General features: G+C 51.4%; 4 protein-coding genes across 8 annotated transcripts; 1 reads left to right on the top strand and 3 right to left on the bottom strand.

The window, feature by feature from the left end:
• Nucleotides 1–8,956: 8,956 nt before the first annotated feature.
• On the bottom strand, nt 8,957–12,790 carry DNAJC22 (DnaJ heat shock protein family (Hsp40) member C22). The gene is made up of 3 exons (XM_003939132.3): nt 12,689–12,790; nt 10,828–11,774; nt 8,957–9,534 (listed from the first exon to the last, which is right to left on the bottom strand). The coding sequence occupies exons 2-3, from the start codon at nt 11,665–11,667 to the stop codon at nt 9,349–9,351; spliced, it is 1,026 nt and encodes a 341-aa protein (XP_003939181.1). The 5' UTR covers nt 11,668–11,774; nt 12,689–12,790; the 3' UTR covers nt 8,957–9,348.
• A 10,840-nt stretch (nt 12,791–23,630) lies between these two features.
• Nucleotides 23,631–28,305, top strand: C1QL4 (complement C1q like 4). Its single transcript, XM_003939131.4, has 2 exons — nt 23,631–24,874; nt 27,479–28,305. The coding sequence occupies exons 1-2, from the start codon at nt 24,338–24,340 to the stop codon at nt 27,656–27,658; spliced, it is 717 nt and encodes a 238-aa protein (XP_003939180.1). The 5' UTR covers nt 23,631–24,337; the 3' UTR covers nt 27,659–28,305.
• A 653-nt stretch (nt 28,306–28,958) lies between these two features.
• On the bottom strand, nt 28,959–38,842 carry TROAP (trophinin associated protein). Of its 5 annotated transcripts, XM_074402612.1 has the most exons (15): nt 38,728–38,831; nt 38,375–38,523; nt 38,090–38,282; nt 35,787–35,944; nt 35,561–35,698; nt 35,287–35,369; nt 34,419–34,471; nt 33,779–33,900; nt 31,723–31,851; nt 31,537–31,620; nt 31,327–31,386; nt 30,798–30,929; nt 29,751–30,645; nt 29,281–29,474; nt 28,959–29,114 (listed from the first exon to the last, which is right to left on the bottom strand). In XM_074402612.1, exons 2-15 carry the CDS (start codon nt 38,516–38,518, stop codon nt 29,067–29,069), a joined length of 2,433 nt encoding a protein of 810 aa, XP_074258713.1. In that variant the 5' UTR covers nt 38,519–38,523; nt 38,728–38,831; the 3' UTR covers nt 28,959–29,066. The 5 variants fall into 5 exon arrangements, with proteins under 5 accessions (XP_074258713.1, XP_074258710.1, XP_074258709.1 ...); XM_074402609.1 differs by having other exon boundaries at nt 29,281–30,645; nt 38,775–38,842; XM_074402608.1 differs by having other exon boundaries at nt 29,281–30,645.
• A 7,312-nt stretch (nt 38,843–46,154) lies between these two features.
• PRPH (peripherin) lies at nt 46,155–49,652 on the bottom strand. Its single transcript, XM_003939121.4, has 9 exons — nt 49,095–49,652; nt 48,615–48,675; nt 48,326–48,421; nt 47,797–47,964; nt 47,581–47,706; nt 47,277–47,497; nt 47,128–47,177; nt 46,807–46,886; nt 46,155–46,557 (listed from the first exon to the last, which is right to left on the bottom strand). Exons 1-9 carry the CDS (start codon nt 49,637–49,639, stop codon nt 46,492–46,494), a joined length of 1,413 nt encoding a protein of 470 aa, XP_003939170.1. The 5' UTR covers nt 49,640–49,652; the 3' UTR covers nt 46,155–46,491.
• Between the last annotated feature and the right edge of the window lie 18,731 nt (nt 49,653–68,383).

Raw genomic sequence — 68,383 nt, 5'->3', positions numbered from 1 at the left:
TGGTGAAACCCCGTCTGTACTAAAAATATAAAAAATTAGCTGGGCATGGTGGCTTGTGCCTGTAATCCCAGCTACTCAGGAGGCTGAGGCAGGAGAATTGCCTGAACTCAGGAGGCAGAGGTTGCGGTGAGCCGAGATCACACCATTGCACTCCAACCTGGGTAACAAAGAGCAAAACTCCATCAAAAAAAAAAAAAAAAAAAAAAGAAAGAAAGAAAGAAAAGGTGAATGAGAGGTGGGAAAGCAGATGAATGAGAAAGAAAGGAAAGAACAAATTATTGAAATGAAATATCATTTAGCTGGAACCCTACAAAAATTTTCTACTTTTATTCCTCAAAACTCATCTTAGCAAAAACAAAACAAAAAGCATTTGAACAGCTTTCAATCCCTCATGGTGGCTAAGAGAAAGATTGCAGGGAACATGAAGCAAAAGAAAAAAAAATTTTAATCAGCTTCTCAGGGTATGAACTTCAAAAGCCAAAGCAGTGGCATGAGATGTGTGTTCAAAGTTCTAACATGAAATAGACAGCTCTAGATTCCCCTAGGAGATTAAATGACAACTGAAAAGCATGCTTCAACTGGAGCTTGCCTTGAATAACACCCCAAATCCAACTTCACAGTTTCTTGCTCCTTCTCAGCAAAAGGAGAGGACTGAACTCTGTTAACGAACCTGCTTTGGAGGTGCCACTACCACATTTTTTTTTTAAGTGAAGGGGGCAAGCGAGGGACGTATTTTACCCTGTGACAGCCTTGTAGCGCCATCTGCAGTTCCTGAAGCTAAGACTACAACAAACAACACCTCTACAAGCTTATTAGGACCACCTCATTGTTCAAGAGGAAAGAAAACTCAGGGCACTGGCTCACAGCTGTAATCCCAGCACTTTGGGAGGCCGACACGGAGGATCACGAGGTCAGGAGATTGAGACCATCCTCGCTAACACGGTGAAACCCCGTCTCTACTAAAAATACAAAAACTTAGCTGGGTGTGGTGGCACATGCCTGTAGTCCCAGCTACTCAGGAGGCTGAGGCAGGAGAATCCCTTGAACCTGGGAGGCAGAGGTTGCAGTGAGCCGACATCATACCACTGCACTCCATCCTGGGCAACAGAGCAAGAATCCGTCAACAAAAAAGAAAGAAAAGAAAACTAAGACATACAGTACTAGATTAAAGTCAGTGAGTCCTCGAAAGCCTCCTGGGTCCTAGAGTAGATGCAAACATAGCTCTAAGACACAGTGCCTAGGAAAAGATCTAAGGGCCTCAGTTGATTATAAGTTCAATGAGTCACACTTACACAGCAACCAAAAAAAGCTGATGAATTTTTAGGCTGCTGGATTTAAAGGATGATATATTGTTCAGACCTTGAGAACGTAATAGCCCCACAGTACCCCGTTCTGTCTGAACACATCTCAGAATTGCATTTAGTCTGGGCACCACAATTTAAGAGTAATATTGACAAGAGCTATAAAAAATGTTCATACCCTTTGACCCAGTAATCCCACCCATGGGAATTTATTCTAAAAAAATAATTCAAGACAAGAGATGAATTAGAGGCATGAAGATATTGATGCTACATTCTTTACAACATTATATAAATGTTTCTCCAAAAGGGAATATAATACAGCATTAAGATATAATGATGTGTTATAAAAACATAAGATAATGCATGCTTCAACATATCTGAATCTTTTTTTTTTTCTTTTTTCTGTCATTCAGACTGGAGTGCAGTGGCATGATCCAAGCTCACTGCAACCTCCACCTCCCAGGTTCAAGCAATTCTCCTGCCTCAGCCTCCCAAGTAGCTGGGACTACAGATGCATGCCATCACACCTGGCTAATTTTTGTATTTTTAGTAGAGACAGCATTTCGCCATGTTGGTCAGGCTGGTCTCGAACTCCTGACCTCAGGTGATCCACCTGCCTTGGCCTCCCAAAGTGCTGGGATTACAGGCATGAGCCACCATGCCCAACCCATATTTGAGTCTTGGAAACACTATGTTCAATGAAAGAAGCCAGACGCACACAAAGGGCAACATATTGTGTGATGTTGTTTAAATAAAATGTCCATGATAGGCAAATCTAGAGAATCAGAAAGTAGATCAGTGATTGCAGAGGCTAGGAGGAGGAGGAAACAGAGATCGATTGCTAAGAAGTATGAGGTTTCAGGCCGGGCGCGGTGGCTCAAGCCTGTAATCCCAGCACTTTGGGAGGCCGAGGCGGGTGGATCACGAGGTCAAGAGATCGAGACCATCCTGGTCAACATGGTGAAACCCCGTCTCTACTAAAAATACAAAAAAATCAGCTGGGCATGGTGGCGCGTGCCTGTAATCCCAGCTATTCAGGAGGCTGAGGCAGGAGAATTGCCTGAACCCAGGAGGCGGAGGTTGCGGTGAGCCGAGATCGTGCCATTGCACTCCAGCCTGGGTAACAAGAGCGACACTCCGTCTCAAAAAAAAAGAAAAAAAAAAAAAAAGAAGTATGAGGTTGCTTTTTGGCGTGATAAAATATTCTGGAATTAAATAGTGGTGATGATTGTACAACCTTGTGAATATATCAGAAACTACTGAATTGTACTTTTCTTTTTTTTTTTTTGAGATGGAATTTCGCTCTTGTTATCCAGGTTCAAGTGCCATGGCACAATCTCGGCTCACCGAAACCTCCGCCTCCTGTGTTCAAGCAATTCTCCTGCCTCAGCCTCCCCAGTAGGTGGGACTACAGGTTCGTACCACCATGCCCAGCTAATTTTTGTATTTTTAGTAGAGACGGGATTTCACCATGTTGATCAGAATGGTCTCTATCCCTTGACCTCGTGATCCACCCACCTCGGCCTCCCAAAGTGCTGGGATTATAGGCATGAGCCACCGCGCCTGGCGAATCGTACACTTTTAAAGGGTAAAGTTTAAGCTATATGAATTATATCTCAATTAAATACATATAATGACAAAGTCTTTATAGTAATATTTTAAAAGTTTATTGAATCACAAGCATTTTTACATTTTACTGTAAAGACATTATCATTATCAGGAAGGAGGAAAAAAGTACAAAATTATGCCCCTGATATGATTCAAGCATGTTAAAGGATGTACATTTATGAATGAGGACTAGAAGTGAACATGAATAATTGAAAACAGTGTGATGCAAGTGAATTTTTGGAGGGTGGGATAGATGGTCATTGTATTGCTCTTCAAGCAATTAGTATTTTATTTTCTTCCCTAAACAATGTCCACAAGGGGGCAGACAGAAGATGACAAATCAAACCATTTAATATAAGCCTCAACTGAAAAGTTAAGAACTACAGAATACAGGGTTGGAAGTAATCTTAAAGGTCATCTAGACTGGAGTCAGTGGCTCATGCCTGTAATCCTAACACTTTGGGAAGCTAAGGTGGGAGGATCGCTTGAACCCAGGAGGTCAAGGCTGCAGTAAGCTGTGACCATGCCACTGCACTCCAGCCTGTGCAACAAAGAATTCTGTCTTAAAAAAAAAAAAAAAAATCATCTAAGTCCATCTTCCTCACATGACAAGAAAGAAACTGAGGCCCCAGTGGAAAAGTGGCTCACCCAAAGTCACCAGTGTGATGAATGCAAGAGGCAGAAGTAGAGCCCCATCTCTTCACCTTTTCCTCCCTCCTCACTCAGACTACAGTGCCTCCTCCTTAAACAAGCTGATGGTAAACGTGGCAAATGCAAGGTTTAGAGGGATAGGAGATGAAAAGCAGATTCTCATCAAGAAAGGGTTTTTTTTGTTTTTGTTCTTTGGAGCAAGAGATGGCAGGTCCAGAAAGACATTACAGGGAAGCAAATTTAGGGAGCAATTTAGGGAACAATTTAAGGATGTCTGAAAGGTGAGGCAGGTATAAGATTTACAATTCAAGCAGAAGCCAAAATGATCATCTCTGAGGCAAGCTTTTCCCAAGATTCTGTACTGTATAGTTGCTTGGGATACAGGGCTTCTCAGTTCCCTTCTAACTCTTCAAATGATCTGTGAATTTTTGATTTGTGTAAATGGGAGAATATGAAATCACTGGATTTCATTAAATTGACTAAGGTAGAAAATAAGGAAGACTCACTTGTTAATGTCTTAGATTCCTATTTACTAAACTTCTTCCTTTTTTTTCCTTTCTTTTTAAACTTTTTATTATTATTATTTTTTAATAGACGGGGTTTCACCATGTTGATCAGACTAGTCTTGAACTCCCGACCTCAGGTGATCCGCCCGCTTCGGCCTCCAAAGTGCTTGGATTACAGGCATGAGCCACCGTGCCCGGCCTAACTTCTTCCTTTTTTTTTTTTTTTTTTTTTTTTTGAGACGGAGTTTCGCTCTTGTTACCCAGGCTGGAGTGCAATGGCACGATCTCCGCTCACCGCAACCTCCGCCTCCTGGGTTCAGGCAATTCTCCTGCCTCAGCCTCCTAAGTAGCTGGGATTACAGGCACGCGCCACCACGCCCAGCTAGTTTTTTGTATTTTTAGTAGAGACGGGGTTTCACCATGTTGACCAGGATGGTCTCGATCTCTCGACCTCGTGATCCACCCGCCTCGGCCTCCCAAAGTGCTGGGATTACAGGCTTGAGCCACCGCGCCCGGCCCCTTCCTTTTTTTTAAGACTTTTTTTAAGACTTCATTTCATTTACTTATTTGTTTTTATTTTGTTTGTTTATTTATTTGAGACTATATCTCACTCTGTCGCCCAGGCTGGAGTGCAGTGGCAAAATCTCAGCTCACTGTAACCTCTGCCTCCTGGCTTCAGGCAATTCTCCCCACTCAGCCTCCAGAGTAGCAGGGACTACAGGCATGTGCCCCACTGAAAATGAGCCTGGCTCATTTTTGTATTTTTAGTAGAGCAGGGTTTCACCATGTTGGCCAGGCTGGTCTGGAACTTCTGACCTCAGGTGATCCATCAGGCTCAGCCTCCCAAAGTGCTGAGATTACAAGTGTGAGCCACCACACCGGCCATAGCAACCCTTTTAAAGTAGATACTTGGCTAACATCTGTAATCTCAGAACTTTGGTAGGCCAAAGCAGGAGGATTGGTTTAAACTAGGAGTTAGAGACCAGCTTGGGCCACATGGCAAGACCCCATCTCTATAAAAACAAATAAATAAACAACAACAACAACAAAAAGCCAGGCAGGATGGTGCCTGTCTGTAGTTCCAGCTACTTGGGAAAAAGAAGCAGGAGGATCATTTGGGCCCAGGAGTTCCAGGATAAAGCAAGCTATGATCACTCCACTAAACTCCAGCCTGGGGAACAGAGCAAGACCCTGTCTCAGTAAATAAATACATGAATTTATTTTTTTAAATAATTTTTTTTGAGACGGAGTCTCATTTTGTCACCCCGGCTGGAGTGCAGTGGTACCACGCCTGGCTAATTTTTGTATTTTTAGTAGAGACAGGGTTTCACCATGTTGGCCATGCTGGTATCAAACTTCTGACCTCAGGTGATCTGCCCTCCTTGGCCTCACAAAGTGCTAGGATTACAGGTGTGAGCCACCACACCCAGCCAAAAAAAAATTTTTAAATAAAATGGATACTATTATCTCAGTTGTAAAGGAAACTAAGATTCTAAGAGGCTGAAAGAATAAAAAAATAGGACAACTAGAAAATAATGCAACCTAATTCAAATCCTACTGTTGGTTCTTCTGACACTAAAACTCATGCTCAAGGATGAAAGACAAGTCATAGGCTAGGGAATAATATCTACAACACATATTATAAAGGGTTAAAGTGTCTAACATGCAAGGATACCACCAAACTAGATTTCAGAGAAACAAATTGGAACACACTTTAAAAAGAAATAGAGAATATGATGAAGCAATTCACTGAGGAGAAAATGCAAATGCCCACTAAAGATTTGAAGAGATGCTGAACTTCATTAGGTGTTAGGGAAATGCAAATTAAAGTAATTAGAGGCCAGGTGTGGTGGCTCATGCCTGTAATCCCAGAACTTTGGGAGGCCGATGCGAGTGGATCACCTGGGGTCAGGAGTTCAAGACCAGCCTGATCAAAATAGTGAAACCCCATCTCTAAATAAATAAATAAACAAATAAAGTAATTAGATGTTATTTCTCACCATCATCTTGACAAGTTTAAAAGAGTCATAACATTCCATGCCAGTTACAAAGAAAAGGCCAGTTTCTTGCACTTGGTGAAAGTCTAAATTGTTACAACCTTTTTCAGAAGAAATCTGATACACTATCAATCAAATACAATTGTTTGAGGCAGGGTCTTGCTGTGTTGCCCAGGGCAGAGTGCAGTGGTGCCATTATAGTTCACTGTAGCCTCAACCTCCCATGATCAAGCAGTCTACCTACCTCAGCCTTCCAACTAGCTGGGACTACTCGCATGTGCCACCACACCCAGCTAATTTTGTGTTTGTTTGTTTTATTTTTATTTTTATTATTTTTTAAGAGGCAGAGTCTCGCTATGTTGCTCAGGCTGGAGTGCAGTGGCTATTCACAGTCGAGATCCCACTACTGATCAGTACCAGAGTTTTGACTTGCTCAGTTTCTGACCTGGGCCGGTTCACCCCTCCTTAGGCAACCTGGTGGTCCCCTACTCCTGGGAGGTCACCACATTGATGCTGAACTTAGTGCGGTCACCCAATCAGCATAGTGCCCTACAGCCCAGAACTCCTGGACTCAAGCGATCCTCCAGCCTCAGACTCTCAAGTAGCTGGGACTATAGGCACTAGCCACCGCGTCTGGCTATTTGTTTTATTTTTTTATTAGAGATGAGGTCTTGCTGGTTGCCCAAGCTGGTCTTGAACTTCTGACCCCAGGTATCTTCCCGCCTCAGCCTTGAAAAGTGCTGGGATGCCAGGCCTGAACCACCATGCCTGGCCTGATACAATATTAATAAAAATTGTAAAACCATGTCTTCTGTTTTGCCCTATTTATCACTTAATTGGGATATAGCTTCAACAAAAAACAGAAAGCAAAAGTGCATATTAGTCAAAGATATTTATTGCTTATGCTGGAAAAATAAGAACTGCTTATCAGTAGTTCCCACTTCAGTAAATTAAAATATTTCCATATTTTGTAACAAAAACCCGTAATAAAATTTGAGAACAGTAGCTAGGCGCCGTGGCTGATGCCTGTAGTCTCAGCACTTTGGGAGGCCAAGGCAGGCAGGTCACGAGGTCAAGATATGAGACCATCCTGGCCAACATGGTGAAACCCTATCTCTACTAAAAATAAAAAATTAGCTAGGTGTGGTGGCGTGCACCTGTAGTCCCATCTACTTGGAAGGCTGAGGCAGGAGAATCACTTGAACCCCAGAGGCAGAGGTTACAGTGAGCTGAAGTTGCACCACTGCATTGCAGCCTGGCAACAGAAGAAGATTCTGTCTCAAAACAAAAAAACAAAAAACATTGAGAACAGTAAAATAATTTTCCATATCAAGTAAGGACCCTAATCACTCCTTGGTCTCTTTTTCCTTATAGATTATTTTGAATATATTTATGTTTTACAGAAGTAGTACTACATATTATATTTAAAAATTATTAATAGCCTATGAAAATTCCATGTGATAATTTGACAAACTATAAGTGTCTGGCAAAGCAAACGTATGTCAATTTTTGGCAACGTTAAAATGGTGTGAAAATTAATTGGATCTTGAAATTATGGTATATAAGTAAATTCATTGGCGAAATTTTTTAAACCTTTTTTATAGGTAGGCCATGGTGGCTCACCCCTGTAATCCCAGCCCTTTGGGAGGCCGAGCCAGGTCACTTAAGGCCAGGAGTTTCAGACCAGCCTCGCCAGCATAGTGAAATCCCATCTCTACTAAAAACACAAAAAATTAGCTGGACATAGTGGTACATGCCTGTAATCCCAGCTACTCGAGAGGCTGAGGCATGAGAATTGCTTGAACCCAGCAGGCAGAGGTAGCAGTGAGCTGAGATGGGGCCACTGCATTCCATCCTGGTCTCTGTCTGAAAAAAAAAGGCTGGTCTTGGTGGCTCACACCTGTAATTCCAGCACTTTGGGAGGCAGAGGCGGTCAGATTACCAGGTCAAGAGATTGAGACCATCCTGGCTAACATGGTGAAATCCTGTCTCTACTAAAAATACAAAAAAAGATTAAAATAAATAAAATAAAATAAAAATAAATAAAAAGAAAAGAAAAAGAAAATTGATTTGGGCTTCGGGGAAAATTAAAAAAAAAAAAAAAAGAAAGAAAGAAAAATAAAAAAGATTAGCCAGGCATGGTGGTGCATGCCTGTAGTCCCAGCTACTTAGGAGGCTGAGGCAGGAGAATTGCTTGACCCCAGGAGGCAGAGGTTGCAGTGAGCTGAAATGGTGCCACTGCACTCCAGCCTGGGAGACAAAGCAAGACTCCCTCTCAAAAAAAAAATAGTTAAATAACCTTCCTCCATCACATATCAATACAACGTGGGTGGGATAAAGCGGTGTGTTCTCTAAAAGATGTATTTTTTCTAATTTTTTTAATTGATAATTAATGGTTATACATACTCTAAAAGATACTTGATTGTTTTACAATATGCCTCTCAGTCTCTGGTTTTTTTTTTTTTTTTTTTTTTTTTTGAGACGGAGTTTCGCTCTTGTTACCCAGGCTGGAGTGCAATGGCGCGATCTCGGCTCACCGCAACCTCCGCCTCCTGGGTTCAGGCAATTCTCCTGCCTCAGCCTCCTGAGTAGCTGGGATTACAGGCACGCACCACTATGCCCAGCTAATTTTTTTTGTATTTTTAGTAGAGACGGGGTTTCACCATGTTGACCAGGATGGTCTCGATCTCTTGACCTCGTGATCCACCCGCCTCGGCCTCCCAAAGTGCTGGGATTACAGGCTTGAGCCACCGCGCCCGGCCGAGTCTCTGGTTTTAAGAAAAAATTACAATAGCAAAGATTACAGAAATTCAGAATATAAACACATTCTTCTACTACAATCTTTCTCACTCCTTTAAGGTTTTCTTTTTTTCCACTGCAAGCAGTTTCTTTCTTTTTCTTTTTTTGAGATGGAGTTTCGCTCTTGTTGCCCAGGCTGGACTGCAATGGCACGATCTTGGCTCACTGCAACCTCCACCTAACAGGTTCAAGCCATTCTCCTGTCTCAGCCTTCCCAGAAGCTGGGATTACAGGTGTGCACAAGCACACGTGGCTAATTTTTTGTATTTTAGTAGAGACAGGGTTTCTCCATGTTGGTCAGGCTGGTCTTGAACTCCTGACCTCAGGTGATCTGCCCGCCTCAGCCTCCCAAAGTGCCAGGATTACAGGCATGAGCCACCAAGCAGTTTCTTTAATGCTGTTGGGATGCCATTTGTGGGCAAAGCTAGATTTGGGACAAGTTGCCAAGCTCTGCTAGGAAGTCCATCCTCAGGGGGAAGTTTCTTCTCACCTCCAGGATCCCCTGTGCTTCCTGGGTTGACTCAGTACTTCATATGCAGCCTGGATCTCCAGGAAGTGCCTCTGTGCCTCGTCTGTCTGGTCCAGGTTGTGGTCTGGGTGCCAGACCTTCACTAGCTCCCGATAACTCTGATGTATTTCTTCATTTGTTGCCCCTTCTGGGAGGCCCAAAACCTTATGGAAACAGAAGATGACAAATCAGAATCTCCTAAGTTGTCAGAGTACCTGGGCCTCTCCTTGCACCTTTGCTAAATCAGACTATCATATCTCTAGATTGGCTTCTACTTGCCCATGGGAAAGGTCCAGCAGCTAGGCTTAGAATCACAGAGTAATAATAAGAAAAAAATTATTTTAGAAAAAAGAATACCAGCCTTTTGAAACATGAACAAACTCTAGTAGATCTCATGGCAAGAGCCATTAGTCACAACTGCCCATTTTCCAACCTGGATTTTCATATCCCTGACAAGATTTCCCAACAAAAGACATAAAATGTATATACATCCACCAAAGACATGTACAAGAAAGCTCATAGCAGCTTTATTTATAATAGCCCCAAACCAGAAGCAACCCAAATGTTTATTCACAGTGGAGTAGATAAATAAACTGTGGTATAATCGTACAATGGGATACTTTACAACAGTGAAAACAATTTACAATTGCAAGTAACAAGAGGAATAAATCTCATAAACATGATGTTAAATGAAAGATGAAAGATGCCAAATACAAGGCCAGGCACGGTGGCTCACACCTGTAATCCCAGCACTTTGGGAGGCTGAGGCAGATTGATCATGAGGCCAAGAGCTCAAGACCATCCTGGCCAACATGGTGAAACCCTGTCTTTAACAAAAATACAAAAATTAGCTGGGGGTGGTGGTGTGCACCTGTAGTCCCAGCTACTCAGGAGGCAGAGGCAGGAAAATCACTTGAACCTGGGAGGCACAGGTTGCAGTGAGCCAAGATCATGCCACTGCCCTCCAGCCTGGCAATAGAGCAAGACTCCGTCAGGAAGGAATGAAGAAAGGAAGGAAGGAAGGGAGGGAAGGAGGGAGTCAAATGCAAAAGAACACATATTGGATGGTTCCGCCTATTTGGAGCTCAAGAATGAGCAAAACTAATGTATGGTGACAAAAGTCAGAACAGAGATGAGCTCTGAAGGTGGGAGTATAGGCTGAGAAGGGGAATAAAAAAATTTCCTTAGTGCTGGAAATGTTTCATACCTTGATCTAAGCAGGGTATACAGAAAATTAGTGTACTTTATATATGTTGTACCTCAATAAAAAGTAAACAATATACACATATAGCTTTCCTACTCACTGTTATAGCCTCTGTAACCTTTGCCCATTGCACACAGATACCCAAAGAAGCCAGAGCATGCTTCCAGGGCCTGGCCAACTGACATGAGAACAGTCCTTCCACATGAGGGCCACCAGAGCCACCAGACAGGACTGATGGGGAAGAAAGCCTTACCTGATAAGCCAGTTGACGCTTCTCATCCTGAAAACTCTGAACAAACTCATAGAGCTTCTCCCACTCCTGGAAGTAGCTGCTGTTGAAGCCAGGATCCCCCATCAGCAGCCTCCAAATCCGGTAAGGCAGAAGGAGGAAAAGCTCCATAAGGTGGCCAAGAAGGGGGAAGAAGTTGAACCAGTTCAAGAGGGAGCCAAAGGTTTCTGCCACATAGTTGAGGGTGGCAGCTGTGTTGCAGAGGGCACTGTATGCCAGTGGGCCCGTGAAAGCGAGGTAAGCCAAGCCTAACCGGTAGAGCCTCACACTGAGTGGCTCTGATGCCACTGATGCTTTGTAGCGGCGATGCTTCTGAGCTATAATGCTGGCGGCCACACTGATGGGCAGGATAGCTATGGGGCGGCCATAGAAGATAGGGGAAGTGAGAAATGCTGCCCCAAGAGTATTCTTAAAGTCTGAGGTCTGGTTGCCAACAGCAGCCACCAGCAAGACTCCTAAGCCAACTGCCAGTGGGAGGGCCACGATATAGAAGTTGACCATGGAAGAAAGGCTAATCAGTGCCACAAGGCCAAAATAGATGCCAACTATCACCTGGGCGGCAAATCGAATGGGACTTAGAGGGGGTGTCACCCCTCGGGGGCTCTGCCTCTGTCCCTGGGCTCTGTTGGCCTGAGCTACAAAGCTTGGGAGCTTCCAGAACTCCAAAAGCCAGCCCAGCCCACCGCCCCCCAGGGTCAGCATCCAGAGCAGGGCATGGCTGTCCCTTCCTAGGTATAGGTGGTGGAGCCCAGCAGGGCCCCCCACAGCCCAAAGGGCATAGGTCACCAGGAGCCCCTTGGCCATCCTCTAAGGCAAAGGTCTCAGAACAGGTCCAGTTGCTCACAGCATAGAAATCTTAGGGTCCTTTGTGAGAATCATGGATGTCATGGCCCCAGAGTTGTCCTTAGGCCCTAAGAGATGGAAAAGCAGGGTCATAAGATGATGTCCAGGCTCCAACACAGCAACCATTTCTCCTTCTAATAAAAGTAGCATCCAGGCCAGGTGCAGTGCCTCTCACCTGCAATCCTAGCACTTTAGAAGGCCAAGGCAGGTGGATCACTTGAGGGGAGGAGATGGAGACCAGGCTGCCCAACATGGTGAAACCCCATCTCTACTAAGCATACAAAAAATTATCAGGCATGGTGGTGGGCACTTGTAATTCCAGCTACTCAGGAGGCTGAGGCAGGAGAATCGCTTGAACCCAGGAGGTGGAGGTTGCAGTAAGCCAAGATTGTGCCACTGCACTCCAGCCTGGGCGACAAGAGCAAAATTGTGTCTCAATTTAAAAAAAAGCCAGGCGCAGTGGCCTAGCACCTCAGTCCCATTCTTTACAACCACAGTGACTCTAGACTTAGAGGAGGAAGCTGTTTAAATTTCAGACCTCCCCTGAGACCAATGACCCCAAATGACTCATGGGGGGATGTGTGGAGGGGCAGGGCTCCATTGGATGCCTTTCCAAAGTTCTCATACATTTTGAAAGCCTCTGCCCCACCCGTGACTTAACTCCAACTTTGGCTGCCCTCCCACATTTGGCCCAAGCTTTAGCCTCGCTCCGGCCTTCTGAATTCTCCAGGCCATGAGATTTTCCCCCAGGTCAAACTTGAAAGGGGTCCTGAATTCCCGCTATTAAAATATCCTGGAAAACTACGTTTGACCTAGGGCTTGGCACCCCACATTTTTGGGGGGCCAGCTTGGAAAGCCTCTCCACAGCAGCTGGACGAATCCTCACTATATCAAACCAGACGCCAAGCGTGCCTGCCAGTGTCCCCTCTACTTGGAGCGACCACCAGCCAGCACCCGCTAGTCCCAAACTGAGCGTCCGTACCTGGGTGCCCCGCTCCTAGACCGCGTCAGACCAGTCATTTCCTTTGACTACAGAGTGAAAATGGCCTGTCTCGCCCGACTCCTACTTCCATCCAAATGGACTTTGTCTTTTGTGTCACGGAAGTCGGGCGTCCCCAGACCAGGCTCCTCCCCAGGGCCCCTCCCCGGCCCCCTAGGGATCACCTTCCCGCCGGGGACTCCTCCCACCCTCCGTCGCGGGGAAACTCGGTGCAAGGCTCTGCAGACGCCTGCAGCCCGCGTGAGCTCAGCGCCCAGTCCAGGCCCAGTGCCTCCCATACCAAGGCACCACGGCCGCCAGGTGGCGCTGCCGCTGAAGAAGAGCGGCTCACCTTGCGCGGATTCCGAGGCACAGCAGCATACGGCGGCGCCGCCCTACTGAGGGGCTGCCTGGCGGGAGCAAGGGACGCGCTCCTATCTGCAGTGCTAAAAAAAAAAAAAAAAAAAGGATAAACTCCCGTAAATGCAAGAATATGCCCTTGATTGCCTCTTCCCACCCCCATAAATAGAAAGGTGACTCCTCCCTCACCTCAAGCTGCAAGCTCCTCTCTTCACGCTCCGTTGATCTTCAAGACTAGACGGTTCCACCTCCAATTTCCCTAAGGCGGAGACATCCACTGACAGGCTGCCTACTGCAAGGAGGGACCCCCCAACCCAGGCTGGCCTCAGCCCCCGGCAGAGCTTCCACACGGGCCCGCCTTTGGGCCTTCCAGTTAGGGGCTTTGCTTCTGCACCTGAGCCTGAGACCGGAGGAGCCTCCCAATCCAGGGCTGCTCTGTCCCGCGGGCCAAGGGCCAGAGGAAGAAACGGGAGCAGAGGAATGGAGAGCGGGAGGCACCACTAGGAGGGCGAGGCCGCAGCCCGAGGCTGGGGGTGGTCTGCCTTCCCGCGCCTCTGCGCTGCCTCGGAGCTGCCATGCAAGACACCTTCATTTCAACGTCCCGGGCTCCAATCCCGGGTTCTACTTCGTGACCTTGGTTAAGTCATACAGCTCCTTGGGCCTCAGTTTCCTTCTCTGGAAATCTCGTGGATCTCCAAGGTCCCCCAGTCTGGACTTGCGGGGGTTTGTGGGTAACGTTAGGCCTCGCCGGTGTCACCTCCCTGCAGTAGGCAGAGCGCTTCCCTTCAAACCCCCGGCGCGCTCAGCCCTCTTCTCGCCCTAAAGAGGAAATGCTGCTTTCTGTATAACGTCTTAGGACTCACTGAGGGGCTAAGGCTGGGAGGGGCCTCAAAGCGACGCCTCAGACTGGTGGGGGCGGGGGCGGATTGGGGCGCTGAATAATGAATGAGACTTAATTGGGCCCGCACTGCGCGACGGCGCTCTAAGCTTTGCAAACAGCGCGGGCCGCGGCGGCCGCCGCTGGACAAACAAACTATCTCCTGGCTCAGAGGGTGGGGTGGGGGCGGCAGCCACACAAGGGAGAGGGAAGGGGATGGCCGCCAGGGCACCCGGCAGCAGCGCGGCACCGGCTCTACCGGCCAAGGAACCCAAGAATGCAGGGCTGCGCTGGCGGCCCAGAGAGTAGGGGTCGGAATGGGGCTCAAGGCTCGATCTCTGGAAGCTAGGACTGGGGAGGGAGAGAAGCTGATTGACCGGGGAGAGCCAGGGGCCCAAGGGCAACGTGAGTGCGAGGAAAAGCTGAAGAAACGAGTGGAGGGCGGAGGAGAGGGGAGAAGTGAGCGAGGAAAAAGCGCACCGGGGGAGGGGCAGTGGGGTGAGGGAAGCGGGAGAAGAGCTGTTACCGGGAGGAAAGGGAAGACCGATGGAGGAACAAGCGAAGGAAGGCGCGAGGGGCCGGGAGAAGAGGAATTGGAGAAGAGTAAAGGAGAGGGATGGGAGGTGACCAGAATAAGAAGTAGGGGGCGGCAGGGCCGGGGGAGGCGCCCCTGCCTCCTCCTCGCCCCGCAGCGCTCCCGCGCTAGCATTCTCTCCAGCTGCCCGCACTCACTTTGTCACAATTACGGGGCCGTCACTCGGCCCGGATTGTTTTCCCCAAATTGTTGTTCTATAAACTGGCGCAGAGTGGGAGGTGGGGGGATCTGACAAGCTGTAGCGAGAGGAAAGGGTCTGCGCTGTGGTGGGGGGCGCGGTGGTGCATTTACCGGCAAACGGGCCCCACGTGGGCTGGGGAATCCAGAAACCACGCGGGAATTCTGGTTGCTGCCCCAGCCTCGTCGCTGACCCCGCTTTTAACCTTCTTGGCCCTTCTCAGCCTCGGCTGCCTTGGTTTCCCCAGCGGAGCGCGACAAGGAGGCTGGGGTGGAGGAGGCACTTGTAGGAGGGGCTCAAACTTTCCTGCCTGCCCCATTCTGTCTTGTTCTTTATTGCCCGGTTCTCCCCGGCGGGGGCTGAGGTGGTCTTTCCCAGCCCAGCGGTCCCCAGAGCAACCTTGAGTGCCTTCCCCCGCGAGTGAGGCTTCCGCTCTCACCCTGTCTGGGCCATCTCCTAGCCGCCTGTGCCCTCCAACCCCCTGCCCTGCGCTGCTTGGTGTCCCAGACTCTCAGTTTGGCAAATATATGTTGCGCACCCACTGAGTGCCAGCACTGAGCCAGCCGCACTGAGCCAGCCTCACTCCGCCGCCTCTTCCCCGCCACCCGCCCCTTCCCTGCCCGCCCGGCCTGTCGGCTCCGTGACAGCAGCCGCCGAAGCCCCGGCCCCGCGGGAGCGGCCGGAGAGGAGCCGCCGCATGGCTAGCTCCGACACTGGCCTCCCCAGCGGCTCCAGGGGCAACGAAGGGTAGCGGCCGCTGAAGCGAGACTAGAGCCGGCCGGGGGAGTTTGCAGAGCTGAGCGGGGGAGGGGGAGGCCCTAAGTGGGCATCTCTCCGGTTCTCTAAGGCCTGTCGCTCTCATTCCATCGCCCTCAGGTCCCGCTGGGTCCCGACCCCTCCTGGCTTCGCTGTCCTGAGACGTGGTAGGCTCCCCACGCCCCCTCCCCCAGCCCGGGTGATTTACACGCGGGCTCCGCGCAGCGGCCGCTTCCCAATCAGGAATATCGACCCCGGGCGGGGCCCCCGGGCCGCATCGATCCCTCTAAGGCTCGGGATTTAAAAATGTCAAATTTGCCTTTTCCAGGCGGGCAGAGGGGGCGGGGGCCAGGAGGAGGGCGGTTGGGAGGAGGAATGGACAGCAGGGCATCGACCAAGCGTCTGTGCCTAGAATGTGAAGTGACCTGCGCGTGGCCGAGTCCTGACACGGTGTGACCATCCTTGGGTTAGCAATAGAGTCTGGATGGGGGCGGGAAGAAAGCCCTCCTCCTTCTCCTTCTACTCCAATCTTCATGGGGTATTCTGCTGGGCTGTTGTATTCTTAGAGAGAAGAGCCCCAAGAGGAACAAAGAGAGAGCCCCCAAAATGTAGGAAGACAAATTTGGAAGATTCCTAAATTTGGAAATATGCAGACACAAAGGAGGGTACAGAGGACAGTTGCAGTGGCTCATGCCTGTAATTCCAGCACTTTGGGAGACTAAGATGGGTGAATCACCTGAGGTCAGGAGTTCGAGACCAGCCTGGCCAATATGGTGAAAACCTGTCTCTAATAAAAATAAATAAATAAATAAAAACAGCTGGGTGTAATGGCAGGTATCTGTAGTCCCAGCTACTCAGGAGTCTGAGGCAGGAGAACCTCTTGAACAGAGGTTGAAGTGAGCCAAGATTGTGCCACTGTACTTCAGCCTGGGAGACTGAGTGAGACTTCTTCTGAAGAAGGAGGAGGAGGAGGAGGAGGAGGAGGAGGAGGAGGAGGAGGAGGAAGAGGAGAAGGAGAATGGTATAGAGATAAAGATACAGAAGTTCCAGGAGATACCCTAGCCTCAAGGAACAGTAAGGCAAAGGGAAGGGGTCTTGCTGAACAAAACAGGGAGCCAGAGATCCAGAGTCACCCCAGCTCTCTGCTCTGTAGACCCAGGAGGTTTAGGACTGAGAAGGAGGCCAGGTTCAACTTCTTGGTGTTTTTGAGAATGAGGAATGAGAGTGGAGATGAAGCCAAACTGAAGAGAGTTATTAGGGAGAAGAATTAGAGCGCAGTTAGTATTATCTTCCCAAGGTGTAAACTACTAACTAACTTGGACCTGAGACCCAAAAGGTTAGGGTCGCAGAGGCCGCTAGTACAGGCTCCAAAGAGGTAGCCTGCCTTGGAGGTCTGAAGGTCGGCCCCTCTCTTCTTGAGCATCACACAGGTGTCTGCTCAACATCTACCAACTCCTCTCTGGCCACCACCAGCCTAGGGAGGCCACAAGGGTTGGAGATCATGTCTTATATTGGACACGGTGTGTGTGTATGTGTAGGGGCATGGGCTAGAGAACTATGGCAGTAATCACTTTCTTCCCCAGGGCACAGCAACTAGGTGTCCAAACTTTGGCAAAACAAACAAACAAACAAACAAACAAAAAAACCATCCACTACTTTCAAGACCCTTGGGGTAGGGATGTTAGTGGTGAAGGTGCTGGAAGGGAGCAGCTGTCCTGATCAGCAGTCTCACAGTTAACATCTAGCACCACCGCCACCCCCCAACCCAGCAGCACACCTCAGCTGTCGCTGTGCGCACTGCCATTTCCTCCACAACTGGAGACAGAGCTGACAGCCAGCTGGGGGGTAGTGGGGAGACAGACACACAGGGAGAGGTGGTGGCTCATCCTCAGACCGGAATCTTACACCTCCACTGACAAAATCATACTGACATATACCTGGCACTGACACACACAATCACCGACTCCCACGTGCGATCCACACTCATCAATCCCTGTCACACACATCATCTCTAAGTGCACAGTCACGCACAATTTCTCAGAGGTCAGGCCGAAGAGCCTAGTCTTGAGACCTGCCTAATACCCTTCCTTGATATCTCAGACCTTAAATCACCTAACCCCAGTAGAGGACTTAGGTCCCCGTCCTTGCGTCCCAGCCAGGGTCAGCTCCAACAACTGGGAGCCCAAGCTCAAGGAAGTCAAGTCCCAGGGTCAAGGCGAAGGACCAGAAGCAGACGGAGCAGTGGGACTGTTAAACGCTTGCCTTAGCCCCCACTTGCTACCGGCCTCTTTCCCAGCACATCCATTCGGAGCCCGCCCGGCCAGGCCGCCACCCGCCTGTCAGTAGAGTAATGAATGCGCGCTTGGGGCCCCGGGCCCCCCTGGAGTCGTTCATCACTGCCAGGACCGCCCACCTCTCTGCCTCCCGCCGAGGGCTAAGCGGCCTGGGCTGTGAGAGCCCCTCACCCCCCATCTCGACCACTAATTGTCAGATTGAGATGTTGATTTGTCAGCTGGGAGCTAGCGCCAAAGAATCTGCAGTAAAACCTGGACTCGTTGGACTCACTCTCGGCTCCCCTCGGGTTCGCCAGGATTTGGAGCCTCTCTTGAGTGGATGCGGATGGGTTGGATTTCACTGAACAGAGCGGGTATGAAAGCGCAGTGTCATTCTAAGTCGGTAGGAGGCGCCCCAGGCTAGAAACCTTGGTGTCCATAGGAGGGGTCGCCCTGGGCCTGGTTCCATCTGTACCTGCTGGACCCCTAGGGCTTGGTCCCCAGCTTCCCAGCAGGGGGCGCCCTGGACCTCGGGCCTCCGATCTTCTCAGCTTTTGTTCCCTCTTCCCCACAGGGAGGCCCCAAGCCCCCAGCCCCAGTTTCCCGTCTGGGAGCGCCCGGGGCCACAATTCCCCCGCCTCCCCCGCCCTTCTGCTAGACGCCTCAGGCCGCAGTTTTCCGCTGCCCTGTGGGAGGAGCCCCTGCAGCAGGTCCGCCCTCGCCCTGCCCTGCGCGCCTAGGCTGCAACCGCACCCCGCCCTCTCCCGGCCCGGGCCCGGGAGCTCCCCGGGCGGCCGGCTGAGTGACGGGCGGCCGGTGATTATGCGGAAGGGGGAGCGGGGTGCGCCGCGGGCGGCAGCGCTGACCCTTCACATTTCCGATCCGCCGGGACCCTCATCCATCCGAAGCTGCTCTTTGTCTGGCCGCCTAATTGCCGGCGGACAGGATGGATGGCGGGACCGACAGCCGCGGAATCCCTAATAAAGGCCGCGGCCGCCGGGGAGGGAGTGCAGGAGGGAGGGAGAGCAAGAGGGAAGGAATGGAAGGAGATGGGAGGAAGCACCGGGCCTCGGTCTCCGGCTCCGAGGCGCTGCGCGTGGCGCTCACTGAAGCCCAGCTCTCACAGGGTGCTAGTTCGGGGTCGATCCGGGTCGGGGTGTGGTGGGTTGGGGCTCGTTAAGTCTCCTGTTCGTCAGAGAAAAGCCGGGGATCCCAAGCAGAAAGAGCATCCTAGGGCCTTCCCTGCTTAGCCAAGCCCTTGAGACTTGGAGCTTGGCACTGCCTCCTGGGCTCTGAGCTCTCAGCAGCCTGGGCCCCTACCTCGGTTTCCCGCACCCCACCTGCCTCCTTTCACCTGTCGATTTCACTTGTCGGTCTCCCAGAGCCGGAGTCAATATCCCAGCGGAGACATGAGGGGTCTGACAGCTCTCTGTGCAGCCAGTCCTCACATTTCATTAACTGGAGGCTGGAGCTGGCAAGCCGTAGAGGCAGAGGGGGTTGCAAAGGGAGGTGGAGGAGGCAAGGGCTAGGAGCAACACCTGGCCAGGGATGAAGGGCTGCTGAAGTAAATCAGCAACAGTTCTGGACTGACAGACACCCTAGAAGCAGTCTTTACACACTCTCTGGGTAGCCAGGGGCTTCTCTTCAGCCCTGTGCGCTCTGGTGCTATACTTTTTGAACTCAAGGTTGCACTGAGCTTCAGTGCCAGAGACACTGGCTGATGAGTGGGAGCCTTGTGCCTGGCCCTGCACACTCTCTGCCTGATGGCAGAGGCAAGCAGGTAGTCTCTGCACAGAGGCAAATCAAGAACAGTTTCTTGGTCTGGGACAGTTTTTCCAGCTGCAGGGGGAGAACAGTTCAGTCTTCCCTTTTGTCCCTTAAGCACATTTTCCTTGATTTGCTTTGTTTTCCTTTTCCTCCCTTTTATCTGCCCTCTCTTCCACCATCCTTCAGTTCTCTGAAACTAACTTTGGCCATCCTTTAGCCAACAGTTGAGCACCTGTTGAGTGTCAGGCTTGACAATGACAGGGTGAGGGTTGGAGGATACACGGAGCCAACACCCAACCCCATTGGCCTCACATACAGAAATCTCCTGGAAGTAATTCAAATCTCACTGCCCACTCATGGCTCGCCTCTCTCACCCTTCCACTGCTTTGGATGCCATTTGTCTCCTCTTGGGAACTGAGAAGGAAGCCAGGAGGTCATAACTCTAATTCCAGAACTATCCCTTACAGGGTGATAATGGACAAGCCATTTCCCCTTACTGGGCACATTTCTTTACCTGTAAAATGGGGACGATATATCTACCTCTAAGGGGTACTGTGAGGATGCGATAAGCAGTTGCATGTTAAAACCCTAAAATACAATACGCACTCAATGTTGTTTCCTTTTCCATGCAGACCCCTGTCCCCTCATGTGGACAAAGTTCCCTTCTCTTCATACTAGAGTACTGGTACCAGGCAACCCAGTCTGCTTCCAGATCTGTGTGGTCTTCAGTGGGAGAGCTGAAAGCCAGAACGTGAGAATGAATTCGGAGAACCACACTGTGACTGTCCCTGAAAGAGAGGAAGGAGAGAGTGCAAGGGGGAAAAAAAGTGTTTCCTTAGATCTTGATAAAGTGTCAGGCAGAGAGGAGGTTTCTCTTCTTTTACTGATGAGGAAACTGAGGCTTGTGCAAGTGATGGAGGCATAGCACACTGCTGGAGCCTTGCCTCCCAAGGGCCCACTATTGCTCACCTCTTCACCCCCTTTCTTCCCTTGAGGGGGGTCTGGGTCAGTGACAAGAAGTGTGAGAGAAGGAACAGAAAGGGAGAACTTTCAAGGAGCCAGGACCTTTCCACTAGACTTCATAAAATTTTAACATGAAAACTTCCGCAGAGTAGAAGGCACATATTACATGCAAATCATATGCTAATCACATGCTAATCCAGAGTCTGGTCCTTAGAACTCTGACACACACCTAGCTGCAGCCCTGGGGGCAATTCTGGGGTGACCCCTGGGTTCCAGGACAGGTGAGGGAGGCATTCCATTTAGGGTCAGTTTATGGAGGTAAAATTCATTTTAGGATTGAAGAGGGATCAGGTATATAAATAGGGGTTAGGGTCAGGATTAGTGCAGAGTCAAGGACAGAGGTTAATGCAACCTTCGGATTGGGCTGTGTGAAGGCTGCCTTCAGCTTTAAATGGGGGAGCCCGGGAAACTGTTAAAGCCTTCCTCCCCCTGCCAGCTCTGCTCCCCTCTTTCACTGCCCCTTCTTTGTCCTGCAGCACACCCTTCTCTACCTACTTCCCATTCCCAATCACACCAGCTCCCTGGGGCCTCCCAGTGTGGCTGCCGGAGGAGTTGTGGGTAAATTGTCCCAGACTCCAGCCTGGGCCCCAGCATTCCCTGGAGCCCAGACACTTGGCTTCTGGCCCCAGGTGCGAAGGCTGGCCTCGGCCCCACCCAGATCCCTTCTCGGCAGAATGTGACAGCTGCAGGGGAAGCAATAAGGACCTGGTGAGCTGGCAGCTTCATTCCAGAGTGTGGGGAAAGAGCAACAGAACATGAATAAATTCATGGAGCTGGCCCCTCAGCTCCCCGTGAGCCAAGCCTGCTCCCCCCACCACACAGATCCTCTGCTGCCTGCAGCCCTGCTGGTCACCACAGCTCACAGCCTGGGCTGGGAATGGGAGGAGAGGGGAAGCTCTAGAGAGAAGGGGACTGGGACCTGAAAGGGGCTGAGGTGAGGGACTTAAAAAGGGGGCTTTTGTGAGTAGAATGAGTCGAGTGGGGAGCTGGGCTGGGCAGAGGGGGCCTCTGGTGAGTGGAGGGAGCTCAAAGGGAAGGAGAGAAGTGGCAGGACCTGGGGTGGATGGGGCCTGAGGATCAGGCAGGGGAGGCTGGCGTGAGCCTGGGCCGGCTCTCTATCCATCCATCATCCAGCCTAGGGGAGCAGATCCGGAATTAGACATGCACAGGGCTGACACGGCCCTCAGCCCCCCGAGGAAGACAAATGGCGACAAAGACCTTGAATAAAATTTGTATTTATGGTCGGAGGAGGAGGCCCCTCCCCCACTGACTGCCAATCCTTTCTCTCCCACTCCATACAGACATTTAGGGGCCTCCCCCGACTCCCAACACAGGCCCAGCCTCAGCAACCTCTCTCTCCCAGCATCATTATGAGGTGGGGGTCAGGTGGTGCAAGGAAGGGGTACAGAAAACAAGAAAGGAGGAAATCACTTTCCATCCAATAATCATGCCCTGGTGTGCCCTGTGCCCTCCATTTTACACAGTGTATTCCCATATATGACAGTCCTGGCTTATCCTGGTCTCTAAGAGGCCTTTGCAGCTTTTCACTTCCAGGGTCTCCAAACGCCCCTACTTTCACAAGCCCTAAAGCCTGTTTTCCTACCCTCTGGGGTCCCTGGGAGCAAGACATTTTCCCCAGAGGGCCCAGGCCCTAAGAAAGGATGCAGCCAATAGTTTTTCTCTGGACCCTGATCTAGCAAAGCCTGTGTTCCCTCTTGGCCTCTCTGAAAGACAGATACAGTCCCTTCTTACAGGAGGGTACCTAGCACATAATCTGCATTTTACTTATATTAATTTGCATGACTACTTCAACCCCCACTCCAAATACCCATTATGTGGGGTTCAACTTTTCTGGATTTCATCTAACAACAAATTCTTGAGGAAGGAGGAAGGGGCAGAGTCTTGGGACTGAATAAGTCTGGGACCAGGGCAGGGTGGTATTCCATAAGCTGAGCAGGGCAAATGAGATGACAGCTGTCTTCTGACTTCCTTTCTCCCTAGTAGATTCCCTCATTCTCAGTCCCAAGGTAGGAAAAATGGTATTTGTGGGCTCCAAATTCAGGGACTAAGAGGAAGACAAATACAAATCCCTCCCCTCAAACAGCCCTCACACATACATACACAAAAGACACAATCCACAATCGCACTCACCCAGGGACACACAGGGCCAGGATCCCATGACCACCTCCACACTTTGGAGCACACTGTCACAATGCACAGGCCCAGAGCCTAGCACTGCTGGCAGAGCCGCCCTGCCCCCGCATCTTCCCCACAGTTGATATGTCACATTGGAGTCCAAACACGGACCTGGGTGTCTCTCTGCAGCGCGCCATTTACATTTCTCTCTCGATCTGTCAACCTGTCCCGGCTCCGTCTCTCTTCCTCTGTCTCTGTCTCTCCCTCTCCCCCTCTGGGGCTGTCAGTCCGTCTCTTTTCGAAGCTTTGTCTCTGTCTCTGCATCTCTATCTGGCTTTCCTTCTCTTTGATTTCTCTGTCGCTCCTTCTCTGCTTTCTTGTCGGTTTCCTGCTTGCTCCCTCGGGCTGGTCTGTTCTCTTATTCTCTCTCTCTCCCTACACACACACACACACACACACACACACACACACACACACACTCTGCTCTGCGCCCCCAATACTGAGAGATGGGGGTTGGGGGAGATTTGCCTTTTCTAGTTCAGGCCAACTAGTATTAGTTGAACCCTTTTCGATGTTATTCGATCACGGGCGCCGAGGGGGCGTGGGTGGTGAATTTCTATCTTTTCTAGCCTTTCTTATATTGTTTTCTGTTTGTGAGGTCACTCCCCTTCATTTTAGCTAGGGAATCTACCCCTGTCATCTCTGCATGTTTGTATCTTGACCCCTCTTTATCCCATCGCTGTTCTGGGTTTCCTCTGGGCTCTGAGGATGCCAAACTCCGGGTAAAGAGTGAAAGTAAAGATAAGATGGGGGCCGCCAAACCCTGCAGAACCTGCTCAGAGTCGGGAAGGAACCTAGAGACCCGGGGGGGACGTGGGTGGGGGCCGCTGCCTGCCCCGCCCCCGCGCTTCCCACTCTGGGCACCAGGGGTCGCTCCGCCTCCAGTCGCTTATAGTGGCTCCCGCCGCGCGGCGACTCACACCACCCGCATCGCTGCCCGGGAGGGAGGGGAGGAAGGTTAGGGACGCGGAGAGGAGAGAGGCACGGGCCAGGGCTCTAGCAGGGGCTGGGGCCGCGGCAAAGGTAGCAAGGTGAGTCGGTGATTGCCAAGAGGCAGAGCGCAAAACCTACGAGGAGATCGTGCACGGTGGGCAGCACCCGCAGCTCAGACCCTGGGACGTCCGGAGCGCGGGGAGTAGTCCCGGCTCCAGCCAAGAGCGGTTTGTCTGGGCAGCCTGGGACCCAGGCACCGCCATCCCTGAGAAAGCAGCAGTCTGGAGAGCAGGCATCTCAGATCTGTAAGAAACCAGTCGTCCGAGAAGCCGTGGATCTCAGGTGCCCAGGATCCTTAGGACTGAATGGGAGGGTACTAGAGGACCAGGGACTCTGAACCGTCGGGAGCTACCCCTGACGTAGCCCACGGTGGGGGGGGGGGGGCTCCCCTCGACTAACGGCTCGGGGAGCGGCACTGCAGCAGCGAGGCCGCAGAGGCAGGGTAGGGGGAGCAGGGGGCAGCCGTCGGGGGAGTGCAGACCCCGGCCCAAGGCGGGTCACCCCCTCCTGGGCCCGCGGAGAGCCCCGGGCCCTGGCAGCCATTGCGCCCAAGAGTGAGGAAGATTTGCTGGCCCTGGCCGCGTCACGGCTGAGCCGCCGCAAGAGGGTGGCGGGCGCGGCCGTCGGGGTGGCCATGGTGCTGCTGCTGCTGGTGGCCATCCCGCTGCTGGTGCACAGCTCCCGCGGGCCAGCGCACTACGAGATGCTGGGTCGCTGCCGCATGGTGTGTGACCCGCATGGGCCCAGAGGCCCGGGCCCCGACGGCGCACCTGCTTCCGTGCCCCCCTTCCCGCCGGGCGCCAAGGGAGAGGTGGGCAGGCGCGGGAAAGCAGGCCTGCGGGGGCCCCCGGGGCCGCCAGGTCCAAGAGGGCCGCCGGGAGAGCCCGGCAGACCAGGTCCCCCGGGCCCTCCAGGCCCAGGTCCGGGCGGGGTGGCGCCCCCTGCCGGCTACGTGCCTCGCATTGCTTTCTACGCGGGCCTGCGGCGGCCCCACGAGGGCTACGAAGTGCTGCGCTTCGACGACGTGGTGACCAATGTGGGCAACGCTTACGAAGCAGCCAGTGGCAAGTTTACTTGCCCCATGCCAGGCGTCTACTTCTTCGCTTACCACGTGCTCATGCGCGGTGGCGACGGCACCAGCATGTGGGCAGACCTGATGAAGAACGGACAGGTGAGATGCCCCTCCCCCAGCCCAGCTCAACTGGTCGCTCTCTAGATCTCTCGGCACCATCCCACTACCTGAGATCCTTGCCCGAAACGGCGTCACTGAATCCAGGAACCCCAGGCTGCCAAGAACGATAGATTGCTTCATTAACCCATAGAGGAAATTGGGGCCCAGAGAAGGAAAACCACCTACCTAGGGCCTCACGGAGCGTAGAAATGGCGTTGGAATTAGAACTCAGGACTCAAACCTGTGTGTCTCTACAGCTGCGACTCGCATTGCAACTATGGGCAACACCAGATGTCTTTGGTGTCTCGCCCTGCCAATTCGCCTCTTTTCTTGTCCTGTCTTGGGCTATCCGTTTTATTCCGCGGAGGCCCTCCCTGGCCTTTGGGTCTCCCAGCCTCGCGTTGTACCAGCTAACTAGAGTCTAGGCTCCTTTGAATTAGAATGGAATGCGCGTCTCAAGGAGTAGGAAGGCGGCAGCCGTTCCCATGTTGGGGGCATTTAGCTTGGGTGCTTGAGGAAAAGGTAAAAAGGAAGAAAACATTCACTTGCTCATTTCACCTGCCAAGCAGGTGTCCTGCTCACCCCAGGCTGGGGGCCTAGAACAACCTTGCTTTCAGCTGAGTCTGTGGCCTGGCAGCTCAAGGGTCAGCCAGGTGACTGGAAGGAATGAATTTGCGGGAGGAAGAGGCAAGGGACAGGTAAAAAAGCCTTGGACTCGGTCTTGGTCCTATAGGCCTCACACCCTCCATAGCAAACTCTCAGTATCCAGGTTCCACGGCTCCTTGGGGTCACTGTAGCCTCTGTTTCTGGGGAATAGCCCCAAGGACTAAGCCCTAGCAACGAAATTTCATACAAAGTGGGAACCAGAGGTCACAGGTGTGGGGTCGGGTGGGAGAAGGTACCAGAGCTGCGCAGGCCGAAGGGGGACGTTGCGGCTGAGCGGTGACCTCAGTACCCTGTGTGAAGGGGGTGGTGGTAACCGAGGAGCTTCAAGCCTGCAGGAGCCTAATACCTTTGCAGGGCCTGCCTGCTCCCAGACCTGCTTTGGGGTCTCATCCCAGCAGGGCTGCCGCAGGAACCCAAGGAAAGGGAGTGAGTGTGCGTCCACATGGGGTGAGAGTGTGTCAGGGAGTGTATGTGAGTGCTGAGTGCGAAGGTGTGAGAGTAGAGTGGTGTCGGTCTGCCTGAGACACCGAGTAGGTGTGCTTGGTTTATGTAGGGTATCTGGGAGGAGCGGGGGAGGCGAGTGTGAAACTAAAGCGTGCGGGTTTCGGAGGGGGAGGGGACCGTGCAGCTCCCACTCTGTATTCCTCGGAGCGGGCGCTGCGGCCCTGGGGACGGTAAATAGTGATTAGAATAATGATGAATAATTAATGAGTTAATAACCAGTCCCTGTGGGACTCTCTGGAAGAGGGGGGCTGAAGGAGGCCCGAAGCGACCGCCATGAGCCCGGAGGGGAGGAAGGGCTTCCTGTTCTGGCAGAAGGCGACTCCCGCGCCTGGGCACCAGCGGGTGCTCGGTCGGGAAATCTTCGCCCACAGGCGAGAGCGCAACAGTGCACCTTTGCACGGCCCGCACCCTACACTCGCACAGGCACACCTATGCCTCACCACCGGAGAAGCCAACCCTCTATGAGGACTGAGAGGAGCTCAGAGCCGGTTCAGAATTTTAGAAATTATCTTACAGGCACATTTTAATTTTTTTTTTTTTTTTTTTTTTTGAGACGGACTCTTGCTCGGTCACCCAGGCTGGAGTGCAGTGGGGCGATCTCGGCTCACTGCAACCTCAGCCTCCAGGTTCAAGCAATTCTCCTGTCTCAGCCTCCCGAGTAGCTGGGACTACAGGCACCTGCCACCACACCCGGCTAATTTTTGTATTTTCAGTAGAGACGGGATTTCGCCTTGTTGGTCAGGTTGGTCTCGAACTCCTGACCACAGGTGATCCACCTGCCTCAGCCTCCCAAAGTGCTGGGATTACAGGCGTGGCTTTTATTTTTAAAATGAGAATAGAATGTGAAAATGCATTAAAATTAATTTAAGAATGCAAACCATTGTTCTGGACACACCATGTAATTCACTTAATCCTAACACCCTATGAGGTGGGTTCTATTATTATCCCTCTTTTTTTTTTTTTTTGAGACGGAGTTTTGCTCTTGTTACCCAGGCTGGAGTGCAATGGCGTGATCTCGGCTCACCGCAACCTCAGCCTCCTGGGCTCAGGCAATTCTCCTGCCTCAGCCTCCTAAGTAGCTGGGATTACAGGCACACGCCACCACGCCCAGCTAGTTTTTTGTATTTTTAGTAGAGACGGGGTTTCACCATGTTGACCAGGATGGTCTCGATCTCTCGACCTCGTGATCCACCCGCCTCGGCCTCCCAAAGTGCTGGGATTACTGAAGTCCAGAAAAGGCGCAGAATTTCCCCCGCGTCACACAGCTAGTGAATGGCAGAGCCGGAGCAGCTCCACGATGTCCTACTCTCCCTGGTCCTCCCCAGCCCCCACCGCGGCTGCCCTGCAGCCTTCGCATGCCCAGCCGTCCCGACCCCTCTCATCACTCCAGCTCCACACAGAGCATGAGCGGGTTGTTTTGTTCTCCCTTGCTAGGTCCGGGCCAGCGCCATTGCTCAGGACGCGGACCAGAACTACGACTACGCCAGCAACAGCGTCATTCTGCACCTGGACGTGGGCGACGAGGTCTTCATCAAGCTGGACGGAGGGAAGGTGCACGGCGGCAACACCAACAAGTACAGCACCTTCTCCGGCTTCATCATCTACCCTGACTGAGCCAGCCCTGCCCCGCGTCCCCCATCCTCTCTTCGCTCCTGTCCTCACCCGCCTCCAGCCACCCCCACCCGAGGCGCCACCCCGCCCTTTGAGAGCCTGCCGGTGGGGTGGACCCTCTCGTTCCCGGAAGCGGCCTAAATGGGCGGACTCTTGGTGCTCAAGGGTATGTGACCAGGAGGAGGAGGAGGAGACCCGGCCGGAGGAGCAGAGCGACTTCCAGAGGGACCACCCGCACCCAAGTGCCCGCTGGACCCCAGAGGGGCAGAGGTCGTGGCTCTCTCTTTTGTACAGAGATGGGGAGCAGTTTCACTAGAAGGGCCAGAGGCTCAGAAAGCCGAGGGAAGCCCCCGCAGCTTGTGAGGGAAATAAAAGAAACAGGAGGAGCCCATTTAAGCAAGAGAAGACATTAAGACAGGGTAGCCAGGTTCTCGGTCCTGATAACTTTCCCTCACCACCCCCTCCTCCCCTCATCTCCACTTTCAGGCTCAGGCTCCAGCCTTGGCAGCCTTCCTGTGAACTGGAGGGACCAGTGAATTCTTTCCTGGCATTTAAAACACATTCTGTACAGTCCCCTTTCCACCCCTATCCGGGCTAGGCCCCGGGGCTACAGCTGCTGCTGCCTCTTCCAATAAAGTGAGGTTGGGGGATCGTGTGTGGCTGCTTAACTTGGAGTATAGACTGGGGGGAAAGTGGCTGGCCCTTTCCATCATTCCTCTAAAGGGCTCCTACCGGGCTGTCCGTCCCTGCCAGAGGCAAAGGTTTAGTTAATTCCAGGCAAGGCCTGCCTCTGGCGGGAAAGGGAGAGGCTTCTACTCTGCTATGGAAAGAAAGGGGGAGGGCCTTAGCTTCAGGAGAGCTTTAGGGCCTCACCGTGTAGGTGGAGGAAGACACCAACCTGAGTGACACTAACAAGGGAAGATTCCAAAGGTCTGGGTCTGGTGCTTCTGCTCTTCTGCCCAATGCATGCAGAGTTCTAGAAGAGGAGGTCTAGGGGTTGAAGGAGCACCTGAGGCTCCTGCATATAAGTGGGACTGTTCTCAAGGAGTGAGAGGAAGAGCGGATCCCACAATTGCTCGCCAACATATTCACAGAGCTTGCAAGGCTGTGGGCTAGGCAGGAGTGGGATGCCTCCCTTCCTTTCAGGATTCAGGATGGCTTCTGGATGGAAGCCTAGGGGATCCTGAGAGCCCAGGGCTGGACTCTGAGCTGGAGGACACTGCCACCATGTGGGCAACGGGAGAGTGACAGTAGCTGGCCTGTCAGAACACTTCTAGAACTCATTAGCTAGACATGTGGATACTTGAAAAACTTTATTGAGGACAAAAGTGGTCGGCTCCCAGTCCCATGGGCAGACCGACAATAAATAAGGGCTAAAAGGAAGACGCACAGCAGCGCGGGAGTGGGTGCCTCATGATGGAGAGCCTCGGGAGACAGCAGAACCAACTGGAACGAAACACTAGAGAGAGAGAAGACCTTGTCACAGCCCAGCCAACCTTGCACTGTAGCCAAGCCTTCCTGCTCACAAAGATGTGAAGGAGCCCAGGTGGCCCCCTGCCCCTGCCCCCCGACCTGCCATCAGGCTCACTGTGCAGCCACAGTTAGGCTGGGGGTTGGAGTCTCACCAGGGCTTCCTGCCAGTCGAGTAATGTAGCCACAGGGTTGGTGCAGACCCGGGTGGGGCCTGAGGGAGGGGCTCGGCTGGTGTAAAAGGCACACTCATCGTCCAGACGAGCCTCGTGGAAGCAGTGGATGGCGGTTAAACACGCTTTGAGGCGCTGCCTCAGGGCTAGGGTTCGAGGGGCCAAGCTGTTGGGGCCTGAGGGCCATGGAGAGTTTAGAGGGGGCTCTGGGGTCCTATACTTCCAGCATGTCCTTTCCTCTCCTCCTCCCCCACCAAGGACCAAGCCAATTGGGAGCGAAGGGCTGGAAGTACAGCTCCTCCCCTCTTCCCGAGGGAGAGCCAGGCTGGGGCAGGGTGGAAGGCATGGAAGCATAGGATTGCCTGCGGCAGGGGTAGGGGCAGGGCAGGGGCACAGCTCACAGTGAAATGAGGACCTCCCATGTTCACATTCCTTCCCAGCCAACTCCTTACCTGCCTGGCCTGCTGGAGGCCTCAGAGACTGGACTGAGCAGATAGCGGGGCTGGCACAAAGTGGGTGTTGGGAAGAGAAGATCAGGCTGGTGGTTGCTGGAGCCCACTGACTGCAGCAGGGTGGTAGGCTGGACTCTGGACTGCTATGTTCCAGGCTGCAAGGCTCTGATGCCCCCAGCTGTACCCTAGGGCAGGGCCCTGGGGGTCCAGCCTGCCCCTGGGTGCTGGGCTGAAGGGGCCCAGGCTCTGCTGGAGGGCAGGGCTCTGGTACCTCAAGCTGTTCCTGTGGGGAGGGCTCTGCTATCTCAGGCTCACTCCTACAGCAGGACCCTGGGAGCCCGGGCTCTGCTGGAGGGCAGGGCTCTGGTACCCCAAGCTGTTCCTGTGGGGAGGCCTCTGGTATCTCAGGCTCACTCCTACCGGACTCTGGAGGCCCGGGCTCTGCTGGAGGGCAGGGCTCTGGTACTTCAAGCTGTTCCTGGGAGGAGGGCTCTGATGTCTCAGGCTCACTCCTACAGGTGGCCTCCGGGGGCCTGGGCTTTGCTGGAGGGCAGGTCTCTGGTACCTCAAGCTGTTCCTTTGGGGAGGGCCCTCGTTTCTCAGGCTCACTCCTACAGCAGGCCTCTGGGGGCCCAGGCTCTGTGGGAGGGCAGGGCTGTGGTTCCATGCAGTCCTCTGGAAGGCAGGGCTTTAGCAGCCCTGAGTGTTGTAACAGTCCAGGAAGGTGGGAAGTCCCAGAGTTATGCTCTGTGGCGTTCAGAGTTCTGGAAATCTCAGTCAGCAGGGGCTGAAGTTCAACCATATCCAGAGAGGAGCCTCCACTAAGGGGGACACGCTGGGCTCCTACCAGTCCCTCCACCTCCTGTCTCAACAGCTGCTGCAGGATCCCAATGCGCTGTGGTGGGAGAGAGCACCCCAGTGTGACATCAAGATGTGGATACAGTAGTCTACTCATACTGTCCTATTCCTGACCCTCCGTCTCTTTTCCCTCTTCCCCAGTCCAGTTATTATTCAATAGACATCAAAGCTGTCACCCCACAGACTCACCTGCATCTTCACCTCCTGGAGGCTGGGGGTTCTGTTAGAGTTGGATCCAGGAGTGGCCACAGGTGGTTTCCCTGACCCCTCCAGTGATCTTATAGAGCTCTCCTGTTCAAATAACTGGACTGCAACCTGCTCCTGTCACCAAAGAACAAGGCACACAAGAAAGCCAGGCTGGGGCAGGAGAAAGACCAGCCTGAGTCCCACCCTCATGAGGAATGGATCGAAGCCCCTGAGAGGCCCTAGACATACATTAGGAGGGGCACCGAGAAGCAGGGAGAGTTAGGCAGCTTTTCCAGACAGCACTTTCTAATTTTTAAAAATTTTTAGTAGAGACAGGGTCTCATTAGGTTGCCCAAGCTGGTCTCAAAAATCTGGGCTCAAGCAGTCCTCCCACCTCAGCCTCCTGAAGTGCTGAGATTACAGGTGTGATCCCATGCCTGGCCCAGAAAGCACACGTGCCTCAAACTCCTGGGCCTCCAGGCTGGCAGCACAGGGCAAAGGATCTCAGTATGGGGAGGCTTCTGATACTTACCCAAGGCAAGGCAGGATCTTCAGAGCAGGACTGAGGGGAGACGCCACTCAGCCACTGGGCCTGGTACAGAAGTGAGATGTCAGCAAGGCTGGACACCCACAAATGGCACTCAACCGCCTCTTTCTTCTGTCTCCTCTCTCCTGTACCCATCCATCTCCTCTCTCCCCTAGCCGTGGCTTATGCCAGCCACTTTCCCATGCCCTCTCTTACCTGCTGAACTCTGGGGGTTGATGGCACGGGTGTGAACCGGGTTTTAGGTTGAAGGGTGAGACGTCGCAACACTGAATATGAGTTCTGGGGAGAGATGCGGGTGGCTGAGCAGGGAAAACCCAGACCTAGCAAGGATCTCCAGCCAGACTGTTCTGCCCCTGCCCGCCCTGAGTTGTTGACACAAACCAGAGATGGAGGGCCTGGGGAAGGTACACGCTGAGCTCGTCCAAAGGGTGATGGACATGGCACTGTATGGCCAGGCAAGGGCTGGGCCACAGGGGCAGGGGAGGGCATCAGGTGGTAGTCAAGGCTGTCCTGTGAAGAAGAAAAAGGTGGAAGAGTGACCCCTGCCCCCTGTCTTCCTATATCTTGTTTTCACTACAGCAGCCAGTGTGATTCTTTTAAGACCTAAGTCGAATCATGTCACTTTCTTGATCATCCCCTCTCCCATGGCTTTCCACTCATTCCAAGAAAAACCAAGGACTTACACTGGTGTACAAGTCCTTACCCAATCTGATCGTGTTATCACTAAAATCATATCTCCTACCGCTCTCCTTACTCTGCTTCAATCTCACTGGCTTCTTTCTGCTGATCCTCAAACACACCAGGTACATTCTCTCCCCAGGGCCTTTGCCTCTTCAGTTCTCTTGGCCTGGAACGTTCCCCCAGATATCGACATGTCTCACTCCTCGAAACCCTGTCTTCACTTAAACACCATCTTCTCAATAAGAGTTCTCTGAGCCGGGCGCGGTGGCTCAAGCCTGTAATCCCAGCACTTTGGGAGGCTGAGGAGGGTGGATCACGAGGTTGAGAGATCGAGACCATCCTGGTCAACATGGTGAAACCCCGTCTCTACTAAAAATACAAAAAAATTAGCTGGGCATGGTGGCACGTGCCTGTAATCCCAGCTACTCAGGAGGCTGAGGCAGGAGAATTGCCTGAACCCAGGAGGCGGAGGTTGCGGTGAGCCGAGATCGCGCCATTGCACTCCAGCCTGGGTAACAAGAGCGAAACTCCGTCTCAAAAAAAAAAAAAAAAAAAAAAAAAAAAAAAAGAGTTCTCTGACCCTGGCCGGGCATGGTAGCTCATGCCTGTAATCCCAGTACTTTCGGAGGCCGAGACGGGAGGATCAAGAGGTCAGGAGTTCAAGACCAGCCTGGCCAACATGGTGAAACCCCCATCTCTACTAAAAATACAAAAATTAGCTGTGCATGGTGGCAGGTGCCTGTAATCCCAGCTACTTGGGAGGCTGAAGCAGAAGAATGTCTTGAACCCAGAAGGCAGAGGTTGCAGTGAGCTGAGATCACACCATTGCACTCCAGCCTGGGCAACAAGAACGAAACTGTCTCAAAAACAAACAAACAAACAAACAAACAAACAAAAACACAGTTCCCTGACCAATCTTTTTTTTTTTTTTTTTTTTTTTTTTGAGATGGAGTCTCGCTCTGTTGCCCAGGCTGAAGTGCAGTGGCACAATCTTGACTCACTACCTCTGCCTTCCAGGTTCAAATGATTCTCCTGCCTCAGCTTCCAAGTAGTGGGACTATAGGCACATGCCACCATGCCCAGCTAATTTTTGCATTTTTAGTAGAGATGAGGTTTCACTATGTTGGCCAGGCTGGTCTCGAACTCCTGATCTCGTGATCTGCCCATCTCAGCCTTCCAAGGTGCTGGGATTACAGGTGTAAGCCACCGCCCCTGGCAACCGATCTATTTTAAATTGCAATACCAACTTCCCTGCTCCCAATTCCCCTTTATTGCCTTTTTACTATTATTTTTAACAGAGGACTTATCGCTGACATACTATTTATTTTATACATGTGTTTATTTCTTGTCTCCCCCTTCTAGAATATGAATTTCTTTATTGCTGTGTGTCTAGAGCCTTGAACAGTGCCTGGCACTCAGTAGGGTGGTACTACTCAGCAAATATTTGTGGAGCGAAGGGATGAATGCTTATGGCTGACAAGTGTCAGATCTGTCTTACCCTTAGCACTGATCTAATGGTGATAAAAATACATACCAGTCTGTGAGCTTTCACCTCAGACCCCAGACAACTGATAAAGAGAGGTCAGTCTCACGTTGGAGAGGGACTGGGTGCATCTGGGATAAACTCACCCAATAGCATCCAAGGCCCAGGACTGCCTGGATCTACACACAACCCTCAGCGTCGGCTGCTGTTGCGAAATTCTCCCAGGCACCTCCCATACCTCCCATCCCTCGGCCCAGGAGAGTCGTGTCTTACCCTGCCATGTGTCATTTCTTGTTTTTTTCTTAATGGTACTCGCTGGGCCAGACCAAGGGAGGACACACTTCCTTCATCTGAGCGAGTGACAACCTCATGTTCTCCTTTAGGGAGAGAAAAAGCTAGGAAGAAACAGGACATTTGTTGTAGAGTCTAGAACACCCACCAAAGTTTGGCACAGGGTTCTGCAACTTCTGAAGAGGGTATACTAGTTTAATAGCCCCCACTGCACTATTAGGGGCAGGAACCCATCCAGCAGCCCCTCAACACCCAACACTATCTCAGTAAACACTTATTAATCTGAATGTCTGTGTAGGCTGGGATTGTGGTGATGGCACTTAGGGACTGGGGATAAACAGCGAGTATCCCCAGTATTTATCTTTCTGGAAGATAAATCTTGCAGGAAGTAGCAGAGAGAGGGCAGAAATGGAGACCATCTCCTTTGACACAAGTGCAACTGAGCCAACTTCTGGCCCATCTAGAAAGTCTCTTCTCCTTCTCCTTCTGACCTAGCCTCCCCGCCTCCCCGCCTCTCACTTCCTCGTGTCCTCTCCCAGCCTGCTGAGCTTTCTCTGGTCTTGTTCCCTGCTTCAGGCAGCCCACCTGCCGCTGTGCTCTCCCCACAGCCAGACCCACTCACCAGGATAGACCGGGGTCTCCAGGAGCAATCCTGAGGCCTGGCTCACGGAAGTCCTGATGACAATAAGGACAGTAGCCAGCAGTCACTGAGTACCAAGCATAAGCTTCGCATGTGCTAAGTGCTTTACAAACATCGTCTCATTTCATTCTCATGACAACCTCTAATGATGGTGCAAATGTTATTATCACTTGACAAAGAAACCAAAGCTCAGAGAGGTGAAGGCAAGCCTGCACAACTAGTAAAAGTGTTAAGAGTTAGCGTTTAAGCCCAAATCTCATTTATTTCCACAGTCTATACTCTAGCCACTAAACAAAAGAGATTTCTGGCCGGGCGCGGTGGCTCAAGCCTGTAATCCCAGCACTTTGGGAGGCCGAGGCGGGTGGATCACAAGGTCAAGAGATCAAGACCATCTTGGTCAACATGGTGAAACCCCGTCTCTACTAAAAATACAAAAAAAATAGCTGGGCATGGTGGCGCGTGCCTGTAATCCCAGCTACTCAGGAGGCTGAGGCAGGAGAATTGCCTGAGCCCAGGAGGCGGAGGTTGCGGTGAGCCGAGATCGCGCCATTGCACTCCAGCCTGGGTAACAAGAGCAAAACTCCGTCTCAAAAAAAAAAAAAAAAAAGAGATTTCTGTCCTACCTGTCCCCCCGTGACTTGAGGAAACTGATGTCACACTGAGGCCTGGCTATGAAGGCCTGAACCCTATTTCAAGAGCTCATCCCGGGCAGTCACAGGTTCCTTGCTTCCCCTCCTGAGTTGGTGGGGAGTCCTAAAGCTACTAGAAGGCCCCAACTCTGGGGGGGTCCTGTATCAGACACTGGTTCATTCTTTTCCAGATAACCTTCTCCCACACCCTCCTTTCTCACCGGCTGCTGCCAGCTGTCTCCCTTCTTGGCTCCTGGAAACTGGGGCGAGTGGAAGCGTGAAAGGAAGGTCCTGAAGGTGAAATCTGATCCACAGGAGCAAGAGATGAAAGCAGAATCAGAGCTGGACCCCAAACCCTCAGGCCTCACCACCAACCCCATCTCCCCGCATAGGATCCCTTGCCTCATCATGAGGTACCTCCTCTCCCAGAGCCCAGCTTTGTGTCTGGAAGAAGCTCCCAGAAGCACCAAGTATCAATCCCTCAAGGGCACTCACCAGAGCCTGTAGCCTCTGGGGACACAAAGTCTGGCCTCGAGGTCCTGGTCCCTCCAGCCTTGAGAAGCAGGAAGCCCTGGCAGGGTCCAGTCGGTGGGTGGGCGTTCTGGGGGCCAAATATGCAGAGGCCCGAACACCCTGGGACGCCAACAGGGACCATGAGCACAGCTCAGGATGCCCCCCTCAGTGCCCCCCAGCCTGGTCCCCTCACATCCTGTTTCATTACCTGGCCCCTCTGGGTGGTGCCTCCCTGATTTCCTCGAATCAGTACTCTCTTAGCCAGACTAGGCTGGCGCCCCAGGTGACAGCTCTTCACACCCTCACCTGACAGGATGGTGGCCAGGGCTGCAGGATCAGCCACAAACTCTATGGCCCCTGGAGCCTCTGCAAGGAAAGAGGAGAAGGAAAGGTGAGAAGGAACAGGAAGGGAGAAGGCTGAGGGCAGAGGGACCCTAGCAAAGGCACCTTGATTTTGGCTTTCTTTTTTTTCTTTTTTTAAGAAATAGATGGCTGGGTGCAGTAGCTCATGCCTGTAACCTCAGCACTTTGGGAGGCCAAAACAGGCAGATCACCTGAGTTCAGGAGTTCAAGACCAGCCTGGCCAACATGGTGAAACCCTGTCTCTACTAAAAATATAAAATTTGGCTGGTGCAATAGCTCACACCTGTAACCCCAGCACTTTGGGAGGCCAAGGAGGTGGATCATGAAGTTAGGAGTTCAAAACCAGCCTGGCCAAGATGGTGAAAATATAAAAATTAGTTGAGTGTAGTGGTGGGCATCTGTAATCCCAGCTACTTGGGTGGCTGAGGCAGAGAATTGCTTGAACCCAGGAGGCAGATGTTGCAGTGAGCTGAGATTGCACCACTGCACTCCAGCCTGGGCAACAGAGTGAGACTCTATTTCAAAAAAAAAAAAATTAACTGGGAGTGGTAGGCACCCATAATCCAAGCTACTCTGGAGGCTGAGGCAGGAGAATTGCTTGAACCCAGGAGACGGTGTTTGCAGTTAGCTGACACAGTGCCACTATACTCTAGCTTGAGTGACAGTGAGACTCCATCTCAGAAAAATAAAAAACAACAAAAACCAAAAATTAGCCAGGCATGGTGGCAGGTACTGAGGGGAGGCTGAGATATGAGAATCGCTTGAACCTGGAAGGCGGAGGTTGCAGTATGCTGAGATTGCACCACTGCACTCTAGCCTGAGGTCTAGAGTGAAACTATCTTGAGAAGAGAAGAGAGAAAATAGAGTTGGGGTCTCACTATGTTGCCCAGGTTGGTCTCAAACTCCTGAGCTCAAGTGATCTTACTGCCTCGGCCTCTCAAAGTGTCGGAATTACAGGCATGAGCCACCATACCTGGCCACCAAATGTTTGTAGAATGCTACATAAGACATTATTCTAAGCACTGGGGCCCCAAAAGAATAAGACAAAGCCCCTAGCCTCAAGAAGCTATCATCAAACTATAGACAGATAACACTCAAGCCCAGGTATATACATGTTATAAAAGAAGTACTGCAGCCGGGCGCGGTGGCTCAAGCCTGTAATCCCAGCACTTTGGGAGGCTGAGGCGGGTGGATCACGAGGTCGAGAGATCGAGACCATCCTGGTCAACATGGTAAAACCCCGTCTCTACTAAAAATACAAAAAATTAGCTGGGCATGGTGGTGCTTGCCTGTAATCCCAGCTACTCAGGAGGCTGAGGCAGGAGAATTGCTTGAACCCAGGAGGCGGAGGTTGCGGTGAGCCGAGATCGCGCCATTGCACTCCAGCCTGGGTAACAAGAGCGAAACTCCGTCTCAAAAAAAAAAAAAAAAAAAGAAGTACTGCAAAGTATTAAGAGAACACAGAGCAACTGATTATGATGTGGGGAACTGGAAAAGGCTTCATAACAAGTGACTTTTTTTTTTTTTTTTAGGAGATGGGATCTCTGTCTGTCTCCCAGGCTGGTCTCCAACTCCTGGCCTCCAGTGATCCTTCAGCTTCAGCCTCCTGAGTAGCTGTGATTACAGGCACAAGCCATCACACCTGGCAAGATGACATTTTGCTGGAGGAAAGGGAGGCCTTCTTTTTTTTTTTTTTTTTTTTTTTTGAGACGGAGTTTCGCTCTTGTTACCCAGGCTGGAGTGCAATGGCACGATCTCGGCTCACCACAACCTCCGCCTCCTAGGTTCAGGCGATTCTCCTGTCTCAGCCTCCTGAGTAGCTGGGATTACAGGCACGCACCACCATGCTCAGCTAATTTTTTGTATTTTTTAGTAGAGACGGGGTTTCACCTTGTTGACCAAGATGGTCTCGATCTCTTGACCTTGTGATCCACCCGCCTTGGCCTCCCAAAGTGCTGGGATTACAGGCTTGAGCCACAGCGCCCGGCTGGAAAGGGAGGCCTTCTAAGAGCAAAGAGCTTTCCAGCAAGTGGGACCAGGGCTATTACAGTAAGCAGGAGTGAGTGCAAAATCCCAAAATCCCACTTTTACTCTTCCTAGTCCCCTACTCAGCCATGGAGGCTGTGGTCCCAGGGCTCCAACAGGTACCTGTCTGGGCAGGGGGCCCAGACCCCACATTTTGACCTCCAGGGCTAGGCCTGAGCTCCTCCAAGGGGTTTCGATGCTGAGTGGTCCCCACCAATCTTTGTGATGTCTCTGCTTGGTGCCTGGCTTTCGGCCTGGGGCCTGCTGAATCAACGTGGGGGTGTTGAATATTGAGCGGTGGTTTCTGTATCCATCTCTAGGGAAAGGAGGGGGGACAAAAAGGTGGGGTTTAGAGTTAGGGCACATTACTGGTGTGACTATCGTCTTCCCCTACTAGGCCCCTCTTACCCTTGGATCTTGGTTCTCCTGGTCCAGGGCGCACGATGTAACAGTGGGTAAAGGCGTTCGTCTCTGAGACCGTACCGGAATCTTGCTAGGGGTAGGAGATACACCGCGGGGGAGGGGATCCTTCGTGGCTTGCAGGGTGGTCATGATGGCTGCAATCGAGACGGGGAAGGCAGGCAGAATCGGAGATCAAAGATCAACCAGTCCTCGGGGCACCTGTCCTGTCATCCCTGATACCTCTGCCCTAATCCACGCTCCCACAAGCCTCCGGCGCTTGCAAGACCGCTCTTACGGGTGCTACGTCCAGACACCCCGAGCCTACTTTATCACCCTCGGGTCCCGAACTGCCCTCCTACCTCTGAGCCCAGCAGCTCTCGTTCTCTCCAAGAACCCTGTACCTCACCTTCTCGAAAGGCCCTCAGGGCCGACCCAGCCTTCTCCGCTACTGCTGGCTGCAGCTACTTCCCCAATTTGTAAAATACGCCAAGCTCCTGATTGGCCCGGCCGCGCTCCCGCGGAGGCGCGTGTAGCCGGACTCAGCCGGCCAATCCGCGGGCTTCGCAGGAGGGGCCAAAAGAAGGACCGGTTGTCGAACCACTTTCTGGCCAAGGGAAAAAAAACAAAAAAAACAAACAAAAAAAACTGCCTCGGCTCAATCAGCCAATCAGAGAGCGGAGCGCGGCTGGAAGGCGGGGAAAGGGAAAGGATGGGGCTGTGTTGCGGCAGGGAAAGGCGTAGTAGTCCGCGGGAGCGGTTGTGTTCTCGCGAGGGCTCGGGGCCGGAGAGAGGCAGACTATTACCAGGAAAGGGCTGTCGCAGCATTAGGGGAACAGTTGATCGTTCTGATTGCAGCTAACGGTGCTGGAGGCTGGCTCGAGCCCCCGACCCGGCTTGACCAAGGCATGGCTCCAAGCTTTGGGAACGCCATTGCAGAGGCTCATAGAAAACCTCTGCGTCCAGGCGCGGTGGCGCGCGCCTGTAATCCCAGCACTTTGAGACGCCGAGGCGTCAGGATCTCTTGAGCTATAAGTTCGAGACTAGCCTGGGCAACATAGTGAGACCACCCCCACCCGTGTCTCTATAATAATAATACATATAATAACAAAGTAATAATAGTCCCAGTGCAGTGGTATGCGCTTGTAGTTCCAGCTGCTCTGGACGCTGAGGCAGGAGGATTGTTTTGAGCCCAGGAGGTTGAGGCTGCAGTGAGCTGTGGTCGCGCCACTGCACTCCAGCCTGGTCAACAGAGAGAGAGAAACCTGTCTTTAAAAAAACCAAATAAACAAAGAGAACATCTTCACGTTGTCTCCGCCCCTTCAAATGGGAGGAGAGGGCTGGAGGGAATCCAACTAAGCCTAACAACATGTGCTCCGTGGAGCCTCAGAACCCAGTGAGGTGTCTGGTGAGGTTTTCTTCATTTCACCGAGAGGAAACAAAACTAATTGTTTTTGAACTCACTTACCACAGCACCAGAATTGAATGGCTACTCACAGCTGGGGATTTCCTTGCCTCCAGGTTGCCTTTTGCAGATCTAGAGGTCTTGGGAGAGAGGGCTCACCTGCTGATTATTGGTGGGCAAGGCTGTGAGGCTGAGAGATCCTAGAATATCCTCCTTAAGATGAAAGGAGTAACCCCTAATTGGGGGACGGGAAATGAAAAACACTTTTTTTTTTTTTTTTTAAGACGTGGTTTCACCATATTGGTCAGGCTGGTCTTGAACTCCTGACCTCAGGTGATCAGCCTGCCTCAGCCTCCTAAAGTGCTAGGATTACAGGCGTGAGCCACCACGCCCGCTGGAAAAGCACTTTCAAGTTTACAGAACTCTGGTAAAATTTCCCCCTCACTCACAGGGGTTCTTACTACAGAAGCCAGAAACCTAGGAGTTACTCATTAATTCCTCCCCTTCCCTTTACATATCCCAGCTCTCATTCACCTTTCTAATTTTACTATTTATTCATTTTTGAGACAGGGTCTCACTGTCACCCAGGTTGGAGTGCAGTGGTGCGATCTCAGCTCACTGCAGCCTCAGCCCCCTGAGTCAAGGAACCTCCCATCTCATCCACTCAAGTAGCTGGGACTACAGACACCTGCCACCATCCAATTTTTTTTTTTTTTTTTTTTTTTTGAGAGACAGGATTTAGCTACATTGTCCAGCTTAGGGTTACAGGGGTCCTTCACAGCACTTTGGATGCCCCAGTTGGGAAGATCGCTTAAGGCCAGGAGTTCTAGACCAGCCTAGACAATGTAGTGAGATCCTATCGCTATAAAAAGCTGAGATTACCACACCTGGCGAATTTTGTATTTTTTTTAGTAGCGACAGAGTTTCTCCATGTTGGTCAGGCTGATCTTGAACTCCCGACCTCGGATAATCTGCCTGCCTTGGCCTCCCAAAGTGCTGGGATTACAGGCGTGAGCCACTGCGGCCGGCGGGTTTAGCTTATTTTTTTTGATCAACTCAGTTTTCAGGATTCATCCTTATAGCTACATATAATCTAATTCATTGCTTATAACTGCTGCATAGCATAGAATTCCATGGTTGGCATCCATTATACTTACCCATTCCTGACTTCTACACACAATGCTAGTCAGTTATCTCTTACATAGTTCCCTGTCAGTCAGTTCAAGAATTTCTCTAGAACATATTCTTCTTAGTGGAATTTCTGTGGTAAGGTATATGCATACTCAAGTTTACTAAGTAGCACCAGATTATTTTTCAGAAAGTCTGTAGCCGTAAACTGGGCATGGCACACACTTGTATTCTCAGCTTCTTAAAAGGCTGAGGTGGGAGGATTGCCTGAGTCCAGGAGTTTGAGTCCAGCCTTGATAACATAGACACTAAAAAAAAAAAAAAAAAAAAAAAAAAAAAAAAAGCCCAAAAACTAAAACCGAACAAGAAAACCCAGGTCTGTAGCTGTTTACGGTCTCAGCATTATTATTGAAAGTTCTTTTTTTTTTTTTTTTTTTTTTTTTTGAGACGGAGTTTCGCTCTCGTTACCCAGGCTGGAGTGCAATGGCGCAATCTCGGCTCACTGCAACCTCCGCCTCCTGGGTTCAGGCAATTCTCCTGCCTCAGCCTCCTGAGTAGCTGGGATTACAGGCACGCGCCACCATGCCCAGCTAATGTTTTGTATTTTTAGTAGAGACGGGGTTTCACCATGTTGACCAGGATGGTCTCAATCTCTCGACCTCGTGATCCACCTGCCTCAGCCTCCCAAAGTGCTGGGATTACAGGCTTGAGCCACCGCGCCCGGCCTGAAAGTTCTTATTAGGTCATACTCATTCCAACAATTAATATTATACAACTCTCTAATATTTGCAATTCTAATGGGTATATTAAGTGTACTCTCAGTTATTTTAAATTGCATTTCTCTACTAGTGAGTTTGAATGTTACTTCATATTCTTATTCGCCAACAGAACTTCACCCTCTCTGAAATGCCTATTCATATCCTTTTTCTTTTTTTTTTTTGAGACCGAGTCTTGCTCTGTTGCCCAGGCTGGAGAGCAATACTGTGATCTCCACTCACTGCAACCTCTGCCTCCTGGGTTCAAACAATTCTCCTGCCTCAGCCTCCCAAGTGGCTGGGATTACAAGCACCCGCCACCACGTCCAGCTAATTTTTGTATTTTTAGTAAAGACAGGGTTTCACCATTTGGCCAGGGTAGTCTAGGACTCCTGACCTCCTGATCTGCCCACCTTGGGCTCCCAAAGTGCTGGTATTACAGGCGTGAGCCACTGCTCCTGGCCTTTTATGCATTTTTAAATTTTGGATTCCAGTCTTTACTTTTGTTCTTTCATCAGGAACTGCATATTATGCATATTAATCACACACTCACATTTTTAAAAATTGTTTTATTTTATTTTATTTATTATTATTACTTTTTGAGATGGAGTCTTGCTCTGTTGCCCTTACTGGAGTACGGAGGCTGGATCTTGGCTCACTGAAACCTCCCACCTCCCAGGTTCAAGTGATTCTCCTGCCTCAGTCTCCCAAGTAGCTGGGATTACAGGCATGTGCCACCATGCTTGGGTAATTTTCTCTTCTCTTCTTTTCTTTTCTTTTTTTTTTTTTTTTTTTTGCGACAGAGTCTCGATCTGTCACCAGGCTGGAGTGCAGTGGTGCGATCTCGGCTCACTGAAACCTCCTCCTCCCAGGTTCAAGCGATTCTCCTGCCCCAGCCTCCCAAGTAGCTGGGATTACAGGCACCTGCCACCACACCCAGCTAATCTTTCCATTTTTAGTAGAGACAGGTTTCACCATGTTGTTCAGGATGGTCTGGATCTCCTGACCTCGTGATCCACCTGCCTCAGCCTCCCAAAGTGCTGAGATTACAGGCGTGAGCCACTTTTGTTTGTTTGTTTGTTTGAGAAAGAGTCTCGCTCTGTCACCCAAGATGGAGTGCAATGGCTTGATCTTGGCCCACTGAAACCTCTGCTTCCTGGGTTCAGTAATTCTTCAGCCTCAGCCTTGCAAGTAGCTGGGATTACAGGCTCCCGCCACCATGCCTGGCTAATTTTTGTATTTTTAGTAGAGACTGGGTTTCACTATGTTGGCCAGGCTAGTCTCAAATTCCTGACCTCAGATGATTGCCCACCTCAGCCTCCCATAGTGCTGGGATTACAAGTGTGAGCTATTGCACCTGGCCATGCCTGGCTAATTTTTGTATTTTTTAGTAGAGATGGGGTTTCGCCATGTTGGCCAGGTGGGTTTAGAACTCCTGACCTTAGGTCATCCACCTGCCTCGGCCTCCCAAAGTGCTGGTATTACAGGAGTGAGCCACTGCATCCAGCCCCATATGCACTTTACTTATTTGTTCATTTATTATTTTGTGATGGAGTTTTGCTCTGTCGCCTAGGCCGAAGTGCAGTGGCTCAATCTTGGCTTATTGCAAGTTCAAGCAATTCTGCCTCAGCCTCCCAAGTCACTGGGTCTACAGGTGTGCACCACCAGGTCCAGCTAAGTTTTGTATTTTTGATAGAGACAGTTTCACCATGTTGGCCAAGCTGACCTTGAACTCTCGACCTCAGGTGATCCCCCTACCTTGGCCTCCCAAAGTGCTGGGATTACAGGTGTGAGTCACTGCGTCTGACCCCCATATCCACTTTAAACATTGCAAATATTTTCTTAGTGGGAGAATATAATTTATTTTCTATCCAGCAATCTTAATGAACCCTTTTCTTGGTTTTTCATTGATTCTGCTAGGTTTTCTACTGATTCTACTAGGTTTTCTACAAAGATAATTATGTCCAATGTAAACAAAACAGTTTTACATATTCCCTTTCAATCTTTACATCTTGTTGGATTTTTTGTTATTCTTTTGTTTTGTTTTGTTTTGTTTTTTGAGGCGGAGTTTCGCTCTTGTTACCCAGGCTGGAGTGCAACGGCGCGATCTAGGCTCACCGCAACCTCCGCCTCCTGGGTTCAGGCAATTCTCCTGCCTCAGTCTCCTGAGTAGCTGGGATTACAGGCATGCGCCACCATGCCCAGCTAATTTTTTGTATTTTTGGTAGAGACGGGGTTTCACCATGTTGACCAGGATGGTCTCGATCTCTTGACCTCGTGATCCACCCGCCTCGACCTCCCAAAGTGCTGGGATTACAGGCTTGAGCCACCGCGCCCGGCCTAATTTTTATATATTAAGTAGAGATGGGGTTTCACCATGTTGGCCAAGCTGGTCTCTAACTCCTGACCTCAAGTGATCTGCCCACCTCAACCTCCCAATGTGCTGGGATTACAGTCGTGAGCCACTGCACCCCACCTACATTCCCGTATCTAACCTAACAATTAACGCCCCCTTGCCTGAGATGTCTTTGCAACCCAATTAACTGAACTCCCTCTTCCCCTGACTGCAGGTGGTCCCTGATGAGTTATCCCTGCTATAACAGTGGGAATCTTGTTGGGGCCCATGATACATGTGATAAGGACAGCCCAGTTCTCTCTAGGAACAGTACTAAATAAATGTGGCCACATCCTTCCATTTTTATTTTTTATATTTATTTATTTTTTTTTTTTTTGAGACAGAATCTCACTGTTTTGCCCAGGCCAGATAGAGTGCAATGGCAGGATCATGGCTTACTGCAGCCTCTACCTCCTGGGCCTCCCAGGTAGCTGGGACTACAGGCATGCAATGACACGCCTGGCCACATCCTTACTTTTGAGATGATCTTTTTATAGATGTCAGGAAACTATCTCCTTTCAGTTAAGCTCCTTCCAACAGGCAGAGTACAATAAAATCAATGTGGCATAAGCATTCTTAATTTCAGTCAAATCCCAGCCCTGTCTTCTTGAGGTTAAAATCAGATCATGGCCAGGCACAGTGGCTTACAACTTACACAGTGGCTCCCAGTACTGTGGGAGGCCGAGGTGGGTGAATCACTTGAGGTCAGGAGTTTAAGACCAGCCTAGCCAACATGGTGAAACCCTGTCTCTACTAAAAATACAAAAATTAGCCAGGCATGGTGGCACACACCTGTAGTCCCAGCTACTTGGGAGGCTGAGGCACAAGAATTGCCTGAACCTGGGAAGCGGAGGTTGCAGTGAGCCAAGATCATGCCACTGCACTCCAGCCTGGGCAACAGAGCAACACTCTGTCTCAAAAATAAATAAATAAATAATAATAAATAAAATAAAATCAGATCACTTTGATTGAAATTGGATTTTTAGTTTTCCTAAACTTTTTCAATCACATCCAAGTCTGAGGTTATATCATTTTAACAGATGGCTGGGCTCACCTGTGGGAAGTAGAAAACTTCCTTTTTAAAGTTTCCTTTCCTGTTAAAGAATAAGTGTGCTAATAACTGTATTAAGCCCTATCATATGTAGCTATTAGACATGCCATGCTTACTGGCCTGTAGTACATTCTACTTGTACTTTGAGCAAAATATCTGTGCTGTGCTGGATGTGCTCACAGGCATGTCCCAGCTCTCCCTTGTTTTTACCTGTTTAGAAAAGTTTTAAGTTGTTAGTCAATCGGGTTTTAGTTTAGATTGTGAGGTCTGGCTCCAGGCAATGGAGATCAGACACAGCAGTAAGGACCACCCCAAAGGCGTAAGGGATACATTTGTATGTTTTCCTTTGTTCATTGTACTCTTGTGGCAAAATGGCTAGGGAGAGTACCCTTCTTGCAGTCGAAGAAGTAAAAATTGCATTGCTGAAAGACCCTTTGTCTAAGTGCTCATTTTTCTTTGCAGTACCAAGCATCTATTTCCAGTATCACTCATGACAACTTGATTGTTTAACATTCTCTCCAGCATTAAACATGTTCATTTCTGGTCTCCTTCTTTTTTTTTTTTTTTTTTTTTTTTTTTGTTTAGCCATAATCAAAGACAAAAAGTGAATTTTAGGCAAGTCATGGTGGCTCATGCCTGTAATTTCAGCACTTTGGGAGGCCCAGGTGGGAGGATCAATTAAGCCCAGGAGTTTGAGACTGGCCTGGACAACATGGCAAAACCCCGTACAAAAAAATACAAAAATTAGCCAGGTGTGGTGTCATTCACCTGTAGTCCCAGCTACTCAGTAGGCTGAGGTAGGAGGAGAATTCCTGAGATTGAGTTTGAGTGGCCTATAAGGCACCCAGCAGATGGCTGGGCATCCCAGGCTGCAGGTGAGGAACAAAAGCTGAGAATGAATGGATAGAGGTAGAAAACCCAGAAAAGTATACTGATGCCAAAAGAGTGAGAGCCAGAAAAATGACTTGAGACAAAGGGAGAACACCACCAAGGCTCCTCCCCTCAGGCACCCCACACACACGTCCACAGACACAAATGCGCTGGAGAGTTACAGATTTCTCTTGACAGCATTTTATTCAATTCAAACATGAAACTCAGACCCTGGCTCACCCACTTCTCATGGGATCGTGGCTGGAGTAGATTTGTTCTAAAGGAAGTCATTGACTTCTTATCGGGACATGAAAGGGAAAGCACATACGTCACATCAAGTGTCAGGGAAGGGAGAGGCCCAGCAACTGCTGGTCGGGTAGGGCTTGGCCATGAGCCAGGAGAGGGATGCCTGATACTACCTTTTAGACACATGCAGAGGGAGAGGAGACTGATTCAGGAGTGGTCTTAGGGTTTGGGCTTAGCATAGGCCTAGGGCAGAGTCAAGGCCCTGGACCAAGGGGTTCAGTAACTGTGGGCAGAAGACTTGTCCAGCTCACTGCGCTGCTCCTTCTGGGACTCTGTCACCACCTGCTGAGGACAGGGCACATGATCGGCACAAGCCATTCAGCGCCACCCTCCATCCTCCTCCTTCGGATCATAGAGCCCCACTCCCTGGGGTAACCAGCAAAGGCGCCTGTCTATCCATCCACCTTCTCCGCCTCCTCCTCTGTCTCTCCCCAAGAACTACCCACCCCAAGTAAGATCGGGGCAGCCAGGCTGGGGCTCAGAAACAATATGGGAAATGATGGAGTCCTGGGATTAGGGGACCTGCATCACCTCCCCATCCCGGGTCTCAATGGTCTTGATCAGAACCGTCTTCCGGCTGTGGCTGTCTTGGGGAGGCTCCACCTCAGGCACTGGAGAAAGTAGGAAGAGGGGTTCAAGGGAGAAAGCTTGGGAATCTCTCCTCTTAGGCTCCCACTCCCATCCCTGAGGGCAGGGGAGGGGCGGGGTGCAAGGAGTAGGGGCGGGTGCAGGCCAGGACCCAGAAGTTCCGTGGAGAGAACAGATCCCTGAGGTGAGCCACAGCAGGAGCCCGAGGAGGGCAGAAGTGGACAGGGAGAGGTACAGGCTGCAAACCAGACGTGGAGGACTCACCAGTCGTTTTTATACTTAAAGAGGCAAAAGAATGGACGGGCACGGAGATCCTGCAGGCGAAGCAAGCTGTCAGCGCCCCTGCCCAGGACCCGCCCTTCCCCGCCCAGTCCTTGCCCCTCCCTGCCCCGCCCTAGCAGCCCCGCCCTCACCGGCTCTCCTCGCCCTCAAGCAGCTTGCGGTAGGTAGCGATCTCGATGTCCAGGGCCATCTTGACGTTGAGGAGCTCCTGGTACTCCCGCAGGTGCCGCGCCATCTCCTCCTTTAGCTGTCGCAGCTCCTCCTCGAGCCGCGCAGCGCCCGCCTGGTAGCCCCCCGCCTCCAGGGCGAACTGCTCCTCCAGCTCCCTCAACTGCCTGAGCAGGGCCTCGTTCTGGGGTAGGGGAATGGAAGGGGCCAGTTGAGGAACGTTTCATCGTCCACTCCCCGGGCCCAGGCGCGCAGCTTCGTACTCACCGTGCCGCGCAGCCCGTCCACCTCGCATGTTAGACTCTGGATCTGGCGTCGGGACTCGTTCATCTCCTGCTTGGCCTGGCGCAGGGCCTCGTGGTTCCGGTTGGCAGCGTCGGACAGGTCCGCGTACTGCGAAGTGGGGTAACCCAGGCTTGAGCCGGCTGGGACGCGTGACACCACCCCATCGCCCCGCCTCGCAGGCCCTCCCGGCGCTCTCACCTTGGACTTGTACCACTCCTCCGCCTCCTGCAGGTTCTTCGCGGCGATGCTCTCGTACTGCGCGCGGATGTCCCTCAGCGCTGCCGTCAGCTCCGGCTTCACGGTGGCTTCCACCTCCACCTGCTGCACCTGCTGGCTCTCCACGCTCACCTGCAGGTCTCGCAGCTCCTACGGCCGTGAGCAGGCAGAGGATAGACAGTGGGACAAATCCACGCGGGCCACGCAGTTCGCGCGCAGAAAAGAGAAGAAACGCTTGAACGAACAGAAGGAGGCGCCAGGGAGGGCGGGGGCACAGCCCTGCGCCCCCGCGGGCACAAGACACGAGGCCCCATTTCGGAGGTACAGCCCTGCAGCCCGCCGCCAGGTGGCGCAAGGGTGGGAGTCTAACCACCTGTAGACTGGGGTGGAGAGACTGCGTCTACGCAGCGAACCTCACACATCCCCTGGGCGATGCCTCCGCTCCGCCCGCCAGCTCCAGCGAGACCACCCCGCAGCCTCGGAAGCCTCCCCTGATACCGGGACCACCTACCTCCTCGTGCAGCTTCTTGAGGAACTCAATCTCATCCATCAGAGACTCAATTTTGCGCTCTAGTTCCAAGCGGGACAAAGTGGCGTCGTCCACATCCTTCGAGGGGTGGCAGTGGAGGTTCAAAATAAGTTAGGGGCTGTGCAGGCCGAGGAAGAACCAGGCCTTCCCTGCCTGCCTCGGGAGGCGTCTGGTTGCCCTCCTCTCCCCGCGCCCACTGATGTCACCTCTGGATACTGAGGTCAGCGGGTAGGGGTGGGGAGGCTGAACTCGAAGTGGGGTTGGGGCTCACCTTACGGAAGAGCACGAGGTTGTGCTCCGCGTCCTCCCGCTTGCGTGTCTCCTCCTCCAACCTGACGGGAAGCGTGTGCAGAGGCTGAACTGCGGGGTAGCAGCCCAGCTCGCACCCCAGACTGCGCCCCACCCCCTCCCGGGATCCGGTCAGAGGCTGTTGCTGCTGCCCAGGCCTCTAAATGGAGGGCTGAGGCTGCTTGATGGAATTGCGCCACTTTCTCTCTAACGGGCTGGGAGCTGAAAGGAGGTTCTCTCATTACTAAGGGGAAGCATAGATACCCACTTCTTCCACCTCCCCAGACACTCAGAGCAAAGTGGGAGGCGGGGGCCACTTAAAGCCCACGAGTAAGGATGCTGCCCGCACACACCTGGATTGGTAGGGAAGGGGATCCACACTCTTGGGCTGCTGACGGAGAGGGGAAGAGGGGAGAGAAGAGCAGCCCCCTCGACGGCCGCGGGCCCAGCCCTGCCCCCTGACCTCTGCTTGAGCGCCGCCAGGTCCTCCGCCAGCCCGTCGCGCTCCACCTGCACCCGGTCACGCTCTCGGCCCAACAGCTCGAGCTCTCGCCGCAGCTCGCGCAGCTCCTGCTGGCACAACTGGTCCGCGCGCGCCGGCTCCTGGCCCCGGGCTTGGCTCAGCTCCCCGCGCAGGGCCGCGTTCTGCTGCTCCAGAAAACGCACCTTCTCAATGAAGTTGGCGAAGCGGTCATTGAGCTCCTGCAGCTCCTGCTTCTCGTTGCTGCGCGTGGCCAGGAACTCCTGGTTGAGGGCCTCCGCCATGGAGAAGTCGAGGCGCTCCGAGGGCAGGCGAAGGAGGGCACCCGCTCCCGCCCGGGGGCCACGGAAGCTGCCCAGGCGCACCGAGGAGCTTGGGGACGCGGAGCCCAGCAGGCGGCTGCTGGAGAAGCGGGAGCTGGACGAGTAGGAGAAGGCCCCGGGGGATAGTGAGGGCGGTGGCCCGAAGGTGCGGCGGTATGAGGTGGAGCTGAAGCCGGCCCGGAGGCCCGCCGGGTGGTGGCTCATTTCGGCCGAGGATGGGCAGTCACCGTTCGCAGAGCTAGGCCGGGGGCTGGGAAGGACCGCAGACCGCTTCGAGGCGGCTTTATAGCCCTGCGGTCTCTGGGGGGGCACGGACAGCTCCTCCCACTGGCCTGATGGCCCGCTGGAGGGGGGTTGTGTGGGGAGGGGGATGCCCCACCCCTGCGGAACAGCAGGAGCGCCTTCCCCTCCCTTCCCTGGTCGCAGGCCTCTGCCCACTTGAGTGCCCCCTGTTGCCGCTGGGGTGGGGGTCACTACCTCCCAACAAGCACCCAAAGCTAGAACCTAGGGTGGGAGGGCCTGATTTGAACTAGGGTCCCTGGAAATTGCCTGGACCCTAGTTCAAATCAGGCCCTCCCCTGGAAGGACCGGAAGTGAAAGGGCAAGCTTCTGGCACAGGAGTAGGGAGGCCAGCTGGAGGGAGAGCTGCCCTGGCTTAGGCACCATAGCTGGTGCCTTGACTTGCCCCTTGAAAGCCAGCCTCTATTTTCACCTGCTGTCAGCTATCTCTCCTTTACCACACCCAGAGAGGACTAGGAGGCAGGAGCTCAGAGGCAGGGTGGGCTGGGAAAGAGCTACTCTCCCTAATCCCCAGGGCCCTGTGAAGGGCTGGTGCCTGGCGCCAGCTCTGTTGCTAATGGACTGACCAGCCCCCTCCCCCTCTCCTGAACACGGCCCAGCAGAGGTTGTCTGCTGATGTTTCAGCCTTAAAGACACAGCCCCCAAACCTAGACCTACCCCTCGACGAGCCCCAATGAGGTGGGTACATCATAGGGGGCTGAGGGTGGCTGGACCCAGCTCTGGATCCCACTTGGGAGGGTCTGCCCCATGCCAGAGGCTGGGCTGAGTGGGCCTCTTGTACTCGGTCCAGATTTACTGGATTCTCCCTCCCCCCAACCCCACACCAACTGCTGATCAGTCATGGGCTTTACGGGAACCAGAGTGATTCCTGAGGTGGGAAGGGGAGGGGGCTGAGGGGTGACAGCTGCTGCCAAGGCTGAGAGATGGATGGACTGGCAGGAGCTAGTTTCCAGTATTGATGAGTTGCAGGTACCAGGGATGGGTGGGGCTGGATGGGGAAGAGATGCGGAAAGAGAATGTGCCCACCCCAGCAGTCTGAAAGAGAGAGAAGGCTCCAGAACAGGTCCACAAACCTGTGCACACAAACAGATGCATACACATAGCCTTGTATACCTATGTACACACATTGCATATACACAAATACACAATCACACACTTCATCATACCCTCCCCTACCCCAGAGTTAGCGGGAAGGCTGATATCTGGCCTTTGTATGTCAAACAGCTTCCAGAATGCAAGCACAGGCTGCCCAGGAGTAGACAGAGGCAGCTCAGATGGTCTGCAGGAGCCGGGTTGCGGAGGTCTGCTGGGTTTGCCAGGAACCATAGGGCTTGGGCTGCTGCTGCTCCGGGGACTCCAGCACTCTCCTAGAGAGGGTCTGCCTCAGATAGGACCTCAGGACAAGACAGCGTGTCTGGGAAGCAGGTTTGAGGCTCCAGGCTGGATCTCTGGCTGGGGGTGAGGAGGGCTGCTCCCTGGCTGGCCAGCTTCTCAGTATTTCAGGGCAGCGGCCCCCTCCCCCCTTTGTCTGTCCTCTGAGAAGGGCCAGGGCCAACGCCCTGCTCGCGTCCCTACCGCCTTCATCTCCTCTCCAGGCCCCTCCTTCCTTCCGGGCCATTAGTCTCTCCCTGCACAGCTGCCAGTTCCTTCTCCTCGATGGGTCTGGTATGGTTGCCAGGGGAGTGGGAAGCGGGAGGGAGGGAGAGATGGGACAGTACGCGTAAATGAGAGCTTGGCCGCCCCTAACTCCTGGGAATGGGGAGGAGTAGGGCCCCACCTGGGATAGGGCTGGGAGGCTTGGTGGGTGTGAGGAGGGGGCTAGGGAAGCCTTGGTGCTTTCTGCCGCAGCCCTGGGCATTGAGCCCCATCCATCCCGGACTCAGCCCCACCCTCCAGGAGCAGGGAGCCTGCGCTGCACAGGGAGAGGCAGGCGAGGCCTGAGGAGGACCAGCTCAGGCCCCGTCTACAGGGAGCTGGTTGGGGATCCAGGCCTCTGAGAGCAGAGGCTGTTGGGGCTGGTCTGGTCCTGGGGAGTTCTAGATGGAGTTCCTGTCCCCACCCTACCTAAGCAGTCCGTGGGCCGCCTGCATGCCTCGGTGGGGAGGGGACAGGGGGCTGCCACCGCAGGGCTCTGGAGCTGTGGATTGGGCCTGGGTGGGGAACTGCAAGACAGAAGAGGCTCCTCCCCTCACGCAGAAGGAGCAGGCCAGAGACTTCCCGCAGAGCAAAGGTAGGCAAAGAGTCTGGGTTAAGAGCCAGGCTCTGGCATCCAGCGGCCACACTTCCCATCTGATCCACCACTCTCTATTGTAGATTTTTTTTTTTTTTTTTTTTTTGAGACGGAGTTTCGCTCTTATTACCCAGGCTGGAGTGCAATGTGCGATCTCGGCTCACTGCAACCTCCGCCTCCTGGGTTCAGGCAATTCTCCTGCCTCAGCCTCCTGAGTAGCTGGGATTACAGGCACACGCCACCATGCCCAGCTAATTTTTTGTATTTTTAGTAGAGACGGGGTTTCACCATGTTGACCAGGATGGTCTCAATCTATTGACCTTGTGATCCACCTGCCTCAGCCTCCCAAAGTGCTGGGATTACAGGCGTGAGCCACCGCGCCCAGCTCCTCTGTTGTAGAATTTAGGCTCGCTACATCCCTTCACATCCCTCAGGAAAAGGGAGATAAAAAGGTAGCTTCTACCTCATAGCGTTGTTGGAAAGACTAAGGGAATAAATAAATGCATGTGAAGTGCTTAGGACACACATCTTAAAGCCTGAAGTTGGTTTTATTATTACTATTGTTATTGTTAACCTCTGGAGTGATACTGTCAGCCCCAAGAGCAGTGAGGGTCTGGGCTTCTTTTGGTCTGTGCCCCTGGTGGCTGAGAGCAATGATGGACCCAAGGCGGAAGAAGCCGAGTCCTCCGTGGCCTCATCCTCTCCTGGTGGACCGGGACCTGCAGACAGCGCAGGTTCCATCATGGCTGCTCATCTTAATTAGCTGTGTGCTTTGGGTTTTCTGAGTGACTTAACCTCTGTTCACCCAATTTTCTTTATACACAAATGGGGATGTTAATAACAGTACTTACCTCATGGTGTGGGAGGATTAAACGAGTTACCCTCCGTGAAGCACTTAGTGCTTGGCACCTAGTATGTGCTGCAGAAGTATTTGCCAGTATTCTCATCGCCCCTCCTTCTCCTGCCTCCCTTGACTGTTCTGATGAAGGCTGGAAGAGAAACGACGATTATACGTGTTCAGGGGTTTGCAGGGAAGGTGAGCAATGACATTTAGGTTACTGGCGAGAGTGCTATTAAATGCCAAGCCATAGACTCAAAGCTGGATTAGGAGGGCATGTAGGCAAGACATGGGAGAGTAAAGAGATCCATGGCTGGCCAAAGAACAGTGATAGCACAAGGACATGCCGGCCGGGTGCGGTGGCTCACGCCTGTAATCCCAGCACATTGGGAGGCTGAGGTGGGCAAATCACGAAGTCAGGAGATCGAGACCATCCTGGCTAACATATCTGGTGAAACCCTGTCTCTACTAATATGTCTGGTGAAACCTTGTCTCTACTAAAAATACAAAAAATTAGCTGGCTGTGGTGCCACACACCTATAGTCCCAGTTACTCAGGTGGCTGAGGCAGGAGAATTGCTTGAACCCAGGAGGTAGAGGTTGCAGTGAGTCGAGATCACACCACTGCACTCCAGCCTGGGTGACAGAGCAAGACTCCCTCTCAAAAAAACAAACAAACAAAAAAGAAAACTTGCAACTATGTGTCAGCTGGGGTCTCCTTGCCTCTAGAGGTCTAGGATTGACCCAAACCTCCACTCCAGGACAGGCAAGGTGACTCACACCTGTAATCCTAGCACTTTGGGAGGCCAAGGTGAGCAGATTGCCTGATCCTAGAAGTTCAAGACTAGCCTGGGCAACATGGCAAAACCCCATCTCTACAAAACATACACAAAAATTAGCCAGGCATGGTGGCATGCACCTGTAGTCCCAGTTGCTTGGGATACTGAGGTGGGAGTATCACCTGAGCCCAGGAGATCAAGGCTGCTGTGAGCCATGACTGCACCACTGGACTCCAGCCACAGTGACCAACTGAGACCCTGTCTCTAAATAAATAAATAAATAACCAAAATAAAATATTAAAAAGCTTCAGGCTTTTTTCCACTCCACATCCTGACTGAAGTCCAATTCCTCTCCAGGATTTCTTTGTCTTCCCAACTTTATTTATTTTATTTTTATTTTTGAGATGGGGTCTCTGTCACCCACATTGGAATGCAGTGGCACAATCTCAGCTCACTGCAAACTCTGCCTCCCAGGCTCAAACTATCCTCCTGCCTTAGTCCCGGCATAGAGTGCACCAACACCCCTGGCTGATTTTTCGTATTTTTGGTAGAGATGGGGTTTCACCATGTTGCCCAGGCTGATCTCAAACTACTGAGCTCGGGCAATCCACCCACCTCAGCCTCCCAAAGTGCTGGATTATAGGTGTGAGCCTTGTGCATGGCCTCAGCTTTTTGTTTGTTTGTTTGTTTGTTTTGAGACGGAGTTTCGCTCTTGTTACCCAGGCTGGAGTGCAATGGCGCGATCTCCGCTCACCGCAACCTCCGCCTCCTGGGTTCAGGCAATTTTCCTGCCTCAGTCTCCTGAGTAGCTGGGATTACAGGCATGCGCCACCATGCCCAGCTAATTTTTTTTTTTGAAACGGAGTTTTGCTCTTGTTACCCAGGCTGGAGTGCAATGGCACGATCTCGGCTCACTGCAACCTCCGCCTCCTGGGTTCAGGCAATTCTCCTGCCTCAGCCTCCTGAGTAGCTGGGATTACAGGCATGCGCCATCATGCCCAGCTAATTTTTTGTATTTTTAGTAGAGACAGGGTTTCACCATGTTGACCAGGATGGTCTCGATCTCTTGACCTCGTGATCCACCCGCCTCGGCCTCCCAAAGTGCTGGGATTACAGGCGTGAGCCATCGCGCCCAGCCCTTCTTTTTTTTTTTTTTTTTTTTTTGAGACTGAGTCTCACTCCGTCCCAGGGCTGGAGTGCAGTGGCACGATTTTGGCTCACTGCAATCTCCCCCTCCCAGGTTCAAGCAATTCCTCAGCCTCAGCTTCCTGAGTAGCTGGGACTAGAGTCTCGCACTACCATACCTGGCAAATTTTTTGGATTTTAGTAGAGACAGGGTTTCAACATGTTGGCCAGGATGATCTCAATCACTGACCTTGTGATTCACCCGCCTCAGCCTCCGAAAGTGCTGGGATTACAGGCATGAGCCACGACACCCAGCCTCCAGCTTTATTTTTAAGTCCCTGGCTCCAAGTCCATGATGTCCCTGAATTGCCTGACTTTATAGTTGCTCTTGCGATATCCCAGATGCGGAACTCAGCACTGTTCCTTGGTTCCTGTGGTTCCATTTCCCCATCACTTAGGTAGGACCCAAGGCTCAGAGGGACCAAGTTGCTTGTCTGAACTTGCACTGTGAGCTGGTGGTGGTTTTCTCTCTGGGAGGGCACATTCTGGTTGATCATGCCCTGCGTGGCCCTGCTGACATTCTGTGCTCTGTGCCTGCGGGACCCAAGGAGAGCCTCAGGTGGAAGGGATCCAGCACCCACTTTTGAAGGTAGACTCTCCCAGCCCAGGTTGGCTGCAGGGTCCCCACTGACAGAGTGGCTTGACCAGAGTAGAACTCCTTCCCATTATCTCCACTGCTCCCAGTTAGGGAGCACTGTGGGCATCTCTGCCCACTCATCCCTTCTCTCGTTGTATCACATAGTAATGGCCACCCCTTGTTATGTCTAACACATTTAATCACTCCTACTCCTCACAGTAACCCTGTGACATAGGTACTATTACTATTCCCACTTCACAGTTGAAGAAACTGAGGCACAGAGAGATTAAGCAATTTGCCTAAGGTCACTAGTAATCTGTTTATATCTCTGACTCTGACTCCCCGCTCTCTGACAATATGATCTTTGGGGGCAGCATCAGATCTTACTCATCTTTTTTTTCGTGGTGTCTGGGGAGGGACCTAGGTCAACCAAATGTGTGTGAGGCACCTGAAAAATCGCGTTTCGTGGCCCCTGAAATAAAGTGAGGTGTGTTGCTGCCACCTTCTGGTCAGAGGTCAGAATGACATGCTGACAGGTTCAGTCTGCATCTACGTTGAGTTCAAAACTCAAGGATCCAGGAACATTGGAATTTGGGAAATACTTCAAAATTTATTGTGACCTCTTTTTGATGTTTGTTTAAAGATGATATGTATCCAAGGGGATGTAAAATAGAGTCAGAGAAGCACTGGTATTAGGAGTTTGGAGCCCCTCTTCCATTCTTCCTCTGGGTTCTAGGAGCCTCCTCTGTTCCTCCAGAAGCCAAAAGACAGGGCAGGAAGACAAAACTTTCCTCAACTGCCTGCCATTCTCTGCTATGCCCACAATCTCCAGTTCCACCCTCTCTGTAAAATCACATCTCCATCTGCCTGCCTGAACTTTGAGCCAGCCACACCTCAGCTGGAGAATGGGAAAGAAAGGGCTGTGCCAGCGAGCCACACTCAGAGGGCAGATGCTCGGTGACCTGCTCCAGGTGTGGCCTGGGCAGCTGCCTGAGGGTCACCCAGGCCGTGGAAAGTCAGACTACTGGGTCCCACCCAGATCTTCCAAATCTTTACAACGTGCGTTTTGATAAATGCCCTAGTGATTTTTAAGTATTCCTGGATTAAGATACTTTTATTTAAATTGTCCACCTTGGCCGGGCGCGGTGGCTCAAGCCTGTAATCCCAGCACTTTGGGAGGCCGAGGCGGGTGGATCACGAGGTCAAGAGATTGAGACCATCCTGGTCAACATGGTGAAACCCCGTCTCTACTAAAAATACAAAAAATTAGCTGGGCATGGTGGTGCGTGCCTGTAATCCCAGCTACTCAGGAGGCTGAGGCAGGAGAATTGCCTGAATCCAGGAGGCGGAGGTTGCGGTGAGCCGAGATCGTGCCATTGCACTCCAGCCTGGGTAACAAGAGCCAAACTCCGTCTCCAAAAAAAAAAAAATAATAAATAAATAAATAAATTGTTCACCTTTTACTCCATTTTCTTTTGAAAAACAATCAAACCCAGGACGATGCTGAAAGAATGTTGCTATGAACACCAATGTACCCTTCTCTTGGATTTACTAGTTATCACTGTTTTGCCACAATTCCTCTGGCAGTGTCAGAAGTCATCATATTTAATCTCTGAATACTTTAGCATGTATTGCCAAGAATAAAGACATTTCCCTACATAACCACAGTAGGATTAGCCCACTAAAGACATTTAACATTAATCTGTCTTTGTTTTATTCATGTAAAAAATTTTTTTGGCCCAGCACAGTGCTTCATGCCAGTAATCCCCAGCACTTTGGGAGGCCAAGGCGGGTGGATCACGAAGTCAGGAGTTCAAGACCAGCCTGGGCAGGATGATGAAACCCTGTCTCTACTAAAAATACAAAATTTAGCCTGGCATGGTGGTGGGTGCCTGTAATCCCAGCTACTTTACTCAGGAGGCTGAGGCAGAGAATTGCTTGAACTCAGGAGGTGGAGGTTGCAGTGAGCTGAGATCATACCACTGCACTCCAGCCTCAGTGACCGGGCAAGACTCCATCTCAAAAAAAAATTGGCCGGGCACGGTGGCTCAAGCCTGTAATCCCAGCACTTTGGGAGGCCGAGGCGGGTGGATCACGAGGTCAAGAGATCGAGACCATCCTGGTCAACATGGTGAAATCCCGTCTCTACTAAAAATACAAAAAATTAGCTGGGCATGGTGGCGCGTTCCTATAATCCCAGCTACTCAGGAGGCTGAGGCAGGAGAATTGCCTGAACCGAGGAGGCGGAGGTTGCGGTGAGCCGAGATGGCGCCATTGCACTCCAGCCTGGGTAACAAGAGCGAAACTCTGTCTCAAAAAAACAAAACAAAACAAAAAAAAAAACAATATTATCTAATACACAGCCCATATTCAAATTCCCTCAATTGCCCCAATAACATTCTTTGTAGCTATTTCCATGCAATCTAGGATTTGAAAGTCATGAATTGTCTTCAGTCATTACCTGAGCAGAGAGGTAAGGCTGGGATGAGCTTGGCATGTTTGAGGAATTAGAGAAAGGTCAATGAGGCTGGCACAAGGCAGATGAGGGAGGAGAGTGGGAAAGGTGAGGTTAGAGGCAGGAGTCAGAGATCACAGAACTTTTAAAATCAAAGTAAATAGCTGATTTTAAATGCAATGAAAATCCATTGGAGGATTTGAAACAGGGAATGACTTAATCTGATTTATGATTTTAAAAGGTCAATCTGAAGACAATTTCAGAGTTGTGACATTCTATAAGACAACTACTCCTAGATTCTTTAAAAAGTTAATATTGGCCTGGCGCAGTGGCTCACGCCTGTAATCCTAGCACTTTGGGAGGCTGAGGTGAACAGATCATTTGAGATCAGGAGTTGGAGACCAGCCTGGCCAACATGGTGAAACCTCATCTGTATTAGAAATATGAAAAAATTAGTCAGGTATGGTGGGGGGCACCTGTAATCCCAGCTTCTTTGGAGGCTGAGACAGGAGAATTGCTTGAACCCAGGAGGCAGAGGTTGCAGCGAGCCAAGGTTGCACCACTGCACTCCAGCTTGAGCAACAGAGTGAGACTCCTTCTCAAACAAACAAACAAAAAATTAATGTCAAGGGCAGGTGCCTGTAATCCCAGCACTTGGGAGACCAAAGCAGGTGGATCACCTGAGGTCAAGAGTTTGAGAGCAGCCTGGCCAACATGGTGAAACCCTGTCTCCACTAAAACTATGAAAAAAGTTAATGTCAAAGAAAGAAAATTGGAAAAAAGGAATCCTCCTAACTCATCATCCAGAGTAGCTGGGACTGTAGGTGCGTGCCACAGTGCCAGGGTAATTTTTTTTTTTTTTTTTTTTTTTTTTGAGACAGAGTTTTGCTCTTGTTACCCAGGCTGGAGTGCAATGGCGCGATCTCGGCTCACCGCAACCTCCGCCTCCTGGGTTCAGGCAATTCTCCTGCCTCAGCCTCCCGAGTAGCTGGGATTACAGGCACGTGCCACCATGCCCAGCTAATTTTTTTGTATTTTTAGTAGAGACGGGGTTTCACTATGTTGACCGGGATGGTCTCGATCTCTCGACCTCGTGATCCACCTGCCTCGGCCTCCCAAAGTGCTGGGATTACAGGCTTGAGCCACCGCGCCCGACCGGTAATTTTTAAATTTTGTGTAGAGACAGGGTCTCACTACGTTGCCAGGCTGATCTTGAATTCCTAGCCTCCAGCAATCCTCCCTCCTCAGCCTCACAAAGTGCTGGGATTACAGCAAAAGCCACCATGCCTGGTCTCTGTTTCTTTCTTTCTTTTTTTTTTTTTTTGAGACGGAGTTTTGCTCTTGTTACCCAGGCTGGAGTGCAATGGCACGATCTCGGCTCACCGCAACCTCCGCCTCCTGGGTTCAGGCAATTCTCCTGCCTCAGCCTCCTGAGTAGCTGGGATTACAGGCACGCGCCACCATGCCCAGCTAATTTTTTTTGTATTTTTAGTAGAGACGGGGTTTCACCATGTTGACCAGGAGGGTCTCGATCTCTTGACCTCGTGCTCCACCTGCCTCGGCCTCCCAAAGTGCTGGGATTACAGGCTTGAGCCACCAAGCCCGGCCTGTTTCTTTTTATTTATGGTTTGAGTTTGGCCAAGGCACCTGGGAAGACTGGAAGGAAAAAGCAGATCTGTTTTGTGGACCAGGAACTGCAGGTGGAATAAGGCAACATACAAGGAAAGGAAGAGGGGACAGGATCTTCACTCACCCAAGGCAAGGTTTGCACTGGCAAAGAGGTTCTGCAAATTCAAAAGAGCCTTAATTTTTTTTTTCTTTTCTTTTTTAGACGGGGTCTCACTCTGTTACCAGGCTGGAGTGCAGTGGCTTGATAATGGCTCACTGCAACCTCCACCACTCGGGCTCAAGTGATTCTCCTGCCTCAGCCTCCCAAGTAGCTGGGACTACAGGCATGCATCAATATGCCCAGTTAATTTTTGTATTTTTAGTAGAGATGGGGTTTCACCATGTTAGCCTCTTGACCTTGTGATCCACCTGTCTTGGCCTCCCAAAGTGCTGGGATTACAGGTGTGATCTACCATTCCTGGCTGGGCCTTAATATTTTTTAACCTAAATAAAAGCAGGTATGATGTTCGTGGTGGGCTTGAAATAAAAAAATTAAAAAATAGCCGGGCGCCGTGGCTCAAGCCTGTAATCCCAGCACTTTGGGAGGCCGAGGCGGGTGGATCACGAGGTCGAGAGATCGAGACCATCCTGGTCAACATGGTGAAACCCCGTCTCTACTAAAAATACAGAAAATTAGCTGGGCATGGTGGCACGTGCCTGTAATCCCAGCTACTCAGGAGGCTGAGGCAGGAGAATTGCCTGAACCCACGAGACGGAGGTTGCGGTGAGCTGAGATCGTGCCATTGCACTCCAGCCTGGGTAACAAGAGCGAAAACTCCGTCTCAAAATAAATAAATAAATAAATAAATAAATATAAATAAAAATAAAAAAATAAAAAAGCAGGGTCTTCGCCGGGCGTGGTGGCTCACGCCTGTAATCCAAGCACTTTGGAGGCCAAGGCCGGTGGATCACCTGAGGTTGGGAGTTCAAGACCAGCCTGACCAACATGGTGAAACCCCGTCTTAAAAAAAAAAAAAAAAAGCAGGGTCTTCATATTTTTATTATTAATTCTTTTACTACAAATTTCTGGCCAGGCATAGTGGCTCATACCTGTAATCCCAGCACGCTGGGAGTCTGAGGAAGGTGAATTGCTTGAGTCCAGAAGTCTGAGACTAGCCTGGGCAACATGGTGAAACCCTGTTTCTTTCTTTCTTTCTTTCTTTTTTTTTTTTTTTGAGACAGAGTTTCGCTCTTATTACCCAGGCTGGAGTGCAATGGCGCAATCTCGGCTCACTGCAACCTCCGCCTCCTGGGTTCAAGCAATTCTCCTGCCTCAGCCTCCTGAGTAGCTGGGATTACAGGCAAGCGCCACCATGCCCAGCTAATTTTTTATATTTTTAGTAGAGACGGGGTTTCACCATGTTGACCAGGATAGTCTCGATCTCTAGACCTCGTGATCCACCCGCCTCGGCCTCCCAAAGTGCTGGGATTACAGGCTTGAGTGACCGCGCCCGGCCCTCTTTCTGTCTTTTTTTCCTTCCTACCTTCTCCTTCCTTCCTTCCTTCTTTCTCTCTCTCTCTCTCTTGCTTGCTTTCTTCTTTCAATTTTTTTTTATTATTTTTTTTAAGAGATGGGGTGCCACCATGTTGACCAGGCTGGTCTCGAACTCCTGACCTCAGGTGATCCATCCATCTTGGCCTCCCAAAGTGCTGGGATTATAGGCGTGAGCCACCGCACCTGGCCCTTTCTTTCTTTTTTGAGACAGAATCTCGCTCTGTAGCCCAGACTGCAGTGCAGTGCAATGGTTTGATCTTGGCTCACTGCAACCTCTACCTCCTTGGTTCAAGTGATTCTACTGCCTCAGCCTCCTGAGTAGCTGGGATTACAGGCACATGCCACCATATCTGGTAGAGATGGGGTTTCACCATGTCGACCAGGCTGGTCTCAAACTCCTGACCTCCAGTGATCTGCCCACCTCGACCTCCCAAAGTGCTGGGATTACAGGCGTGAGCCACCATGCCCAGCCAAAACCCTGTTTCTATTACAAAAAAAGAAGAGGAAGAAGGAGGATGAGGAGGAGAAAGAAGAAGAAAATGTAGAAAAAAATTCTTTTTTTTTTTTTTTTTTTTTGAGACAGGGTCTTGCTGTGTCACCCAGGCTGGAGTGCAGTGGTGCCGTCATGGCTCACTACCTCCTGGCCTCAGCTCAAGCCCTCTTACCTCAGCCTCTGGAGTAGCTGGTGTTATAGTGAACCCCAAGCTTTTCTTCAAAGAATCACTATGTCAGTATGTTCAGCTCTCTTATTCTTTAATTCTCTATTTTAAAGTTTAACTTCCTTATAATTCCACTAAACAACCTTCTCCACCAGTTCTAATCAATAGTTCACATCTGTTCCCCCAGCCCCTGGCTCTGTCCTGACTCATCCTGGTCACCTCCTCCGGACACCTGCTCTGGTCACCTTCATTGACCTAGGTCACCCCTGGCTACCTGCTCTGACCCACCCATAACCATCCTTCCCACCAGAACACCTGCCCTGCCACTCCAGCTCAGACCCCTGCTCTCTTTAAAATAGCCAGTTGGGATTAGTCTGGCTTGTGTGGTCTAACCCTAGCCAATAAGGGAACGGTAGCAGTAGAGACAACCCCTGTCAGGCATAAGTATCCCCTCCCCTTGTCCAAGCGTGCGGCCACCATTGCTCCATCCATTAGCTGTACCCTTCTATAGGAAGTAAATTGTCTTGATGAGAGGATTTATCTTCAAGTGCTATTTCTTTTGAGGCATTGATATTTTACTTATAACACTGGGCCCACAGGCACATGCCACTACACCTGGCTGCTTCTATTTTTGTTTTTTTTGGTAGAGACAGGTTTTGCTCTGTTGCCCCGGCTGGTCTCAAACTCCTGACCTCAAGCAGGATCTGCCCACCTCAGCCTTTGAAAGTGCTGGGATCACAGACATGAGCCACTGCGCCCAGCAGAAAACAAAGAAAAAATTTCTGTTAACAATTACCTAAAGAAAGAAAAAAAAAACCCAAAAATAAAATAAAATAAATAAATAAATAACCAATTACTTAAAGAAGTTAGAATGCTTTTGACAGGAAACAATAGAAGACCCAACTCAAAATGTCCTAAACGATAAAGGAACTTAAAATCTCGTAAAACCTTCAGCAGCAGAGCAAGGTTTGGCGTCAAGGTTGGTTAATTTAGGGGCTCAGCGCTCTATGAGGACGGGACCCAGGCTCTTTTCAGCTTTCTGCGTTGCTTTGCTCCCAGCTGTAGCTTTTGTCCCCTTCTGGTCACAAGACGGCTGCAGCAACCTCCCGCACCAGGCGCAAGCACAGGCACCGTGCGCTCACACAGTCACGCCCAGAGCGGCAAGAGGAAAATCCTTTCCCTGAGTTCTTTTTTAAGACCAAGGAAATTTTTGCAAGAATATCTTCCTTCCAACCCCACAACCGGCAGACATTACCTCACCTCTCATTTCCATAATTACATCACATGCTGGTTCCTTAACCAGGCCCTGGCAAAAGAAGTAGAATTACCTTGATTGGCTTAGGGGAAGATTCACCCTAGAGGTGAAGCCATACCCTCCGATGCACATGGGTGCCACTCACAGGGACAGAACTGGGTTGTGTTGGCAGGTGGAACAAGCTTTGACGTAGCTATGCAACAGTGGCTATTGCCTGTGACAGCCTCTTCTGTGACATGTGGCATATACTACCTCAAATTGAGATTATGCATGTGTGGTCTGTCTCTACAATCTGAGAGGCAAAAAACTCAATAATTTCCTATAGTACCCAGTACGGTGACTTGCACCAAATAGGTGTTCCAAAAATAATGAACAAATAAAAACTGAAAACTGAAAATGAAGCCCAGCACGGTGAGCTGTTGTCCCAAAGGGCTGGGATTATAGGCGTTAGCCACCGCAGCTGGCCCCCCTCCCTCTTTTTTTTTAATTAAAACAAGAAAAAACTGGAGATGATTGCCAGAATAGTATAATCGGATTACCTTTGCCACAGGCATTTCAGTATTAGTTTACTCTTGGACTAGACAGCTCTTGGAAGCTAAAATAGATATTTGATAAAAATAGAGGAACGTGCAGAGAGGGTAAAGGGAGACAGAATGAGGTTGAATTTATACGTACCTGCCCCTGTGAGTTAAACTAATTTATGTAGACAAAATCTTTGTGTAATTAGGAAACATTTATATTCTGTAAAACCTTTATAATCTGTTCCAATTTTTTTGGTATTTTTTCATCTTTTTTCTTTTTATTTTTTTGTTCCAATTTTTAAAAGATTCTAAAAAGGCCAGGCGCGGTGGCTCACACCTGTAATGCCAACACTTTGGGAGGCCAAGGTGGGCAGATCATGAGGTCAAGAGATTGAGACCATCCTGGCCAACATGGTGAAACCCCGTCTCTACTAAAAATACAAAAATTAGCTGGGTGTGGTAGCATGTGCCTGTAGTCCCAGCCCCAGCTACTTGGGAGGCTGAGGCAGGAGAATCACTTGAACCCAGGAGGCGGAGGTTGCAGTGAGCCAAGATCACACCACTGCACTCCAGCCTGGTGACAAGCAAGAGTCCGTCTCAAAAAAAAGAAAAAAGAAAAAAAGAAAAATCCAGTGGTGAGATAAGTGTTTAAAAGCATTTTCTGTATTATGACTAAAGCAGACATGTCTCTAGTTCTAGAAGGTTCATTGATTCTGACTATTTCACTCCTGCTATAGACTCCAAGGGAGCATAGAGGAGGAAAGAACTGTTTTCCCAAAACATTCTCGGGGCTGACAAATTCAGGGGCACCAGTTTCTTGGCATGAACGGGGCGGTGACAGGCTAACGAGATGTCAGCAAAGGGGACCTATTCCATGGGGTGAGGGCCCACTCCTCCACAGCCCCCACACCCAAGGGTCTATTTTCCCTTCAGCTTCTGCTGCCTTGTGTCTCCTATACGGTCACCCTGGCCCCAGGAGCCATCTGCCCAGGTCATCTCTGCCAGCTTCACCTGGCAGCCTCAGCTGACAGGTACTGACCACCCTGGCCCCGGGGTGTAGAGGAGCAAGGTTCCAGGTGTGCACTGTCCTGCCTGTGCCTCGGCTGGTATCCCTGTTGGCAGGAGACCAGGCAGGTGGCAGCAGCCATCCTGCAAGGACACTCTATCTCCCCGTGACCTGAGAATTGAGTTCAGAGGGAGGCCTGGACAAAAATGCCCCCTCACTAGAGAAGCTACAGCCTAGACAGTGGGGACCAGCTGGCTTTGCCATTTAAGGTCGGTAGGCTGCCACCTGGGCCCAGGAATGGGCTTCTGGGAGGTTTTCTGACAATCACTGGAATAATGAGATCTCTCTGTGTCTGCAGCTCCATCCAGTGCTCATGGGAGGGCTGGCCCCTCTTGGCCTCATACCCAGTGGGGACTGGAAAGGCTGCCAGGTGCAGAGCTGATTTCCCCTGGGGCTCCTCAAAGGCTGCACAGCAGAGTGGAGTGAGCCTAGGCTTTGGAGCCAGAGCTCTGGGGTCAAATTTCAGTTCTGCCACTTGTTCTGTAGGCTTAGGCTAGATATTAAATCTCTCTGATCTATGGAAGTGGGTATAATAACATCACCTCCCAGGGTGTTGTGGAAGCTGTGAAGGCACCTTTCCCTCCCACACTGACAGCGCCTCCCCGGCCCTCCCTCAGCGTCACCCAGGGCTGCCACACAACCTTCCAGCAGTCAGAGGCCTGAAGACAGATTTGTAATTGTGTAACCCACTTAGCTTTCCTCTGGCCCGACAGATTCCTGCTGGAGAATTCACTTGCCAGCTGCTTCCCAAACACAGAATGACAGGTGGACAGGCAAGATCTCGACCCCTCAAAGTCGTTATCCTCCTCCTCATCCCAGCCCAAAGCACCTCTTCCCAGACACACTCACCTCCCAGTGGCTGGCAGTCTCTATGTGGGGGAAGTAGGTTGCTCCTCAGGCCAGGTCAGGTGAGGGCAGTCTAAGCCCTCTGTCCAGACAGCCGGAACCTGGGGCCGCCGCCAACCTCAGGAGCCAGCACCCTCTTAGGCTGTGTCCATTTATCCCCATCAAGCCTCAGCCGTCTCAGCATCAGCAACAGCTGCAGTTCTGGGTCCAGACTTTCCATTTGTGCTCAAGGGCAGATCAGATGATTGTCAGCCACAAAGCAGTGACCTAGACCTTGGGGTATATTTGTTCTTGCTGCAGGCTAACTTCTATTCACTCTCCCGCCAACACAGGAGGGGGAAATCATCTTTACAAGGACAAATGCCCCCCCAACCACTGGCACTTTGCTCTTCCAATTCCCCAGGCTCTATTCTACCGGAATATTTCTTCTCAGCTAAACTCCTCTCTCACCTTCTTTCACCCCAGACCTCTGCGGCTACTTAAAGCTTTTCAGCCTTTTTCGCATCTTGGCATGTGTAGAAAATAATTCATCTGTAAGGCGTAGAGAGGTAAATGGAGGAGGCTGCTCCTGGCCAGGGGTGACTGGCCCCAGGGAGGAGGGGTGGGCCAGGCTCTCCAGGCTCCACCATGTTGTTCTAAAAGCAGAAAGGATCCTATATGGGCACCCTGAATCTGATTCAAAGGGCACCCTGCTTGGGAAATGCTGGTATCACGGGGTGTCACACTCACCTAAGCTTTGTGATTTATCTGCTCCTTTCCATACACTGGCATCCCACTTCCTCCAGTGCTAGCACTATAGCAATCGGCAGATCTCCTGAACTGACTGGGAAGGTCTCAAAATCCCCTCTGGGAGGCTGGCTGGCCTCTTCCAGGTTCACCTTCATTCCAGGTATCCTACCCTGTTCCCCTGCCCAGGCTGCAGGAAGAACCTGGATCGTCTGAGAAGTAGCAGTGGCTGAATTTGTGCTGGGGGTCTTACCTTGCCCATATAAAACCATGGTTGCGGCCAGGTGCAGTGGCTCATGCCTGTAATCCCAGCACTTTGGGAGGCCAAGGCAGGTGGATCATGAGGTCAGGAGATTGAGACCATCCTGGCCAATATGGTGAAACCCTGTCTCTACTAAAAATACAAAAATTAGCCAGGCATTGTGGTGTGCACCTGTAGTCCCAGCTACTTAGGAGGCTGAGGCAATAGAATCACTTGAACCTGGGAGGCAGAGGCTGCAGTGAACCAAGATCATGCCACTGCACTAGAGCCTGGGTGACAGAGACTCTGTCTCAAAAAACACAACACAACACAACACAATAAACCCATGGTTGCTCTCAACAAATGTTACATAAAACCACCCATAGCACATAATTGAGGCATCTCAGGCTGCAAAAGCATGCTATGCTATGTATGGAGATACAATATACACATTAAAAAAGCATTTTTTTTTTTTTTGAGACAGGGTCTCACTCTGTCCCCTAGGCTGGAATGCAGTGACATGATGTTGGCTCACTGGCACCTTCACCTCCTGGGCTCAAGCCACCTCAGCCCCTCAAGCAGCTGGGACCACAGACGTGCACCACGACACCCAGCTAATTTTTTGTATTTTTATTAGAGACAGGGTTTCACCATAGTGCCCAGGCTGATCTCACTCCTGAGCTCAAGTGATCCACCTGCTTCAGCCTCCCAAAGTGTTGGAATTACAGGTGTGAGCCTCTGCACCCGGCCAAAAAATGTTTTAAATAGAGACAGGGTCTCACTATGCTACGCAGGCACTGGTCTCAAACTCCTGGGTATAGGCAATCCTCCCACCTTAGCCTCCCAGAGTGCTGGGATTACAGCTGTGAGTCCCAGCACTGGCCTTAAGATGTGCATGTTTAGAATTCAGATGCAATTCTCAGAGTAAAGGGGCTTAAGTGAGCAATGGGTAAGGGATAGAAAACATCTTTTGGAAAAAGACGGTAACTGGATACCATCAGAATAAAGTAAGTCACGGAAGAGAGGTGAATATGTCTGCAACTCTGCCCCCGGGGCCCATCTGCTGCCACTCATTAGGCATTCCCACTCAGGCAAGCACTCACGCACCAAAATGAATTCCTCCCTTCGGCATGAAGCCAGACCTTTTGGTCACTGCCCTTTCCCATTGCTCAGTTCAGCTGAATACCAGGCACCAAGCTCTCATTCCCCTCACCTCCCTGCCTCCAAGAACCAGAGAGTCCTCCAGCAAGTGCTTGGAAAAAAGCCCAAATCAGAGAACTCACCCCTCTCCAATCTTTCCTACACATACATATTATTCCTACTTAATCTCCATTACATACAGTTGGGTCAAATACAAATACCAGAAAAACGGGTGACTACTGTTTTGTCTGACAGCTCCACTTTCTCCAAGCAATAACCCCGTTAGTACAAACCATCTTTTCCATTGTAGGTTTTAGCTAAGTATGGAATAAACCAGCAGGATTCCAAGCCCTTCGCATGTGACTGATATTAAAGACTGAGAGCAGGCCAGGTGCGATGGCTCACGCCTGTACTTTGGAGGGCAAGGCAGGTGGGTCACCTGAGGTCAGGAGTTCGAGACCAATCTGGCCAACATGATGAAATCCCATCTCTACAAAAAATTAAAAAAGAAAAAAAGTTAGCTGGGCATGGTGGTGGGCACCTGTAATCTCAGGTACTCAGGAGCCCTGAGGCAGGAGAATCACTTGAACTGGGAGGCAGAGGTTGTAGTGAGCTATCGTGCCACTGCACTAGCCTGGGCAACAAGGGTGAAACTACATTTTGAAAAAAAAGACTGACGGCAATAGTCCTGGCAGTGTGGCTGGACGCTTGCATTTTGGCTCTAGCATTTACTGTTATCTAACGCTTTGCTGCTGTACATGTGGTCACATCAGACCAACAGCATCATTTGGGAGATTATTAAAAAACGTATCTAGGGGCCAGGTATGGTGGCTCATTCCTGTAATCCCAGCACTTTGAAAACGCAGAGGCAGGATTGCCTGAGCCCAGGAGTTCAAGACCAGCCTAACCAATATGGCAAAACCACATCTCCACCAAAAAAAGATTACAAGAATCAGCCAGGCATGGTG

This window comes from Saimiri boliviensis, chromosome 7 (genome assembly GCF_048565385.1).
Source record: "Saimiri boliviensis isolate mSaiBol1 chromosome 7, mSaiBol1.pri, whole genome shotgun sequence".
Classification (NCBI taxonomy): Eukaryota; Metazoa; Chordata; class Mammalia; order Primates; family Cebidae; genus Saimiri; species Saimiri boliviensis.
The sequence above is the reverse complement of the archived record's forward strand: the minus strand, read 5'-3'. Positions and strand labels throughout refer to the sequence as shown.

What these genes read in the sequence shown, in the direction of transcription:
- DNAJC22 (XM_003939132.3), bottom strand. Translation starts at nt 11,667, where the DNA reads ATGGCCAAGGGGCTCCTGGTGACCTATGCCCTTTGGGCTGTGGGGGGC. An exon ending in AGCGTCAACTGGCTTATCAG is followed by an intron (nt 9,535 to 10,827) that starts GTAAGGCTTTCT and finishes TGTTTCCATAAG; the next exon opens with GTTTTGGGCCTCCCAGAAGG.
- C1QL4 (XM_003939131.4), top strand. Translation starts at nt 24,338, where the DNA reads ATGGTGCTGCTGCTGCTGGTGGCCATCCCGCTGCTGGTGCACAGCTCC. An exon ending in ACCTGATGAAGAACGGACAG is followed by an intron (nt 24,875 to 27,478) that starts GTGAGATGCCCC and finishes CTCCCTTGCTAG; the next exon opens with GTCCGGGCCAGCGCCATTGC.
- TROAP (XM_074402609.1), bottom strand. Translation starts at nt 38,518, where the DNA reads ATGACCACCCTGCAAGCCACGAAGGATCCCCTCCCCCGCGGTGTATCT. An exon ending in TGGGCCCCCTGCCCAGACAG is followed by an intron (nt 35,945 to 38,089) that starts GTACCTGTTGGA and finishes CTTTCCTTGCAG; the next exon opens with AGGCTCCAGGGGCCATAGAG. An exon ending in CCCAGAGGCTACAGGCTCTG is followed by an intron (nt 35,370 to 35,560) that starts GTGAGTGCCCTT and finishes CCTGTGGATCAG; the next exon opens with ATTTCACCTTCAGGACCTTC.
- PRPH (XM_003939121.4), bottom strand. Translation starts at nt 49,639, where the DNA reads ATGAGCCACCACCCGGCGGGCCTCCGGGCCGGCTTCAGCTCCACCTCA. An exon ending in TCAAGAAGCTGCACGAGGAG is followed by an intron (nt 47,965 to 48,325) that starts GTAGGTGGTCCC and finishes TCACGGCCGTAG; the next exon opens with GAGCTGCGAGACCTGCAGGT. An exon ending in TTGAGACCCGGGATGGGGAG is followed by an intron (nt 46,558 to 46,806) that starts GTGATGCAGGTC and finishes TGTCCTCAGCAG; the next exon opens with GTGGTGACAGAGTCCCAGAA.